The sequence below is a fragment of the Cetorhinus maximus genome, chromosome 28 (assembly GCF_964194155.1).
Source record: "Cetorhinus maximus chromosome 28, sCetMax3.hap1.1, whole genome shotgun sequence".
Classification (NCBI taxonomy): Eukaryota; Metazoa; Chordata; class Chondrichthyes; order Lamniformes; family Cetorhinidae; genus Cetorhinus; species Cetorhinus maximus.
This window is the reverse complement of record NC_135906.1, coordinates 13,267,539-13,339,627: the sequence shown is the minus strand read 5'-3', so window position 1 is coordinate 13,339,627 and position 72,089 is coordinate 13,267,539. Positions and strand designations below refer to the sequence as shown.

At 47.9% G+C, this 72,089-nt stretch overlaps 1 protein-coding gene across 1 annotated transcript; it reads right to left on the bottom strand.

Moving 5' to 3' along the window:
- Positions 1-15,281: 15,281 nt before the first annotated feature.
- LOC144668815 (adhesion G protein-coupled receptor E3-like) lies at positions 15,282-70,902 on the bottom strand. Its single transcript, XM_078531189.1, has 16 exons — positions 70,803-70,902; positions 62,390-62,473; positions 57,757-57,879; positions 56,202-56,260; positions 53,624-53,737; positions 51,495-51,669; positions 50,709-50,813; positions 43,710-43,897; positions 41,639-41,803; positions 36,793-36,984; positions 33,681-33,901; positions 31,465-31,531; positions 28,560-28,651; positions 24,866-25,034; positions 18,700-18,804; positions 15,282-17,632 (listed from the first exon to the last, which is right to left on the bottom strand). Exons 1-16 carry the CDS (start codon positions 70,831-70,833, stop codon positions 17,600-17,602), a joined length of 1,923 nt encoding a protein of 640 aa, XP_078387315.1. The 5' UTR covers positions 70,834-70,902; the 3' UTR covers positions 15,282-17,599.
- Positions 70,903-72,089: the final 1,187 nt, after the last annotated feature.

Here is a 72,089-nt window from a genome sequence, read left to right as displayed (position 1 = left end):
TGTAACATTCTCTGATATACCCCACAACCCTCACTGTAACACTCTCTGATATACCCACACCCCTCACTGTAACACTCTCTGATATACCCTCACCCCACACTGTAACACTCTCTGATATACCCACACCCCTCACTGTAACACCCTCTGTTATACCCCCACATCCCTCAGTGTTACACTCTCTGATATACCCCACACTCCTCACTGTAACACTCTCTGATATACCCCACACCCCTCACTGTAACACCCTCTGTTTTACCCCCACACCCCTCACTGTAACACTCTCTGTTATACCCCCACACCCCTCACTGTAACACTCTCTGTTATACCCCCACACCTCTCACTGTAACACTCTCTGATATACCCCACACCCCTCACTGTAACACTCTCTGATATACCCTACACCCCTCACTGTTACACTCTCTGATATACCCCACACCCCTCACTGTAACACTCTCTGATATACCCCACGCCCCTCACTGTAACACTCTCTGATATACCCCACACCCCTCACTGTAACACTCTCTGATATACCCCACGCCCCTCACTGGAACACTCTCTGATATACCCCACACCCCTCACTGTAACACCCTCTGATATACCCCACACCCCTCACTGTAACACTCTCTGATATACCCCACACCCCTCACTGTAACATTCTCTGATATACCCCACATCCCTCACTGTAACACTCTCTGATATACCCCACACCCCTCACTGTAACACTCTCTGATATACCCACACCCCTCACTGTAACATCCTCTGTTATACCCCCACACTCCTCAGTGTAACACTCTCTGATATACCCCACACTTCTAACTGTAACACTCTCTGATATACCCCACACCCCTCACTTTAACACCCTCTGTTATACCCCCACACCCCTCACTGTAACACTCTCTGTTATACCCCCACACCCCTCACTCTAACACTCTCTGTTATACCCCCACACCCCTCACTGTAACACTCTCTGATATACCCCACACTCCTCACTGTAACACTCTCTGATATACCCCCACACCCCTCATTGTAACACTCTCTGTTGTACCCCCACATCCCTCACTGTAACACCCTCTGTTATATCCCCAAACCCCTCACTGTAACACTCTCTGATATACCCCACACCCCTCACTGTAACACCCTCTGATATATCCCACACCCCTCACTGTAACACTCTCTGTTATACCCCCACATCTTGTATGGGAATCTTTCCCGATAGAGCCTGCATCATTTCACCATCCAGCGCCAAATAGTTTTTAGCTGCACCCCACAGGTAGCGGGACCATGGTTACGATGCAGGGTATAGAGAGGTTTTATAAAGCTGAGCTCAACAAACACTTCAGCAATGGAGATTCCTCATTTTGACAAACAGCAAACAGTTTGTTCAGGTCACGGACAAGTCAATGGGAGAAATAATTAGACACAACAAATATTCTAAATATAGCCTTGTTATTCCAGATAGACTATCTTTTCGTTTCCCGTTGCACCAGCCTCTCCATGGGGGTGGGTGAGCTGCCTTTTGTGTTTAAAGGGGACAAAAGATGAAGGAAGCATGTTTGAGTGATCGGTGGCGGTGGTGGTAGGGAGGAGGGTGCTAAAAATGTTTTGATGTGGCATTTTCTTTCCCTCTGTCTCCCTTATTTCAACTTCTGTAATTGTCCCTGATATACTCTCCCCATTCTGCATGTATGTATGCAGCTTTAACTGAATGTAGTCGTATCGAGATAGTAGAGAAAAGAGGGAGGAGAGAGACATTGGTGTGTGTAGGGATGAGAGGTTTCACATGTCCTGTATCACTGCTATGTGGAATAATGCTTTTGAATTCCTCAGGTATTATTGGATGGAGCGACATGTTGTTGTTGTTGTCTTGCACTCATCGGGACAAATACAAGAATGCCAAATTTCAAATGATCAGAACAATTTTGCTAATATCACCACCGTCAACACCCCTTTGTCCTTTTGTCCATCACATCTTTAGCAATCTCTTCTTTGCCTCCATCTATCACTGGCCCCCTATCCAGCTCTACCTGTCCCACCCCCCCTCCCCTTAAACCAGCTTATATTTCACCTCATTCCTATTTTTCCTTAGTTCTGATGAAGGGTCATACGGACTTGAAATGTTAACTGTGTTCCTCTCCGCAGATGCTGTCAGACCTGGTGAGTTTATCCAGCTATTTTTGTCCTTGTTTCAGATTTCCAACACCCGCAGTATTTTGCTTTCATTTTAGAGAACAATTTTTTGGTTGTTTGAAATTTGGCTTTCTTGCATTTGTCCTTATGAGTTCACAATGACCATAAGACCATAAGACATAGGAGCAGAAATTAGGCCATTCGGCCCATCGAGTCTGCTCCGTCATTCAATCATGGCTGATAAGTTTTTCAACCCCATTCTCCCGCCTTCTCACGTAACATTTGATCCCCTTACCAATCAAGAACCTATCTATCTCAGTCTTAAATACACTCAATGACCTGGCCTCCACAGCCTTCTGTGGCAATGAATTCCATAGATTCACCACTCTCTGGCTAAAGAAGTTTCTCCTCATCTCTGTTCTAAAAGGTCTTCCCTTTACTCTGAGGCTGTGCCCTCGGGTCCTAGTCTCTCCTACTAATGGAAACATCTTCCCCACGTCCACTCTATCCAGGCCTTTCAGTATTCTATAAGTTTCAATCAGATCCCCCCTCATCCTTCTAAACTCCATCGAGTATAGACCCAGAGTCCTCAAATGTTCCCCATATGTTAAGCCTTTCATTCCTGGGATCATTCTCGTGAACCTCCTCTGGACCCTCTCCAGGGCCAGCACATCCTTCCTGAGATACGGGGCCCAAAATTGCTCACAATATTCTAAATGTGGTCTGACCAGAGCCTTATAAAGCCTCAGCAGCACATCCCTGCTTTTATATTCTAGTCTTCTCGAAATAAATGCCAACATTGCATTTGCCTTCCTAACTATCGACTCAACCTGCAAGTTAACCTTAAGAGAATCCTGGACCAGGACTCCCAAGTCCCTTTGCACTCCAGATTTCTGAATTCTCTCCCCATTTAGAAAATAGTCTATGCCTCTATTCTTCCTATCAAAGTGCATGACCCCACACTTCCCCACGTTGTATTCCATCTGCCACTTCTTTGCCCATTCTCCTAACCTGTCCAAATCCTTCTGCAGCCTCCCCGCCTCCTCAATACGACCTGTCCCTCCACCTATCTTTGTATCATCTGCAAACTTAGCCAGGATGCCCTCGGTTCCTTCATCTAGATCATTAATGCATAAAGTGAAAAGTTGTGGTCCCAACACTGGCTTGGTCCCAATGAAAGGCTTTGGCAACATGTGTCTCTTTTCAACAATTCCTTAGGTACGAAAACAATAAAAAAAAACCTAGAAAGATAGGCTTGCATTTATATAGCAACATTACATTCCAGAGTGCTTCACCGCCACAGATATATAGTTGAAAGTATGCTCACTGTTGCCAGGTAGGAAACGCAGCAACCAAATTGCATGCAGAAGGCACAACCAGCCATGTGATACGGCCAGATCATCCCATTTTAGTGACTAGTTGATTGAGGGATGAACTTTGGCCAGGACACCAGGGGAGAGCTCCCCTGCCCTCCTTCGCAGTAGCGCCGTGTGATCTTCCATTACCACCTGCGAGGTCAGGTGGGGGGACCTTGGTTTAGTGTCTCATCTGAAAGATGGAACCCCCCTCAACAGCACTTCAATAGAATGTCGACCTGGATTATGTGCTCAAGGCTCTAGAGTGGGGCTTGGTCGTTTAAAGGTCTGACTCAGAGGGAAGAGTGCTACCCCAATTTGCCACAAGCTGAGAGGAAAGATAAACTTGTCAAAGGACAGAAGCTCTGTGTTTCTCTTCTGTCTTTTTTTTAAACATTCGGAGAAGATCTAATAAACTACGTTTACCACATGTGCCTCTATTGTTGATATTCTTTGCGTTCTTGTGTTTTTTTTTTAAACAAAAACTGAGATAAATAGTCCCTCGCCTTGAATATATTGGTTAGCCTCTGTAGTGATTAATGAGCACGCAGGGCAAGGGAAACACTGCAGTAATATCTACAGAGAAACTCTCAGTGAGCCATGAAACTCCAGCATGGATTGCAAGTTCAGCTGTATATTTACGTAGTTTCCAACCACAACGGTTTACCCAGGACAAATAAACAAGCATACACCAGTAACAGGCAGGAGAAGGCCAGCTGCTCTATCAAGCCTGCTCCAACACTCATGATGTCGGGAAACTCCTGACTGGGCACTCCCTCCCGCACCCCGTGCCCAACAGTCATTGGCGCTCCTGGGAGATGCAAAAACCACATGGTCTGGGCCTGTACTGTGATCAGGAGGTTGGTGCTGCCCATCGGCGCCAGTCATGAGGGGTTCCTGGTGCCTGTTGTCTACCTACCTCAAACCTGGCCTCGCCCATTACCTGTCGTCCAACTGACCTCCTCGTTGTAGGAGTGCTAAGCGAAAGAGGGTGTGCGGTGGGGGTGTGGAATCCCCTTTTTTTCAGGCCGGGTGACTTCAAAAATGACACACCTAGCAATTTGTTTTGCCAACTCAGCTTGGACGTGTTCCTGGAGGTTTTATCCCCTGCCCTCCCGCCTCTATCATCCCCGCCCAGAGTTTCTTCCCATCTCCAATATTGTTAGAACTGAGAAATGAAAGCGTCCAAAGAAAATGAAGGAAAAAAAAGCGATGGATTTATCTTCTGGGTTGCTTTGGGCGGTTTCCTAGACATTCATCTTTAATTCTTGGAGACTTCATGACAACCCTGGAGGGTTGGCAACCTACTAGCGATTGCAAATTGGAAACAAGTCAACATTCCTCTCACAAACCCAATGATCAGAGAAATAAGCTAGGAGGCTCACATTATTACGGCACATTGGTGGTGTTTCGAGCAGGTGGCTGGGATCACTCATGAGGCCTGAAGGAATGGCCCTGTCACTGGAGCTGGGATTTGTCTCACTCAACTCCAAGTAATCCACAGGCCAAAGCTCTAAGAGGAAGAGAGGGTGAGTAGTAGTGGGATATTTGCCAGTGTTCTCTGTCGGCAGACTGTGAGGTTTTAGATGGTAAAACACCAGTGGCCTTGCCTGCTTGGCGGGGAGGGGGGATGGTGTGGGTCTCTGAACCTTGACTCTGCCAAGCTGCACTGCCTGTATTACACAGTTGGTAGCTGTATTACACAGTCGGTAGCTGTATTACATTGTCGGTAGCTGTATTACACAGTCGGTAGCTGTATTACATTGTCGGTAGCTGTATTACACAGTCGGTGGCAGTATTACACTGTCGGTAGCTGTATTACACAGTTAGTAGCTGTATTACACAGTTGGTAGCTGTATTACACAGTTGGTAGCAGTATTACACAGTTGGTAGCTGTATTACACAGTTGGTAGCAGTATTGCACAGTTGGTAGCTGTATTACACAGTTGGTAGCTGTATTACACAGTTGGTAGCTGTATTACACAGTTGGTAGCAGTATTGCACAGTTGGTAGCTGTATTACACAGTCGGTAGCAGTATTACATTGTCGGTAGCTGTATTACACAGTTGGTAGCTGTATTACACTGTCGGTAGCTGTATTACACAGTTGGTAGCTGTATTACACTATCGGTAGCTGTATTACACAGTTGGTAGCAGTATTACACAGTTGGAAGCTGTATTATACTGTCGGCAGCTGTATTACACAGTTGGTGGCAGTATTACACAGTTGGTAGCTGTATTACACTGTTGGTAGCTGTATTACACTGCCAGTAGCTGTATTACACTGTTGGTAGCTGTATTACACAGTTGGTGGCTGTATTACACTGTCGGTAGCTGTATTACACAGTTGGTAGCAGTATTGCACAGTTGGTAGCTGTATTACACTGTCAGTAGCTGTATTACACTGTCGGTAGCTGTATTACACTGTTGGTAGCTGTATTATACAGTTGGTAGCTGTATTACACAGTTGGTAGCTGTATTACACTGTCGGTAGCTGTATTACACAGTTGGTAGCTGTATTATACAGTTGGTAGCTGTATTACACAGTCGGTAGCTGTATTACACTGTCGGTAGCTGTATTACACAGTTGGTAGCTGTATTACACTGTCGGTAGCAGTATTACACAGTTGGTAGCAGTATTACACAGTTGTTAGCAGTATTACACAGTTGGTAGCAGTATTACACAGTTGGTAAGCAGTATTACACCGTCGGTGGCAGTATTACACAGTTGGTAGCAGTATTACACAGTTGGTAGCTGTATTACACTGTCGGTAGCTGTATTACACTGTCGGTAGCTGTATTACACTGTCGGTAGCTGTATTACACAGTTGGTGGCAGTATTACACAGTTGGTAGCTGTATTACACAGTTGGTAGCTGTATTACACAGTTGGTGGCAGTATTACACTGTCGGTAGCTGTATTACACTGTCGGTAGCTGTATTACACAGTTGGTAGCTGTATTACACAGTTGGTAGCTGTATTACACAGTTGGTGGCAGTATTACACTGTCGGTAGCTGTATTACACAGTTGGTAGCTGTATTACACAGTTGGTAGCTGCATTACACAGTTGGTAGCAGTATTACACAGTTGGTAGCTGTATTACACAGTTGGTAGCTGTATTACACTGTCAGTAGCTGTATTACACTGTCAGTAGCTGTATTACACAGTTGGTAGCTGTATTACACAGTTGGTAGCTGTATTACACAGTCGGTAGCTGTATTACACTGTCAGTAGCTGTATTACACTGTCGGTAGCTGTATTACACTGTCGGTAGCTATATTACACAGTTGGTAGCTGTATTACACAGTTGGTACCTGTATAACACAGTTGGTAGCAGTATTACATAGTTGGTAGCAGTATTACACTGTCGGTAGCTGTATTACACTGTTGGTAGCTGTATTACACAGTTGGTACCTGTATAACACAGTTGGTAGCAGTATTACACAGTTGGTAGCTGCATTACACAGTCGGTCGCTGTATTACCCAGTTGGTAGCAGTATTGCACAGTTGGTAGCTGTATTACACTGTCGGTCGCTGTATTACCCAGTTGGTAGCAGTATTACACAGTTGGTAGCTGTATTACACTGTCGGTAGCTGCATTACACTGTCGGTAGCAGTATTACACTGTCGGTAGCAGTATTACACTGTCGGTAGCTGTATTTCACAGTTGGTAGCAGTATTACACAGTTGGTAGCAGTATTACACTGTCGGTAGCTGCATTACACTGTCGGTAGCAGTATTACACTGTCCGTAGCAGTATTACACTGTCGGTAGCAGTATTACACAGTTGGTAGCTATATTACACTGTTGGTAGCTGTATTACACAGTTGGTAGCTGTATTACACAGTTGGTAGCAGTATTACACAGTTGGTAGCAGTATTGCACAGTTGGTAGCAGTATTACACAGTTGGTAGCTGTATTACACAGTTGGTAGCTGTATTACACAGTTGGTAGCTGTATTACACTGTCGGTAGCTGTATTACACAGTTGGTAGCTCTATTACACTGTCGGTAGCTGTATTACACAGTTGGTAGCAGTATTACACTGTCGGTAGCTGTATTACACAGTTGGTAGCTGTATTACACTGTCGGTAGCTGTATTACACAGTTGGTAGCTGTATTACACAGTTGGTAGCTGTATTACACAGTTGGTAGCTGTATTACACAGTTGGTAGCTGTATTACACTGTCGTTAGCTGTATTACACAGTTGGTGGCAGTATTACACAGTTGGTGGCAGTATTACACAGTTGGTGGCTGTATTACACAGTTGGTGGCAGTATTACACTGTCGGTAGCTGTATTACACTGTCGGTAGCAGTATTACACTGTCTTTAGCTGTATTACACAGTTGGTGACTGTATTACATGGTTGTAGAACTTGTACACTTGTCTGAGCTCGTAGTTTCCTCACAACAAACCAAGACTAAGTCTGAATCACATAATACTTTGCATCATTTCTCTCTGGCCATGTATACAGAAAACACAACCAAACCCACTTAAAGATGTCCTACAACAGCGTGCACTCTGCACATCATCAAACATCGGCACTTTGGTTTGGAGTCTCGCACGTACTCTATTTCTGTGGACGCCACACATTTGGGTAAGCGATTTGGAATAACTGCAGTTTCAGATCCTCTGCTTCACTCGCCTGATTGCATCATACCTTGAACCACCACAGCAACAGAGCCAGTTCCTCCCCCAGTCTCTTTCCCACCCTGTCCCATCACCAACTCCAATAGGCAGTTCCGCAAATTTGGTGAAAATCATGGTTCTTTCCAGGATTCAGAACATTTCTTTAACCATTAGCAAAAGCACGTAAAGTTAATGATAATCCTATGAAACTCCTTTTGCAAATGTTTCTTGCTGTTCATTAAGGGGAGTGGGGGGGGTGGGCATGTTAACAATGGGGAGTGGGAGGCTTCTCCTAAGTTCATCATTACATCATTGAATGGTCAGGGCGCAGAATGGAGGCTGTTCGGCCCATCATGGCAGTGTCAGCTCCCAGCAAGAGCTTAGTCCCTCCCCTTTTCCTGTAGCCCTGTGCTATATTTCCCCCCCTCTCTTCAAGTGTGTTTCAATCTTCTAATTTCTTTTTTGAAGCCAGAAATGAATCTGCCCCACGGCCAATAATACAAGAAATAGGAGCAAGGATTAGACCACACGGTCCATTGAGCATGCTCCGCTGTTCAGTGTGACCATGGCTGGTCTTGGGCTTTCAAGTCCGTTTTCCCACCCACTCCCCATATTCCCTGAGAGACCGACGTCTGTCTATCCCAGCCTTAATTGTATTCATGGCACAGCATCCACCACCCTCTGAGGTAGAAAATTCCCAGAGATTCACAACCCTTTGAGTGAAGTAATTTCTCCCCATCTCAGTCCTAAGTGACCGGCCCCTTATCCCGAGACTGTGTCCCCATGTTTTAGATTCGCTGAGCTGTGCAAACAATCTCTGTGCTTGCTTAGCAAGCCCCTCAGAATCATGTATGCTTCAATGAGACCACCTCTCATTCTTCCAAATGCCAGAGGATATAGGCCCAATTTACTCAGCCTCTCATCATAGGAAAACCCCCCTCATGCCAGGGACCAATTTAGTGAACCTTTGCTGTACTGCCTCCAATGCAAGTATATTTCAGACATTGCCAGATCAGCAGTCTACCCCTCAAAACCAATGTAATGCATACCAGCCATTGCCTCACGACAGGCATGTTCTCTAAACATGTCACAAGACTCTGACCAACACACTTCCTTCTTTCTTGTGGGAGAAGGTTGCCCACAACTCCGAGCAGGAGGCTGCCAGTGGCGTAGGCCAAGCCTGGCCATCCTCTCGCCCCCCCCGCCCTCGGATTAAATGTGCTGGCCATAGCAAACCAGCAACGCTAGAGGAGATGTCGCACAGGGTCTTTCGCACTTTCTCCGCCCTTTCTCCTTCTTATTCACATATCACTTGACACACTCTGCATGGCGAACTGAAGGCTCTTTCATCACCCACCTCTGTCTCTCTGCTCTCCCTTTACGATGAAAGCTATGGAGAACCAGCCAGGGCTCAGCTGGCTCTTGCATCTTCGTCACAAAGTTTTTAATTCAAGTCCCCCCTCCCAGGCTCCATCACAAAAGTCAATGCTGACGCCTCAGTGCGGTACTGAGGGAGGTGCTTCCAATTTGGGTGAAATGTTAAGCAGTTCCATGGGTTTATGCCCCAGCATGAGCCGCCATCTTCAGAAGAACGTGAGAAAGATAAAAACAACTCAAAGAAAATAAGAAACACAACCTGTTTCTGGTATTCACAAACTGGGCCACACCTCAACCACAATCGTAAGTCATTCCAAGTTGATCACCACATTAACGAAGCCTTGTTCTTACCCACATAAAAAAAATAGATAACACCCCATTTAACCTCCAAGTTACTGTTTCTGCCCTCATCAACCTCATGCCTCACCTCAGACGCTTATCTTCCCACTCTGGCCTGGCGTCTTGCCTGTCCCTTCCTTCTGGATCCTCACGACTGTTCTTTCTTGGTCTCAAGTTTCCCTTCCGCTTCAGAACATGTCTCCTGGCATCAAATATATCTCGCCCCAACTAACCTTGGTGTTTTGTCAATGTGAGGTCAGTGCATTTGTACTGCATTCAGTCTGTGCATCAGAGCAAAATAAAAACCCTCTTCAAAAGTTACGAGCAACGCCCAAACAGCCTATTTTCACACGACTGTGTAAAGATAATGCTTTGCTGGTGTATGTGGCTATCTATGTACATCCAGTATTGCAAGATCTTGATCCTCAGCGAGTGCTTGCAAACTGTGGGTGGCAGTCTTATCTCTGAATCTGAAGATGTGAGTTGAAGATCCAGTCCAGAGTCTCGAGTGTGCAATCCAGTTTGACACCCCAGAGCTAGCCCCAAGGGAGTGCTTCACTGCCAGAGGTACTGCCTTTCAGATCACGGAATTACAGAGTTTTAACAGCACAGAAGGAGGCCATTCGGCCCATCGTGTCTGCACCAGCTCTCCAAATGAGCATTATGACCTAGTGCCATTGCCCTGCTGTTTCCCCGTACCCCTTGCACATTGTTTCTATTCAAATAATCATCTGATGTCCTCTTGAATGCCTCGATTGAACCTGCCTCCACCACACTTCCAGGTAGTGCATTCCAGACCCGAACCACTCGTTGTGTGAAAAAGTTTTTTTCTCACACCACATTTGCTTCTTTTGCAAATCACTTTAAACCTGTGCCCTCTCGTTCTTGATCCTTTTTACGAGCGGGAACAGCTTCTCCCTATTTACTCTGTCCAACCCCCTCATTATTTTGAACGTCCCAATGTACTGTGCCAGAGAAGAGCAGGGGAGTTCTTCCTTGCGTGCTGACCATTATCTGTCCTTCAACCTTTTGGTCTCGTTATCCAAGGAGGGATATACTTGCCATAGAGGGAATGCAACAGAGGTTCACCAGGTTAATCCCTGGGATGGTGGGATTGTCTTATGAGGATAGATTGAGGAGACTGGGTCTGTATTCCCTAGGGTTTCAAAGAATGAGAGGTGATCCCATTGAGACTTACAAATTTCTTACAGGGTGTTGACAGGGTGGATGTAGATAGGATGTTTCCCCAGGCTGGTGAGTCTAAACCCAAGGGGACATCATCTCAGGATAAGGGACAGGCCATTTAAGATGAGGAGGAATTTCTTCACTCAGAGGGTGGCGAATCTTTGTAATTCTTTACCCCAGAGGGCTGTCGAAGCTCAATCTTTGAGAATGTTCAAGACAGAAGAAGTCGATGGATTTCTGGAGACTAATGACATCAAGGGATATGGAGATAGTGCGGGAAAGTGGCATTGAGGTAGACAATCAGCCATGACCTAATTGAATGCTGGAGCAGGCTTGATGGGCTGAATGGCCTACTCCTTTTCCTATTATTGTTACAACCAACATCACTGAAACACATTATCTGATCATTATCTCATTGCTGTTTATGGGAGCTTGCTGTGCCACCTTTCCAAGGTTACAACAGTGACTTCACTTTGAAAGTGCTTCGTTGGCTGTAAAGCATTTTGAGACATCTTGAGGTTGTATAAACGCAACTCTTTATTTCTTTATGCACTTGCCCAGCGAGCTCAAATCGTGTTTGCAGTTACAACTGGGGAATCACATTTTAAAACTTTTCTTTCTGAAATTTGTAAAATGTAAACTGCACATCAAAAGTTTACAAGTGTTTTTAAAGACTGGTGTGCAAGTAACATAGACAGACAGACAGATAGATGGATAGATAGGTAAATAGATAGATAGATAAATAGATATATATACAGATAGGTAGCTATACAGACAGACAGATAGATAGATTGATTGATAGATAGATTTTTAAAAAATTCATTCACGGGATATGGACTTCGCTGGCTGTGCCAGCATTTATTGCCCATCCCGAGTTGCCCTTGAGAAGGTGGTGGTGAGCTGCCTTCTTGAACCGCTGCAGTCCATGTGGTGTAGGTACACCCACAGTGCTGTTAGGGAGGGAGTTCCAGGATTTTGACCCAGCGACAGTGAAAGAACGGCGATATATTTCCAAGTTAGGATGGTGAGTGACTTGGAGGAGATATATAGATAGATAGACAGGCAGATAGTTAGATAGATAGATAGATATACAGATAGGTAGACTGACAGATAGATAGATAGATAGACTGATAGATAAACACTTAGTAAATGGATAGCTAATAGATAATAGATACATAGATAGATAATAGAGATAGATAAATAGATTGTTAGATAATAGATAGATAGGCAGAGAGACATGGAATGTCTCGCAATAATCCTTTGATTACAGAATGTTCTAGATATTTCCAAACCTTCTCAGTCTAACAGGCTTATTGATCATTCCCAGATCCGGGAGTCAGCCCAAGGAGGGCTTACCACTGATTCTGATGTGCAGCTACATCCCTGGAAAGATGCAACATTTCCTGACTTTAAGTTTTAGGAATCCACACCCTGACGCTGGGGCCCGTGAATCCTTGAAACGACAAGGCACAACGATCAGGAAATGTCTCCCAGTCCCACTCACATCCCTGGGGCTCTGCTCCCAGAACAAGCTTTGCAATTGGTGTGAGTGAAACGCAGCTGACCAATGCAGTTGTGAACGCTCCAGGATGTTACCAGCTGGACAAGATGCTAACTGTGTCAGTCCAGGGGAGTTTGCTTAAAATTGCCCAAACAAAATCAGCAAGCACCCAATGTTACAGACTTCGCCTCAACTGATGTTGATCAACACACACACTACCCATCCCACCCGGACAACAAGGCTACCGACTGTCCCCCTGCTTATGTTGGTAAGGGTCTGGGTGGAGAGATTTCCACCGCGATTGCGAGTTTGGATCAAGCTTCTCTATAACTGGGGGTCGACACATAAAGAGATCAACCCCTGTCATTAGGGCCCCAATGGTTGGAGAAACTCCCCCTCTGCGGGTGGCCTGAAGGGGACAGTCCTTCTGTAGACATTTCCTCTCGCTGGTGAGCAGCTTGGATCTTGGACCAGAGCCCAATGAGCTGGGAGACAGCAGCAGATTTCATAATGTCACCACTTACAGAACCGCAAGATGCAATTTTAACCCAACATCACCACAGACCATCAGCCAAATCAGCAGGTCTGATGACGCTAAGGTGTTTAACAGAACAAGTAACCACCCAGGCCAACATGCACAGGGAAGGAGCCTCCAGCTAATGGATTTGATAAGTATCAGCTTCCTCGGTGAGCTGGGAATACGCAGCCTTCAAAGTAGCAAGAGAAACAAAGGGCCTTTCGCTTGGGTTAGAGTTCAGCCAGCTCTCGCTCCAAACATGGGGTTAAGACAAGGTGAATTTGGGATTAGTGGGCAGGGAATAATTTTGGATCAGGGCGTGCGGGTGATGTTTGTGCCGTGTCCTTCCTCATGTCCAACCGTTGGCAAGGGAGCAGTTAGCTCGGTGGGTTGAGAGGGCGGCCGTAGAATAACGTGAACAACATGGGGGTCAACCCCTGTCCTGGCTGAGGTGGTTCTTGGTCTTTGCCCCATAGCGATATCATGGCCCAAGCCACGATTAGCAACCCTTGGTGGACTGCAGCAAAGGGTGAAGGCGGAGAAACACCTTGTAGTGGCTATTCACCGCAGCTGCTCAGGTGGCTGGGATCTTCCTTGTCTCTGCGATCATGTGAAAGTGGCTGGTGGGGGCACCAGCTTTTACTCTCCCTTCACCATAACCACAAGCCTTCGGTTTGGCTGTTAGTCTGACCTTTAGATCGCTAACAGCTGAAACAAGGAATCTACCATTACAATCATTGGCAACTGCGCCTTCAGTAATTTAAACCCCCCCCTCCCTCCCAATCCAGGAACTTAGGCCTCCCCATCTTTGTTCCAACTCAGCAGTAGATGAACTCACTAGAGTGACGGAGATTGAGGGGCGACTTGATAGAAGTTTACAAAATTATGAGTGGCATGGACGGAGTATATAGTCAGAAGCTTTTTTCCCAGGGTGGAAGAGTCAATTACTCGGGGGCATAGATTTAAGGTGAGAGGAGAAAACTATAGAGGAGATGTGCAGGGCAAGTTTTTTTACCCAGAGGGTAGTGAGTGTCTGGAATTCGCTCCCAGAGGAGGTGGTGGAAGCAGGTACAATAGTGGTGTTTAAGAGGCAGCTTGACAAATACATGAAAAGGATGGGAATAGAGGGATACGGACCCCGGAAGTGCAAAATGTTTTAGTTGACGGGCAATATGATCGGCGCAGGTTTGGAGGGCCAAAGGGCCTGTTCCTGTGCTGTACTTTTCTTTGTTCTTTGAACCTGGGTAGTAATTGCTGGTCTGCTACTTTGGGAGGGGGTGGGGGGGGCACTCTGGTGCTACTACAACATACTATACATCGCCACTGCACATCTGAAGACGATTCAAGTGTTTTGTAGGGTGGAAAGTAGAGAGAAGCTATTTCCTCTAGTGGGGGGAGGGAGAGATCTGAACAAGGAGTCAGGGGCATTACACAATTAGAGCTGGGCTATTCAGGAAGCACTTCTTCACATAAAGCACAGTGGGAATCTGCACATTTTACTTATTTATTGCTTCATGGGGTGTGGGCGTCGGTGAGCAAGGCCAGCACTTGATGCCCGTCACTCATTGCCCTTGAACTGAATGGCTTGTTTGGCCATTTCAGAGGACGTTTTAAGAGTCAACCACATCGCTGTGGGCCTGGAGTCATGTGTAGGCCAGACCGGGTAAGGATGGCAGATTTCCCCCCCTAAAGGGTATTCATGAACCGGGTGGGTTTTTTTTACAACCATCGATGATAGTTTTACGGTCACCCCATTACTGAGACTCCAGGTTTACTCCAGTAGTGAGATTTGAACCCAAGCCCCTCAGAGCATGAGTCGGGGCCTCTAGACCACCAGGCCATGGCAGGACCAATTGAAAATTTCAAAACTGACAGTGATTGATTGATTTTTTTTTATTAGGCAAGGGTGATGAGGGTGACAGAACCAACACGGGAGATGGAGTTCAGGTGTAGCTCCGCAAGATCTAATTGAATGGCAGTACGGGCTCGAAGGGCTGAATGGCCTCCTCTGGACAAGGTCTGAAACCACAGCTCGTTCTTCAATCCCTCCTCTCGTCGAACCACAACTGCTCGTCTGTCTTCTGGCTCCATGTTTCGACCGAACCTTATCTAGATCAAAGCAAGATCATTCGCAAGAGGCGTACACAGCTCATTCTGCACCACATGTATTTTTCCGAGATGCCTACTTCAGATGCAACTCGATAATTCCGCTATTTTTAGCTCGTTTTCCACCCCCCCCCACCCCCCCCGCCGCGGTTTTGAGAAAAAGCAGCAGGAAGCAGAAATTCAAGTAACATAGAGAACTCAGCGCTGCAATAGCGATAGCCGCTCTGCAATAGACTGAGGGAGTGCTGCACTGTCGAAGGTTTTTTAAAAAAAATTCATCCATGGGATGTGGCTGGGCCAGCATTTATTGCCCATCCCTAGTTGCCCTTGAAATGCCACCACCCGCCTTTCAGCTGAGATGTTGTCTACCCTCTCAGGTGGATGTAAGAGAGCCCATCATGTTAGTTGAAGCAGGGCAGTGGAGTTTTTTTTTACTCACTAGCCTCGCCTGTGTTTGCCCCTCAGGCAACATCACTTTAAAATAAAAAAGGGGGAACAGCTTTTCAGGCCATTAACGCATTGCCGTTTCTGGGATCTTGCTGTGCGCAATATGGCTGCCACATCTCATAAAACAGCGGCGACACTCGAAAAGGTACTTCATTGGCTGTGAAGCACTTCGGGACACGCTGTACAAAGGCAGATCTGTTGGGCGTGTGCCTGTTTGCCCCTGGTGTGTTGCCCACATAACAGCAGCACTGCACATTACAACTAGGTCAAAAACAGGCTCCCTTTCCCCTCAAAGAAAGAGAAAGACTTGCACTCCCGTAGTGACCTTCAGAATCTGCCAAAACACTTCACATTGACGGAATTCTGAAGTCACCGTTGGAATGTATGAAACATTTGCGCACAGCAAGCACCCATAAGCAGCAATGTGATCATCAACAAATCATCTGATGTTGGCTGAGGGGTAAATGTTGGCCAGGGCACCAAGGATAACCACCCCCCACTTCCCCCCCCACCTTGCTCTTCATCAAAATAGAGCCATGGAATACTTCATCTCCATCCGGAGAAGACAGACAGGGCCTTGGTTTAATGTCACATCTGAGAGACAGTGCCTCTGGCAGTGCAGCACTCCCACAGCAGTGCACTGGGGATGTCAGCTTGGATTATGTATAGCAGGGAGTTGCATCAGGTGAAAATTATCCTGAACCACATGATCTCTAGTAGGTAAGCAACCGTGCATATGGCAATATGCATGTGCGTGTGCCATGTTCGTGTGTAGTTCTGTGTGTGTGTGTGTGTGTGTCTGTGTATGTGTGTGTGTACGTGTGTTTCTGTGTACATGCGTGCGCTTGTGTGTGTGTGGGTGTGTGCTCCTGTGTGTGTGTGTGCTCCTGTGTGTGTGTGTTTGTGTGTGTGTGTGTGTGCTCCTGTGTGTGTGTGTTTCTGTGTGTGTGCGTGCTCCTGTGTGTGTTTCTGTGTGTGTGTGCTTCTGTGTATATGTGTGTGGGTGTGTGAGTGTTTCTGTATGTTGTTGTGTATGTTTCTGTGTCTGTGCATGTGTGTTTCTGTGTGTGTGTGTCTGTGTGTGTGTGTGTCTGTGTGTGTGTGTCTGTGCATGTGTGTTTCTGTGTGTGTGTGTCTGTGTGTGTGTGTGTCTGTGTGTGTCTGTGTGTGTGTGTCTGTGTGTGTGTTTTTCTGTGTGTGTGTTTCTATGTGTCTGTGTGTGTGTGTCTGTGTGTGCACGCGTATCTATGTGCAGCTGCGTGTGGCATGTTCATGTGCAGTTGCGTGTGTGTGTGCGCATCCATGAGCAGCTGTGTGTGTAAACGTGTACGCTTTTGGGTGAGGGAGTTGCGGGTGCGGGAGTTGCGGGTGCGGGAGTTGCAGGTGCGGGTGTCCATTCATGCAATGCTTCTAGGCCGTCAAGCCTGGCTGAATCGCTCCTGGGCATGTCAATCTAAACAAAAATATCGCTCAAGCTGCAGTCCATTGGAATATCCCCTGCGTCTGAATGCAAAAGGAATGCGCCAAGTGCAAAAGGCAAAGAGCCCCAAATGTCCAGAGAGTAGGGTTGCCAACTCTGATTAAATGTATTCCTGGAGGTTTCATCACATGACTTGCCCCCATGCTCCAGGCCAACACATCCATCCTCGTGATGCACTGCCTCCCCATGCCAATTAGAAAGCAAAAAGACTCATTAACCAATTGGACGATGCTTGACTGTCAGCCAAACAGACCTTTTCCCTCCAGTTTCAATATTTTTATATCTGGTAAAGAGAAATGTTCAAAGAAAATGACAAAAAAAGTAATGTCCCGATGATTTGTCTCCAGGGTTGCAGACAGCTGTGTCCTGGAGATTGATCTTCAATTCCTGGAGACTCCAGGCCAATCCTGGAGGGTTGGCAACCCGAGCAGAGGGACAGATCTTGCCACACTTGGCATTGGTTGGCTGGTTTCTATACATTGTGGCTCCATCTTGTGGCAGTGAGAGAAATTGCAGGCTCATTGATCAGTCACTCTTACAGGTCTGACACTGATTGTTTTGCGTGTGCCTGAAGGGATTAAGCAACAAAAATCAGCAAATTAAAAGGTACAGTGAACCCCAAGTTACAAATGCATTCAAGTTGTCCTGAGCCTTTTACGGGAAATAATGCCCAGGATGCGCTGCAGCGACTCATCAAAGCTCCTTCAACAACATTTTCCAAACCTGTGACCTCGGCCATCTAGAAGGGCAAGGGCAGCAGATAGATGGGAACACCACCACCTGGAAGTTCCCCTCCAAGTCACTCACCATCCTGACTTGGAAATATATCGGCTGTTCCTTCACAGTCGCTGGGTCAAAATCCTGGAACTCCCTCCCTAACTGCACTGTGGGGTGTACCTACACCACATGGACTGCAGCGGCTCAAGAAGGCAGCTCACCACCACCTTCTCAAGGGCAACTAGGGATGGGCAATAAATGCTGGCCCAACCAGCGAAGTCCATATCCCGTGAATTAATTTTAAAAAAATCTATCAATCAATTTCTCTGTCTGTCTCTCTGTATAGCTACCTATCTGTATATCTATCTATTTATCTGTCTGTCTGTCTGTCTGTCTGTCTGCCTGCCTATTTATCTAACTGACTGTCTGTCTATCTGTCTGTCTATTTGTCTGACTGTCTGCTTGCCTGCCTGTCTCTATGTTTGTCCATCTGTCTGTCTGTATATCTATCTGTCTGTCTGTCTATCAATCTATCTATTATCTATGGATCTGTCTGTCTGTCTGTCTGTCTGTCTGTCTGTCTGTCAATCTATCTATCTATCTATCTAACTATCTATCTAACTATCTATCTGTCTGCAGCAGCTCAAGAAGGTAGCTCACCACCACCTTCTCAAGGGCAACTAGGGATGGGCAATAACTTCTAGTCCAGCCAGTGACCCTTATGAATGAATTAATGAAATGAAAAAGGAGCTTATCCCTAACTAATCCTTGATCAAAATAAACTGGCATTATATGTGAGGCAAATCCCCTTCAATAAGTCTGACAGATAGGAAGCCATCGGCTTTGGACACTTCTCCAATCACACATTGACCATTAATTTGCTTTAGTATAATGCACGGTGGCTGGAGAGGACCTTACCTGGGATGAACAGGTGCGCTGTGTGGATACAGCAAAGGTGCTGTATTTTGAGATATTCATTGCAACACTAAATCTTGTGAACCATCTGCGGTATTGATCTCGTATCTGTCACACACAACAGGAAAGAAACAGCGTATATTGTCAGAAGCACTTAAAAACACACACAGACAGTGCTGGGACACTCAGTCCTGGTACACACAGTCAGTGCTGGGACACTCAGTCCTGGTACACACAGTCAGTGCTGGGACACTCAGTCCTGTTAAACACACAGTCAGTGCTGTGACACTCAGTCCTGTTATACACACACAGTAGGTGCTGGGACACTCAGTCCTGTTACACACACACAGTCAGTGCTGGGACACTCAGTCCTGTTATACACACAGTCAGAGCTGGGACACTCAGTCCTGTTATACACACACAGTCAGTGCTGGGACACTCAGTCCTGTTATACACACAGTCAGTGATGGGACACTCAGTCCTGTTACACACACACAGTCAGTGCTGGGACACTCAGTCCTGTTATACACATACTGTCAGTGCTGGGACACTCAGTCCTGTTATACACACACAGTCAGTGCTGGGACACTCAGTCCTGTTACACACACACAGTCAGTGCTGGGACACTCAGTCCTGTTACACACACACACAGTCAGTGTTGGGACACTCAGTCCTGTTATATACACACAGTCAGTGCTGGGACACTCAGTCCTGTTACACACACACAGTCAGTGCTGGGACAATCAGTCCTGTTACACACACACAGTCAGTGCTGGGACACTCAGTCCTGTTATACACACACAGTCAGTGCTGGGACACTCAGTCCTGTTACACACACATTCATTGCTGGGATACTCAGTCCTGTTATACACACACAGTCAGTGCTGGGATACTCAGTCCTGTTACACACACATTCATTGCTGGGATACTCAGTCCTTTTACACACACACAGTCAGTGCTGGGACACTCAGTCCTGTTATACACTCACAGTCAGTGCGGGGACACTCAGTCCTGTTACAAACACACAGTCAGTGCTGGGACACTCAGTCCTGTTATACACACACAGTCAGTGCTGGGACACTCAGTCATGTTATACACACACAGTCAGTGCTGTGACACTCAGTCCTGTTACACACACATTCATTGCTGGGACACTCAGTCCTGTTATACACGCACAGACAGTGCTGGGACACTCAGTCCTGTTACACACACACAGTCAGTGCTGGGACACTCAGTCCTGTTACACACACACAGTCAGTGCGGGGACACTCAGTCCTGTTACAAACACACAGTCAGTGCTGGGACACTCAGTCCTGTTATACACACACAGTCAGTGCTGGGACACTCAGTCATGTTATACACACACAGTCAGTGCTGTGACACTCAGTCCTGTTACACACACATTCATTGCTGGGACACTCAGTCCTGTTATACACGCACAGACAGTGCTGGGACACTCAGTCCTGTTACACACACACAGTCAGTGCTGGGACACTCAGTCCTGTTACACACACACAGTCAGTGCTGGGACACTCAGTCCTGTTATACACACACAGTCAGTGCTGGGACACTCAGTCCTGTTACACACACAGTCAGTGCTGGGACACTCAGTCCTGTTACACACACACAGTCCGTGCTGGGACACTCAGTCCTGTTACACACACACAGTCAGTGCTGGGACACTCAGTCCTGTTATACACACACAGTCAGTGCAGGGACACTCAGTCCTGTTACATACACACAGTCAGTGCTGGGACACTCAGTCCAGTTACACACACAGTCAGTGCTGGGAAACTCAGTCCTGTTACACACACACAGTCAGTGCTGGGACACTCAGTCCTGTTATACACACACAGTCAGTGCTGGGACACTCAATCCTGTTACAAACACACAGTCAGTGCTGGGACACACAGTCCTGTTATACACACACAGTCAGTGCTGGGACACTCAGTACTGTTACACACACACAGTCAGTGCTGGGACACTCAGTCCTGTTATACACGCACAGTCAGTGCTGGGACACTCAGTCCTGTTACACACACACAGTCAGTGCTGGGACACTCAGTCCTGTTACACACACACACAGTCAGTGTTGGGACACTCAGTCCTGTTATATACACACAGTCAGTGCTGGGACACTCAGTCCTGTTACACACACACAGTCAGTGCTGGGACACTCAGTCCTGTTACACACACACAGTCAGTGCTGGGACACTCAGTCCTGTTATACACACACAGTCAGTGCTGGGACACTCAGTCCTGTTACACACACATTCATTGCTGGGATACTCAGTCCTGTTATACACACACAGTCAGTGCCGGGATACTCAGTCCTGTTACACACACATTCATTGCTGGGATACTCAGTCCTTTTACACACACACAGTCAGTGCTGGGACACTCAGTCCTGTTATACACACACACAGTCAGTGCTGTGACACTCAGTCCTGTTATACACACACAGTCAGTGCTGGGACACTCAGTCCTGTTACACACACATTCATTGCTGGGATACTCAGTCCTGTTATACACACACAGTCAGTGCCGGGATACTCAGTCCTGTTACACACACATTCATTGCTGGGATACTCAGTCCTTTTACACACACACAGTCAGTGCTGGGACACTCAGTCCTGTTATACACACACACAGTCAGTGCTGTGACACTCAGTCCTGTTATACACACACAGTCAGTGCTGGGACACTCAGTCCTGTTACACACACATTCATTGCTGGGATACTCAGTCCTGTTACAGACACACAGTCAGTGCTGGCACACTCAGTCCTGTTATACACACACACAGTCAGTGCTGGGACACTCAGTCCTGTTATACACTCACAGTCAGTGCTGGGACACTCAGTCCTGTTACACACACACAGTCAGTGCTGGGACACTCAGTCCTGTTATACACACACAGTCAGTGCTGGGACACTCAGTCCTGTTATACACACACAGTCAGTGCTGTGACACTCAGTCCTGTTACACACACATTCATTGCTGGGACACTCAGTCCTGTTATACACGCACAGACAGTGCTGGGACACTCAGTCCTGTTACACACACACAGTCAGTGCTGGGACACTCAGTCCTGTTACACACACACAGTCCATGCTGGGACACTCAGTCCTGTTATACACACACAGTCAGTGCTGGGACACTCAGTCCTGTTATACACACACAGTCAGTGCAGGGACACTCAGTCCTGTTACACACACACAGTCAGTGCTGGGACACTCAGTCCAGTTACACACACAGTCAGTGCTGGGAAACTCAGTCCTGTTACACACACACAGTCAGTGCTGGGACACTCAGTCCTGTTATACACACACAGTCAGTGCTGGGACACTCAGTCCTGTTACACACACACAGTCAGTGCTGGGACACTCAATCCTGTTACAAACACACAGTCAGTGCTGGGACACTCAGTCCTGTTATACACACACTGTCAGTGCTGGGACACTCAGTCCTGTTACACACACACAGTCAGTGCTGGGACACTCAGTCCTGTTATACACTCACAGTCAGTGCTGGGACACTCAGTCCTGTTACACACACACAGTCAGTGCTGGGACACTCAGTCCTGTTATACACGCAAAGTCAGTGCTGGGACACTCAGTCCTGTTACACACACACAGTCAGTGCTGGGACACTCAGTCCTGTTACACACACACAGTCAGTGCTGGGACACTCAGTCCTGTTATACACGCACAGTCAGTGCTGGGACACTCAGTCCTGTTACACACACACAGTCAGTGCTGGGACACTCAGTCCTGTTACACACACACAGTCAGTGCTGGGACACTCAGTCCTGTTATACACACACAGTCAGTGCTGGGACACTCAGTCCTGTTACACACACATTCATTGCTGGGATACTCAGTCCTGTTATACACACACAGTCAGTGCTGGGATACTCAGTCCTGTTACACACACATTCATTGCTGGGATACTCAGTCCTTTTACACACACACAGTCAGTGCTGGGACACTCAGTCCTGTTATACACACACACAGTCAGTGCTGTGACACTCAGTCCTGTTATACACACACAGTCAGTGCTGGGACACTCAGTCCTGTTACACACACATTCATTGCTGGGATACTCAGTCCTGTTACACACACACAGTCAGTGCTGGGACACTCAGTCCTGTTATACACACACACAGTCAGTGCTGGGACACTCAGTCCTGTTATACACTCACAGTCAGTGCTGGGACACTCAGTCCTGTTACACACACACAGTCAGTGCTGGGACACTCAGTCCTGTTATACACACACAGTCAGTGCTGGGACACTCAGTCCTGTTATACAGACACAGTCAGTGCTGTGACACTCAGTCCTGTTACACATACATTCATTGCTGGGACACTCAGTCCTGTTATACACGCACAGACAGTGCTGGGACACTCAGTCCTGTTACACACACACAGTCAGTGCTGGGACACTCAGTCCTGTTACACACACACAGTCAGTGCTGGGACACTCAGTCCTGTTATACACACACATTCATTGCTGGGACACTCAGTCCTGTTATACACGCACAGACAGTGCTGGGACACTCAGTCCTGTTACACACACACAGTCAGTGCTGGGACACTCAGTCCTGTTATACACACACAGTCAGTGCTGGGACACTCAGTCCTGTTATACACACACAGTCAGTGCTGGGACACTCAGTCCTGTTATACACACACAGTCAGTGCTGGGACACTCAGTCCTGTTATACACACACAGTCAGTGCTGGGACACTCAGTCCTGTTACACACACACAGTCAGTGCTGGGACACTCAGTCCTGTTATACACACACAGTCAGTGCTGGGACACTCAGTCCTGTTATACACACAGTCAGTGCTGTGACACTCAGTCCTGTTACACACACAGTCAGTGCTGGGACACACAGTCCTGTTATACACACACATTCAGTGCTGGGACACTCAGTCCTGTTACACACACATTCAGTGCTGGGACACTCAGTCCTGTTATACACACACAGTCAGTTCCGGGTCACTCAGTCCTGTTATACACACACAGTCAGTGCTGGGACACTCAGTCCTGTTACACACACACAGTCAGTGCTGGGACACTCAGTCCTGTTACACACACACAGTCAGTGCTGGGACACTCAGTCCTGTTACACACACACAGTCAGTGCTGGGACACTCAGTCCTGTTACACACACACAGTCAGTGCTGGGACACTCAGTCCTGTTATACACACACAGTCAGTGCTGGGACACTCAGTCCTGTTACACACACACAGTCAGTGCTGGGACACTCAGTCCTGTTACACACACACAGTCAGTGCTGGGACACTCAGTCCTGTTATACACTCACAGTCAGTTCTGGGACACTCAGTCCTGTTATACACACACAGTCAGTGCTGGGACACTCAGTCCTGTTACACACACAGTCAGTGCTGGGACAGTCAGTCCTGTTATACACACACAGTCAGTGCTGGGACAGTCAGTCCTGTTATACACACACAGTCAGTGCTGGGACACTCAGTCCTGTTATACACACAGTCAGTGCTGGGACACTCAGTCCTGTTACACACACAGTCAGTGCTGGGACACTCAGTCCTGTTACACACACAGTCAGTGCTGGGACACTCAGTCCTGTTACACACACACAGTCAGTGCTGGGACACTCAGTCCTGTTACACACACAGTCAGTGCTGGGACAGTCAGTCCTGTTATACACACACAGTCAGTGCTGGGACACTCAGTCCTGTTATACACACACAGTCAGTGCTGGGACAGTCAGTCCTGTTATACACACACAGTCAGTGCTGGGACAGTCAGTCCTGTTACACACACACAGTCAGTGCTGGGACACTCAGTCCTGTTACACACATACAGTCAGTGCTGGGACACTCAGTCCTGTTATACACACACAGTCAGTGCTGGGACACTCAGTCCTGTTACACACACACAGTCAGTGCTGGGACACTCAGTCCTGTTACACACACAGTCAGTGCTGGGACAGTCAGTCCTGTTATACACACACAGTCAGTGCTGGGACACTCAGTCCTGTTATACACACACAGTCAGTGCTGGGACAGTCAGTCCTGTTATACACACAGTCAGTGCTGGGACAGTCAGTCCTGTTACACACAGAAATATTAGCTTTTGTAATTGTATTATTACACCTCTGGAGCAATGAGCTTTACCTGCTTGTTGTTGACACAGTGAAGGAGGAAAATGAACATTCCCTGGAAGCTGTTAATGATGGTGAAGATATAAGCAAGAGCCACTGTCCGTTGCTGATAATGGAACACCCCCAATATCCATGTACTGCCCAGCAAAACCAACTGAGCAAAGGCAGTAACGATGAACATTCTGGGAATGCAACGAGGAAAGAGAATCAAACACAAAACTGGTGAGTAACAGCTGACAGACAGCAGCATGGAGACACTGGGTGATGATTGTCTTGTGAGAGAATAGCAGAACGGTGGAGAGAGAGTGTAACCGGGAAAGTATGGAGCAATGAAATTTGGATGTGAAACAGCTAGTGTGTGTGTGACGGTGGGGAGTTGGATGGGGTACAGTGTGTGTGTGAGAGGGTGGGGAGTTGGATGGGGTACAGTGTGTTTGAGAGGGTGGGGATTTGGATGGGGTACAGTGTGTGTGAGAGGGTGGGGAGTTGGATGGGGTACAGTGTGTGTGTGAGAGGGTGGGGAGTTGGATGGGGTACAGTGTGTGTGTGAGGGTGGGGAGTTGGATGGGGTACAGTGTGTGAGAGAGAGGGTGGGGAGTTGGATGGGGTACAGTGTGTGTGTGAGAGGGTGGGGAGTTGGATGGGGTACAGTGTGTGTGTGAGAGGGTGGGGAGTTGGATGGTGTACAGTGTGTGTGTGAGAGGGTGGGGAGTTGGATGGTGTACAGTGTGTGTGTGAGAGGGTGGGGAGTTGGATGGGGTACAGTGTGTGTGTGAGAGGGTGGGGAGTTGGATGGGGTACAGTGTGTGTGTGAGAGGGTGGGGAGTTGGATGGGGTACAGTGTGTGTGAGAGGGTGGGGAGTTGGATGGGGTACAGTGTGTGTGTGAGAGGGTGGGGAGTTGAATGGGGTAGAGTGTGTGTGTGAGAGGGTGGGGAGTTGGATGGGGTACGGTGTGTGTGTGAGAGGATGGGGAGTTGGATGGGGTACAGTGTGTGTGTGAGAGGGTGGGGAGTTGGATGGGGTACAGTGTGTGTGTGAGAGGGTGGGGAGTTGGATGGGGTACAGTGTGTGTGAGAGGGTGGGGAGTTGGATGGGGTACAGTGTGTGTGAGAGGGTGGGGAGTTGGATGGGGTACAGTGTGTGTTTGAGAGGGTGGGGAGTTGAATGGGGTACAGTGTGTGTGTGAGAGGGTGGGGAGTTGGATGGGGTACAGTGTGTTTGAGAGGGTGGGGAGTTGGATGGGGTACAGTGTGTGTGAGAGGGTGGGGAGTTGGATGGGGTACAGTGTGTGTGAGAGGGTGGGGAGTTGGATGGGGTACAGTGTGTGTGAGAGGGTGGGGAGTTGGATGGGGTACAGTGTGTGAGAGAGAGGGTGGGGAGTTGGATGGGGTACAGTGTGTGTGTGAGAGGGTGGGGAGTTGGATGGGGTACAGTGTGTGTGTGAGAGGGTGGGGAGTTGGATGGGGTACAGTGTGTGTGTGAGAGGGTGGGGAGTTGGATGGGGTACAGTGTGTTTGAGAGGGTGGGGAGTTGGATGGGGTACAGTGTGTGTGAGAGGGTGGGGAGTTGGATGGGGTACAGTGTGTGTGAGAAGGTGGGGATTTGGATGGGGTACAGTGTGTGTGAGAGGGTGGGGAGTTGGATGGGGTACAGTGTGTGAGAGAGAGGGTGGGGAGTTGGATGGGGTACAGTGTGTGTGTGAGAGTGGGGAGTTGGATGGGGTACAGTGTGTGTGTGAGAGGGTGGGGAGTTGGATGGGGTACAGTGTGTGTGTGAGAGGGTGGGGAGTTGGATGGGGTACAGTGTGTGTGTGAGAGGGTGGGGAGTTGGATGGGGTACAGTGTGTGTGTGAGAGGGTGGGGAGTTGGATGGGGTACAGTGTGTGTTTGAGAGGGTGGGGAGTTGGATGGGGTACAGTGTGTGAGAGAGAGGGTGGGGAGTTGGATGGGGTACAGTGTGTGTGTGAGAGGGTGGGGAGTTGGATGGGGTACAGTGTGTGTGTGAGAGGGTGGGGAGTTGGATGGGGTACAGTGTGTGTGAGAGAGGGTGGGGAGTTGGATGGGGTACAGTGTGTGTGAGGGAGGGTGGGGAGTTGGATGGGGTACAGTGTGTGTGAGAGGGTGGGGAGTTGGATGGGGTACAGTGTGTGTGAGAGAGTGGGGAGTTGGATGGGTTACAGTGTGTGTGAGAGGGTGGGGAGTTGGATGGGGTACAGTGTGTGTTTCAGTGGGTGGGGAGTTGGATGGGGTACAGTGTGTGTGAGGGAGGGTGGGGAGTTGGATGGGGTACAGTGTGTGTGAGAGAGGGTGGGGAAGTGTGTGTGAGAGAGGGTGGGGAGTTGGATGGGGTACAGTGTGTGTTTCAGTGGGTGGGGAGTTGGATGGGGTACAGTGTGTGTGTGCGCGGGTGTGGAGTTGGTTGGGGTACAGTCTGTGTGTGAGAGGGTGGGGAGTTGGATGGGTACAGTGTGTGTGCGAGAGTGTGTGGAGTTGGATGGGGTATAGTGTGTGTGCGAGGGTGTGGATTTGGATGGGGTATAGTGTGTGTGCGAGGTTGAGGAGTTGGATGGGGTACAGTGTGTGTGCGAGAGGGTGGGGAGTTGGATGGGGTACAGTGTGTGTGCGAGAGGGTGTGGAGTTGGATGGGGTATAGTGTGTGTGCGAGGGTGTGGATTTGGATGGGGTATAGTGTGTGTGTGAGGTTGAGGAGTTGGATGGGGTACAGTGTGTGTGAGAGAGTGTGGGGAGTTGGATGGGGTACAGTGTGTGTGTGAGAGGGTGGAGAGTTGGATGGGGTACAGTGTGTGTGCGAGAGGGTGTGGAGTTGGATGGGGTATAGTGTGTGTGCGAGGGTGTGGAGTTGGATGGGGTATAGTGTGTGTGCGAGGGTTTGGATTTGGATGGGGTACAGTGTGTGTGTGAGAGGGTGGGGAGTTGGATGGGGTACAGTGTGTGTGTGAGAGAGGGTGGGGAGTTGGATGGGGTACAGTGTGTGTGCGAGGGTGTGGATTTGGATGGGGTACAGTGGATCGTTACTAAGCGAAATGTTTATCTAATTAATCTGCCAAACATCCAATTGTCATTCATGTCGCGTTTTATTGAGGTTAGGACCAATGAATTCAACTGGAACAACATTGAAAGCTGATATGATGATTCCTCATTGAGATTTTCCCTGTATTATGCAGTGTAGGAGGGCAGACATGATTAAACCTTCGAACACAATTTCTACCCAGTCATTTCTATGCGGTAATTGGCTTTTCTCACAATGGCTGATGAATACATTCGATAAACCCCTGGGTGGCATTATGAGGCCATTACACCCTGGAACCATTGAAGGAACTGCTGAGTGCCACGACCAGCTGGGGTCCTATATGGGCTGAATGGCCTCCCTCCTCTGTAGCGAAATGGGATCCTTTGTAATCAATGTGAGCCCACCAAACGGGGAACCAATCCCTTTATCCACTATCATCAGATCCCTTAATCCAATCAATGGTTTATTGGGATTCCCACAATGGTCTCTCATTCGGTCAGGGACCACTTGAGACAAACCCGGCTGCTGGAGTCCTCTAGTCACAATGGGTCTGAGGCATCTTTGGACTGAATGTGGCGGCAACAAGGTAGCTCTCGAAACCTCGAAAGGTACTGAAGTCTCCATGATGGCTGCTGATTAAATGAACAGTACGGCAATGTTGAATAAACTCAATACCTGACCCTCTGGAGATACGATAAATCCGAATTGATGGTATAAAACTTCTGGACCAGTTTCCATAATGTCAGAATGAGGAAGACAAGGTTTACCTGTAGATTGTGAAGAGGTAATTGTTAGAGCTCCATTATTGTGATCTGTGTGTGTGTGTGCGTGAGTTAGTGTGTGAGCATGTAGACATGATGTTAAATGTGGTACACTCTCACTTCTGAGGCAGCCGATTATGTGTTTAAGGTCTCTCTCCGGAGAATTAATCTGATCTGACATTTTCACAGCGCCTTTCACAACCTCGGGGCATCTTAAAAGACTTCACAGCCAACTCAGTGATTTTTGAGACCTATTCATTGCTATAATGTAGGAAACACAGCAGCCAATTTGCACACAGCAAGCTCCCACAGATAGCATCTTCCCTGTAGTGTTGTTCGAGGGATAAAACATTGGTTCAGGACACTGAGAATTTATTCCAATGGGACCATTTACGTCCACCTGAGGGGGCAGATGGGGTCTCGGTCTAATGTTTCATCCTAAAGTCGATGCTTCTGAAAGTGCAGCACTCCCTCAGTATCGTGCTGGCTGAGTCAGTTGAGAGTGGTTTATAAGTTGCGGACGTCCATTGCTAAGACAGTTTTGACAGAAGACTTTTTTTTCTTTATTGGGATGTGGACGTCACTGGCCAGGCCAGCATTTGTTGCCCATCCCTAATTGCCCTTGAACTGAGTGGCTCACCAGGCCATTTCAGAGGGGCAGTGAAGAGTCTGGAGTCACATGTAGGCCAGGCCAGGCGAGGACAGCAGATTTCCTTCCCTAAAGGGCATTAGTGAACCAGATGGGCCTTTATGACAATTGATGGTCACTTCATGGCCACCATTATCAATCCCAGACTTACTAATTGAATTTAAATCCCACCAGCCACCCTCGTGGGATTTGGAACCCATGTCTCCTGCGCATCAGCCTGGGCCTTTGGATCACTAGTCCAGTGACATCACCACCAGGCCGCCTTCTCCCCATTAACATCACCAGCAAGCGTCACCCTCTGGGATGCTGAGGGACCGGGGCCTACTCTCCTGAGAAAGTGCCTGTTTCTGATCGTTGTATTTTATGGGGGGGGGGGGGCTGCGATGCTGCAATGCCGGCTTCGTGCCACAAGATGCCCCCGTCGAGCAACTGTGCCAGCAAAGTTCCCTGCAAGTGGCGGGAACGGCCAACGTCATTCCCCGAATCGCTCGATCTTCCCTGAGTGAGGAATCTCCATAGAGACTGCACCCTAGCTGCGTGTGCTTGAGCCTGTTTGGAAGAGGGATGGGGTGGCATTCGGGAGAGAAGCTAGGAAAGAATTCTTCATGCAATGGGTGGATCTCTCTCTCTCACACACAAAAAGCAGCTCAGTTAGTCATTTGAAAATCTGAGAATTACAGGGTTTTCAGCTGGACAAGGGAATAGGGAGTCAAGGCAGGTGGATGGAATTAAGGTTCCTGATTGGTCGCGATCTCACAGGGTGATGGAATAGGCTCTGGAGGGGCTGAATGGCCTCCTCCTGTTTCTGCAGTGCCGACACACACAAGGCCTGACTTAACTCTCTTCCCCACGGGGAAAGCGGGTAGACGAGAAGATGTGAGTGCTTCAAGGAGCAAAGAATATCCAAAATCTGGGGCATGGAAGGAATCAGCAGCATTTCCTCACGTGATCCAAGCCAGGGTGTGATGTCTCCTCCAGTCTCTGCTGGGTTACTGGCCAGTAGGCCTCTGTGGTCATCATGGTTTAGAACAGCACAGGCCAAGCCTTCTTAGTTTGTACAGCTTAGCTCTTCACCAAACGAGCTCACTGTGCCACCCTTGGCCTTCCAGCTATCGTCCCAGCTCCGTCCCTGCCTCCAGCTTGTCAGCTGCTGAAGTCCTCATCTATGCCTTTGTTACCGCCAGGCTTAACCATCTCAATGTTCTTCCGTCTGGCCTCTGATATTCTACCCTCTGTAAACTTGAGGTCGTCCCAAAATCTGCCGCCTGTATCCTGACTCACGCCAACTCCCATTCGCCCCACTGCTCCTGCAGTCACTGGATTACCCTGACTGCTCATCCTGCAATGCTTCAGTTTGAAAATTCTCACCCTTGTTTTCAAACCCTTCCACGGTCTTGCGCCCCCTCCCTATCTCTGGAATCTCTTGCAACCCTGCAAACCTCTAGGATCTCTGCACCCCCAATTCTGGCCTTTTTGTGCAGATCCCTGATGTCCTTTGTGGAGGAGGAGGAATAATCATCATCATCATCATCCTCCTCCTCCTCCTCTTCCTCCTTCCTCCTTCCTCTTCCTCTTCCTCTTCCTCCCCTCCTCCCTCCCTCCCCCCCCAACCAGGGTAATGCTCTGGGACCTTGGGTTCCAATCCCACCACAGCAGATGGTCAAATTCAGTAAAAAAAACACTCTGGAATTAAAAGTGTGATGGTGACCATGAAACCATTGCTGATTGTCATAAAAAACCATCTGATTCACTGATGTCCTTTAGGGAAGGAAATGTGACTCCAGACTCACAGCCATGTGGCTGACTCTTAATTGCCCAGAGGGGCATTTAGGGATGGGCAATAAATGCTGGCCTAGCCATGAAGGCTGTGCCTTTAACTGTGCTCTAGAATTCGCCCGGTGCCTCTCTTCATTTGTCTCCTCCTCTGAGTCCTTCCTGAAAACTCACCTCCACGCACGACCAAAATCATTATTATCCCCTCCTTTAGCTCAGCATCAGTGGTCATGATTGCAAAGCACCCTGGAATGTTTCACTGCGTTCAGGAGGCGCTACATCAATGCAATCTGCTGTTAGCTGAAGTTGTCGCGAACCGGCGACCTGACTCTTGGCCTCGCAGAGACAGAGTTGTCACGGTTCGGATGGGTGTAGCTTACTGGCTAACGTCACTTACCAAGCAGATGACACACAGAGGGCCCACAAAACTCCATCGAAAGCCTCTCTCCATGGACAGCCAGCAACTGCGAGGGAAGACAGCCTCCGTCAGAAGACATCGGAATAGACAACACTTCCCCTTAGCCTTGCCTTCTCCCCACCTTTCGACCAGTCCCACAGGCCACAGCATCCCTCATTCTACCCTCCCACGGCTAACACGCCAACCCTCCAATAATTGGCCTGGAGTTTCCAAGAATTAAAGAATGATAAATGTGGTAATGAATAATAATAATGAATTGTATTGAAGAAAATCAGCGAGGAAAATGGTACATCTCTTTCAGTTGGACACATCAGTTTTAAAAACATTGGGGACAGGAGAAAAGCAGCTTGATTTGATAGCTGAACGTCATCCAATCAGGTAACTGAGGCTCGGCTTTCTATCCAATCGGCATGGGGAGGCGGGACAAAGTTAGGATGGACAGACTGAGTGACCAATGGCAGGAGGTCATGTGATAAAACCTCCAGGATTGTGTCTGACTGGAGTTGGCAGCCCTCTCTAGACCACATGTACAATTGGCAGGAGGTGAAGGTGAGGTGACTGGAACTGTCTCCCAGTAAAAAGGCTTTCAACTGTGGCTGTGGACATTCATACTTGTAACTCCAGGACTTAGACAGCAAACATTAATGAGCCATGGGGATAAAGTGTCTGCTCCAGGTCCTCACTGATGCTCTGAGCCTGAAAGATTGTGGGTTTGAATCCCACAGCAGTACCTTGAGCATAAAGTCCAGGCTGACACCACCCTCCCACCTGCCCAGTGCAGTGCTGAGGGAGTGCTGCATTGTCAGAGAGCCCTCTTTCAGGTAAGATTTTAAACCCAGTGTCCATTTGTCCTCTCATGTGGATGTAACCCGTGGCCCTACTTTGAAGATGAACAGGGGAAAATTCCTAGTGTTCAGCCAATATTTACCCCTCATGTCAACAACACCCAGAAGGTAAAACAGTAAGAACTAGGAAATAAGAATTCCGTATTTCCGATCTGGTCTTGTATAGCTTAAAATGGGAACACTTGCAAAACTGGGCAATAAAGGTACTGGTCCAAATTGCTTTTTCCTTCTGGATATGGTCGATGGATGTTTTTGTGAATGGAAAACAGGGCCCTTGCTGTGTGTTGTATATATTAATGATTTAGACTTAAATGTGGGAGGCATGATTGGGAAAATTTGCAGATGACACAAAACTTGGGCATGTATTTGATGGTGAAGAGGATAGCTGTTGGCTCCAGAATGGTATCAGTAGATTGGTTGAATGGGTGGAGAAGTGGCAAATGGAATTCAATCCGGAAAAGTGTGAGGTAATGAATTTGGGGAGGGCAAACAAAGCCAGGGAATACTCAATAAACAGGAAGTTATTGAGAGGGGACAAGGAAGTGAGAGACCATGGAGTGCATGTCCACAGGTCCCTGAGGGTGGTAGGACAGGTGGATAAGGTGGTAAAGAAAGCATATGGAATGCTTTCCTTTATTGGATGAGGTATTGAATATAAAAGCAGGGATGTAATGCTGGAACTGTACAAAATGCTGGTTAGGCCACAGCTGGAACTTTGAGTACTGTTCTGGTCACCACATTACAGGAAGGACATAATAGCTCTGGAGAGAAAGTGCAGAGGAGATTTACAAGAATGTTGCCAAGGCTTGAAGATTGCAGCGATGAGAAGAGATTGGATAGGCTGGGGTTGTTTTCCTTAGAACAGAGGAGGCTGAGGGGTGACCTAACTGAGGGGTACAATATTATGAGGGGCCTAGATAGGGTAGACAGGAAAGACTTGTTCCCCCTAGCTCAGGGGTCAATTACCAGGGGGTATAGATTTAAGGTGATTGGTGGAAGGATTAGAGGGGACATGAGGAAAAACCTTTTCACCCAGAGGGTGGTGGATGACTGGAATTCACGGCCTAAGTTGGTGGTTGAGGCTGAATCGCTCAAACCATTTAAAAGGATCTGCATCTGAAGTGCTGTAACCTGCAAGGCTACGGACCAGGTGCGGGTAAGTTGGTGAGTGGCTAGTTTCTTCTTTTTCCTTTTGGCCGGCGCAGACACGATGGGCTGAATGGCCTCTTCCTGCACTGTAACCTTTCTACGGTTCCGGGGTGCTCAGGAAGCCATGCGCCCATCAGAGTCGGAACCCCCCCTCGAGAAGGACAGAAAGAGGCCACGTAAACTGGTGGCAGGCACACTCACTATTCTCTGGTGCCGTATCCGCTCGGGTTCGAAGCCGCTGAGATGACGACGATTATAGCTGGAATGCCGTAGGCGACGGGGTGGGTGTATTTCCCTTGGAGGCTCTGGGACAGGAAGACCTTGACCACCATCAGGTAAAGCTGGATGCCTTCCAGAAGCATCCACATGAAACACGCCAGGAAGAGGTAATGAAGGATTCCAGCGATGGTCGCGCACACAGCCTAGAGGGGGGAAATTGTCCCAGACGTTGGGCTCCATTTTGAATTGCCTTCCTTTGACATCGGAGGCCTCAAAATGGAGTCACCAGATCTTAAGCGCTGTTACCAAGGGCGACGCATTTTGAGAGCGGCCTGCTGGGTGTCTGAAGCACCTACCCACCCCCTCAGGCTCTCCCTCTTCAGATACCATGCCCTGAAAGGGCATTGGTGTGAGTATGGTTAGTCCATGGCCGTGCTTGGCAAGGTACTGCAGTGGTTTGCCGTTGGCTTCTGCAGATGACCAGGAGTCAGCTCCGCTCACTGGGCGGGATTTTCTGCACCCACGCGCTGCCGCGATTCTCCCGGTCCCGTCACCAGTCCGGCCGGGTCTGGAAAATCCCAGCCACCGTCTGCCATGGACTCGTGTTGGAAGGATTTACAAGCGGATGCAGAACCTGTTTGGCCACGTTAAGAACGCGCCTTCCTTGGCCATCAAGTCCTGGGGTGGGTTAGAAACAGACAATGCTGGGAAACCTCAGCACCTGTGGAGATGGAAACAGAGTTAAGGTTTCGAGTCCATGTGACTCATCTTCGGAGCTCTGAGGAAGAGTCATAAAGACTCAAAACATTCTCTGTTCTCAGCATTTTCTGTTTTTTATTCCAGATCTCCAGCATTTATGGTTTTAAGTGCAGAAGTGGGATCTCGAACACAGTCGTTCTGGCTCCGAGGTTGGGGCACTACCCTCTGTGTCACAAGGCCTAAGTATTTCGTTGTTCAGGCTTGAACGTAAACGCTGCAAGGTGCCCATGTACCCATCAGAGCCGGAACCACTCACTCCTCCACCCCGCCCAGACAGGCCCCTTTTTAATAGGGACATTGGAGTCACTTTGGACAGAAGCTCCTCAGAGCCTACCCCAGTTCCACCCACCCCAGAGGCCGAGTGGACGTTAAGTGTTGAAGTACTTCTGTGGGCCTTAAGGACCAGGCCCAGGATGCCCACCCTCTGCATTTGAGACCTCACCCCCCACCTCTCCCACACCCACGACACACTCCCCTGGCAGCAGCTCCAGTCTGCTTCCTTGGCCCAACCTGGTAGCCTGCCTTGGGAGGCCGGTTTGCCACCTGCTGAGTTTAAATGAAACCAGGGCCTCAAGATGCCGGGATGCCCTTAGGGGCCCCCGTTTGGGAGAATCAGCAACATTGTCTGTGTCCCGGTCCCAAAAAAAAAAACGGCCAAATCTCCCAACCCCGGAACCCCCTCCCCACCCTCAACTCCAAACCACGGAACCCCCTCCCCACCCTCAACTCCAAACCCCGGAACCCACTCCCCACCCTCAACTCCAAACCTCGGAACCCCCTCCCTGTCCTCAGCTCCAAACCCCGGAACTCCCTCCCCGCCCTCAACTCCAAATCCCGGAACCCCCTCCCCGCCCTCAACTCCAAACCCCGGAACCCCCTCCCCGCCCTCAACTCCAAACACCGGAACCCCTACCCCGCCCTCAACTCCAAACCCCACAGCATTTCTCAATGTTGTGGGTTCTACCGTCGCAATTTGCCAGAAAAGTACACGGGTTGCTCCCCCCCTGTGCCAGCTGGTGAGCCACAGGGGGCTGGAAGGGTCAAGGTTGGGTTCTAAGTTTGCGTCAACTTCTCTCCAATTGGGCGGAGGGGGGGGAGGGGTGGGGGGGTGTAATAGCATCTCCTAAAGATCCAGTTCCCACTGAGGTGGCTTTGACTGCAACGAGCATGTGGTATCGAGTAGAGGACGAACTGGGCTATGCTGCGATGGTTCACATGGCCGATCAAGCTCGCCGGCCCATGAGTTTCCCTCTCGGAGGGGGTGTAACCAGCTGGTGGGCACAGAAAGCGGGAGAGCGGGCCTGGAGAGCGCGGCCAGTGGCCGCTTGGTGGCAGCCCTGGGTTTGCTGTCAGCCACCTCGCCGCATGCTGTGTCTCAGCTCCTGCGCTGATTCACCAGGCGCTATAGGGAGGCAGTGTTCTCCGCAGAGGAGCCAGAAGGGACATCGACAGGTAAAGCGGCGGGCGGGCAAAATGAAGTTCGGTGTGAGGCCTTTGAACCCCTGCAAGATACATTGGAGTATTTTCTAAAGGGTGAGAAACTAGGGACTGGACAGCAGCCATGCGATTGTTGAGGTCCATGTACACAAATGACCCAAAGCTTGTGAACACTTCCAAAAGACAATGGAAAATGTAAATGCAACGTTGCCTTCAGCTCAATCAGGGCTGTATTAACAGTGAATGGCAGAGCAGGCTCGATGGGCTGAATGGCCTCCTCCTATGTTTCATTACACTTCTTCATTAATACTTCGTTTGTGAGGGGTTGGTGGTCTAGTGGTAATTTCACTGAGCTAGTAATCCAGAGACCTAATCCTCAGGGGGCAGGGGTTCAAACCCCACTGTGGTAGCTGAGGTTTTAAATACAATAATTAATAAATCTGGAATGGAAGGTGAGCCTCATCGATTGTTGTTTAAAAAATCCATCTGCTTCACTAATCCCCTTTAGGGAGGGAAATCTGCCTTCCTTACCCGGTCTGGCCTACATGTGACCCTAGCTTCACAGCAATGTGGTTGACTCTTAACTGCCCTCTGAAATGGCCACTCAGGGGTAATTAGGGATGGGCAATAAATGCTGGCCTTTGAAGAAGAGTCATAAGGACTCAAAACGTTAACTCTTTATTTTTCTCTCTCTCCGCAGATGCTGTTAGACCTGCTGAGATTTTTTCCGGCATTTTCTGTTTTTTTTGTCCCTGGATTGCTAGTCCAGCGGCAATACCACGACACCATTGCCTCCTGCTCCTACATCGCTCGACTCTTTCTCGCTCGCTTTGGAGATGAGAGTAACCCCGCGAGGTCCCCGACGCTCAACCCCGACGTGCGCTCCTTCCGACCTTACCTTGTTTCCAGTGGCCGATAGCCCAATGAGGAAAAGGAGCTCCGCCACAAACAGACACATGCACAGCTCGGTGTGGAGGGCAGTCCGCGTGCTGTGAATGGCTCGGCACATGATGAACGTGACGATCGCAATGAAGAGACTCACCAGAGAGGTGATAATCCCGATGTAAGTGATGGCCGTTAGCCCCGGGCCCTGCAGAGTTGAAGAATGGTCAAAGCTTAGCCGGAAAGGTGCTGAGATTTCGCTTCTGTAACCAATGAGGTGCTGGGACTACAGTGGTAATATACCAGACCAAGTAATCCAAAGGCCTGGCCTAATGCTCAGGAGACACATGAGATCGAATCCCTCAATTCAATTTAAGATCATAAGAGAAATTTAAACTCAATTAATTAACAAATGTGAATTAAAATGCTCGTCTCATTAATAATGATCATAAAACTACTAGATTGTTCAAATAAAAAGAACCCTCTGGTTCACTTATGTCCTTCTGGGGGATAAAATTTGCCACCCTTACCCAATATATACATGTGACTCCAGACCCCACTACCCCTAGCAATATAGTTGCCTCTTGGCTGCCCTCTGAAATGGCCTGCAAGCTAGAAAAGGACGCTCTGTGGGTGTACCTACACTGCACAGACTGCAGCGGCTCAAGAAGGCGACTCACTACCGCCTCCACGAGGGCAAACTATAGATGGCTGGCCTCGCCAACAAATGGTCACGTCCCACTAGCCAGGGCGACGGTGGGAGCTAACAGGACGCGCGGGAAAGAGTCGGGTGCCACAGGGGGGAGTTTGGCGCGACTGGTCCAGCAGGGAGCAGCACCCAATTGATTCACAAGGGCGAGATTTACCAAGAAGCGAGCCCCAACCATCGCTGCATATCACTGCAATTCAAGGAAACGCGCCCTTGCTTTTGTTGTAGCCGGTAGCCTGGGGTTCCTGGGCTCTGTGTTGGAAAGGCATGTGACTCAAGAGGACAGATAGCAAGCAGAGTGGAAAACCGCCGCAACAACTTGCATTTATATAGCACCTTTAACGTAGCAAAGCAAAAAGCCGCAGATTGAGGTATTGTTCGGGAGGGTTGCGTTCGTAGAAAACTGTGACAGTAGGTTCTACTTTTCATAGCTTTCCAACATCTGGAAATTGGGGACAGATGCCTCAAGGCAGCAAAGGAACAACATTTCAACCTGGGCGTCAGATCACGCACGTAACGCGAGTGAACTCCAGGCTGCACCGCAGAAACCCACCGAGACGACATTAACAGCTTCTCCCTCCCCCTGTGACCCCTGCCCTCAAAAGGAACAAGAGCGGTAAGTCAGGGGCTTCTCCATGTGCCTGGACGAGTGCAGCTCCAATAACGTTCAAAACGCTTGACACCATCCAGCCTGCTTAATTGGCGCCCCTTCGACATTCACTCCCTCCGCCACCAACGCACAGTGGCAGCAGTGGGTACCTGACACCAGGCTGTGCCCCTTTACTTTTGAAAATGTGATTTTTCAACTTTTGACTGACAGGAAATTTTGCAGTTTGAACGGCTTAAAAAAATGCAAGGCCACATTCCAAGGTGAAACCAACAAATCACCCTCAGGGGAATGTGAAGAGAGAGACATGTCCTATAATTCAGACACCCACCAAAAACTCGTCTAAAGAGAGATTAAAAGTGAAAAGTACCGGATGTTGAAACGCTGGCTGCCACAGACAGACACGCTCAAAACCTCTTGGAAATACACAATGGGTGAAGTATTTCAAGGCGAGGCTGCCCGGCCGCTAGAGAGAGATTGCAAGTGACCACAGGCGGTGTCAATGTAGTCTTCAGCAGAGGGAGCAGATTTAAGGCTTCTCTCTCCCTCTCCCTTAAAATAAGAGCATTACCCAGTTCGACACACAACCCTACCAGCCAGTCAAGATCTCATAATAATTGCAATATCTTGTATATCTGACTGCACCCCCAAGAAACCAGCCAAATTGACTGAGTTTTTAAAATCTATACCTCAAGGGCAATCAAAGGACACTTAACCGTACATTCTATTACTATTTTCTTAATTGGATTTTAACTCCCTTTATTTCTGATACTGTGTGCGTAAGTGTGTGTGTGTAAGTGTATAAGTGTAAGTGTGTGTGTAGGTGTAAGTGTGTGTGTGAGTGTAAGTGTGTGTGAGTGTAAGTGTGTGTGTAAGTGTAAGTAAGTGTAAGTGTGTGTGTAAGTGTAAGTGTGTGTAAGTGTAAGTGTGTGAGTGTAAGTGTGTGTAAGTGTAAGTGTGTGTGTAAGTGTAAGTAAGTGTAAGTGTGTGTGTAAGTGTAAGTGTGTGTAAGTGTAAGTGTGTGTGTGTAAGTGTGTGTAAGTGTTTTTGTGTGTGTAAGTGTGTGTGTGTAAGTGTGTGTGTAAGTGTTTTTGTGTGTGTAAGTGTGTGTGTAAGTGTGTGTGTAAGTAAGTGTGTGTGTGCGTAAGTGTAAGTGTGTGTGTGAGTGTGTGTGTAAGTGTGTGTGTGTAAGTGTGTGTGTGTGTAAGTGTGTGTGTAAGTGTAAGTGTGTGTGTGTAAGTGTGTGTAAGTGTGTGTGTGTGTAAGTGTAAGTGTGTGTGTGTAAGTGTGAGTGTGTGTGTAAGTGTAAGTGTGTGTGTGAGTGTAAGTGTGTGTAAGTGTAAGTGTGTGTGTAAGTGTGTGTAAGTGTTTTTGTGCGTGTAAGTGTGTGTGTGTGTGTAAGTGTGTGTGTGCGTAAGTGTAAGTGTGTGTGTAAGTGTGTGTGTGTGTGTAAGTGTGTGTGTGTGTAAGTGTGTGTGTGTGTGTAAGTGTGTGTGTGTAAGTGTGTGTGTGTAAGTGTGTGTGTGTGTAAGTGTAAGTGTGTGTGTGTGTAAGTGTGTGTGTGTGTAAGTGTAAGTGTGTGTGTGTGTGTCTAAGTGTTTTTGTGTGTGTAAGTGTAAGTGTGTGTGTAAGTGTAAGTGTGTGTGTAAGTGTTTTTGTGTGTGTAAGTGTAAGTGTGTGTGTAAGTGTTTTTGTGTGGGGGCTGGAATGACTGCACGAGGGCCGAACGCTCCATGTTGCATTTTTATTATTTTTCTCGGGTTTAATAAATTAGCTTTTTCTTTGACTCAAGAAAACCTTGTTTGATTGGCCCTTTATTGCTTACAGCTTAAATAGTTAAATACATTCTGATTCAGAAAAGGCACATCCTTGTAGTAAAGAAACTTAAGTCTTTGTTGTGACCAACTGAGGAGGTTGAATAGAGGGGATCCAGTTCACCCCCTTCTCACCTGGTCATAGCAAAACTATTTACAAGATGCACTGCAGCAACTCACCAAGGCTCCTTCAACAGCGCCTTCTAAACTCACGACCACTACCATCTAGATGGACAAGGGCAGCAGATGCATGGGAACACCACCACCTGGAAGTTCCCCTCCAAGCCACACACCATCCTCACTTGGAAATATATCGCCGTTCCTTCACTGTCGCTGGATCAAAATCCTGGAAATCCCTCCCTAACAGCACTGTGGGTGTACCTACACCACATGGACTGCAGCGGTTCAAGAAGGCAGCTCACCCACCACCTTCTCAAGGGCAACTAGGGATGGGCAATAAATGCTGGCCCAGCCAGTGACACAGACATCCCGTGAAAAAAGAAATGATTTGGGATCACCATCACCCCTGAGCACAAATTCCAAGTCACAAACCACTCTGACTTGGATATATATCAACAGTTCCCTCACTGCCATGGGTCAAAATGCTGGAATTCCCTAAGGAGCACCATTCTGGGCACACCATCACTCAGAGGATGGTGCAGAACAAGTTACTCAACAAGCGCCTTATCAGGGCATCTAAAGGCAGGCAGTAAAAGCAGCTTTGCTAGTGATGTTCACATTGCTTTCTATTTACATTGATATTGCTGCCGTTCGGTATATATAGCCATCATCCCCTGACATTCAATAGCATTATCATCACTGAATCCCCCACTGTCAACATCCTGGGGGTTACCATTGACCAGAAGCTGAACTGGACTAGCCATATAAATACTGTGGCTACAGGAGCAGGTCAGAGACTAGGATTCCAAGTAACTCACCTCCTGTCTCCCCAAAGCCTGTCCATCATCTACAAGGCACAAAGTCAGGAGTGTGATGGAATACTCCCCGCTTGCCTGGATGAGTGCAGCTCCCACAACACTCAAGAAGCTTGACACCATCCAGGACAAAGCAGCCCCTCTTGATTGGCACCACATCCACAAACATTCACTCCCTCAACCGCCGACGCACAGTGGCAGCAGCGTGCACCATCTACAAGATGCACTACAGAAACTCAACAAGGCTCCTTCGACAGTACCTTCCAAACCCACGACCACTATCATCTAGAAGGACAGGGGCAGCAGATAGATGGGAACACCAGCACTTGGAAATCCCCCGCCAAGTCATTCACCATCCTGAGTTGGAAATATATCGCCGTTCCTTCACTGTCACTGGGTCAAAATCCTGGAACTCCCTCCCTAACAGCACTGTGGGTGTACCTACACCACATGGACTGCAGCGGCTCAAGAAGGCAGCTCACCACCACCTTCTCAAGGGTAACTTAGGGATGGGCAATAAATGCGTGCCTGCAGTGATGCCCACATCCCGTGAATGAATAAAACAAAATAAAAGCATTGAAATATGAAATATGAAAGCTCTGAAGAGTCACATGGATTCTAAACGTTAACTTGGTTTTTCTCTCCACAAATTCTGCCAGACGTGCTGAGTTTTTCCAGCATTTTCTGTTTTCATATTATCACACCACTGAGCCAAGTCCGGCTAAGTGAGATGCGATCACCAAACAATGGCCCAATCCTGCTGGGTAAAGGCCTTCCCGTTAAACACAAGCTCTTACCTCCACCGTGTACAGTGCTACCAGCACGGCAAAGCTACTGAGGTGCTTGGAGTTACAGACAGTGTGAGTGCGATTGGATGACACTTTAGTACAACCACTGGTAGACCACATGTTATTTTTCTCATCCAAATACACACAAATTGTGTAATCTTCAACATCATCAACCTGTAAAACAGAAGGAAATAGAAAAAAATTAATGTGTAATAGCACCCTCTGATATACCCCACACCCCTCACTGTAACACTCTCTGATATACCCCACACCCCTCACTGTAACACTCTCTGATATACCCCACACCCCTCACTGTAACACACTCTGATATACCCCACACCCCTCACTGTAACACTCTCTGATATACCCCGCACCCCTCACTGTAACACTCTCTGATATACCCCTCACCCCTCACTGTAACACTCTCTGATATACCCGACACCCCTCACTGTAACACTCTCTGATATACCCCACACCCCTCACTGTAACACTCTCTGATATACCTCGCACCCCTCACTGTAACACTTTCTGATGTAACTCACACCCCTCACTGTAACACTCTCTGATATACCCCACATCCCTCACTGTAACACTCTCTGATATACCCCACAACCCTCACTGTAACACTCTCTGATATACCCCACATCCCTCACTGTAACACTCTCTGATATACCCCACACCCCTCACTGTAACACTCTCTGATATACTCCACATCCCTCACTGTAACACTCTGATATACCCCACACCCCTCACTATAACACTCTCTGATATACCCCACATCCCTCACTGTAACACTCTCTGATATACCCTGCACCCCTCACTGTAACACTCTCTGATATACCCTACACCCCTCACTGTAACACTCTCTGATATACCCCGCACCCCGCACTGTAACACTGTCTGATATACCCTACACCCCTCACTGTAACACTCTCTGATATACCCTACACCCCTCACTGTAACACTCTCTGATATACCCTACACCCCTCACTGTAACATTCTCTGATATACCCCACACCCCTCACTGTAACACTCTCTGATATACCCCACACCCCTCACTGTAACACTCTCTGATATACCCCTCACCCTTCACTGTAACACTCTCTGGTATACCCCACACCCCTCACTGTAACACTCTCTGATATACCCTGCACCCCTCACTGTAACATTCTCTGATATACCCCACACCCCTCACTGTAACACTCTCTGATATACCCCACACCTCTCACTGTAACACTCTCCGATATAACCCACACCCCTCACTGTCACTGTCTCTGATATTTGCCATGCACCTCACTGTAACACTCTCTGATATACCCCACACCCCTCACTGTAACACTCTCTGATATACCCCACACCCCTCACTGTAACGCTCTCTGATATAACCCACACCCCTCACATTAACACTCTCTGATATACCCCACATCCCTCACTGTAACACTCTCTGATATACCCCAAACCCCTCACTGTAACACTCTCTGATATACCCCACACCCCTCACTGTAACACTCTCTGATATCCCCCACACCCCTCACTGTAACACTCTGATATACCCCACACCCCTCACTGTAACACTCTCTGATATACCCCACACCCCTCACTGTAACACTCTCTGATATACCCCACACCCCTCACTGTAACACTCTCTGATATACCCCACACCCTTCACTGTAACGCTCTCTGATATACCCCACACCCCTCACTTTAACACTCTCTGATATACCACACACCCCTCTCTGTAACACTCTCTGATATACCCCACACCCTTCACTGTAACGCTCTCTGATATACCCTACACCCCTCACTGTAACACTCTCTGATATACCCCACACCCTTCACTGTAACGCTCTCTGATATACCCTACACCCCTCACTGTAACACTCTCTGATATAACCCACACCCCTCACTGTAACGCTCTCTGATATAACCCACACCCCTCACTGTCACTGTCTCTGATATTTGCCATGCACCTCACTTAGGGAATATTATAGCTGACATCCCTTTAATGAGGATGTTACTGAGTGAGCTCTTTAACTAAGAGGCCTATAACAGAGGTGACAAATTCCCTAATTTTACAAACCTGATTGTTCTTGATGGTAAAAGTTGTGTTTTGTTGAGTCTTGTTGCTGCTGGTAACCATGGCTGTTAGCACATCGGAGTTCAGCTGCAAATACTCTTTTCCATACTTCTTATTCTCCATTTCCAAATCTGTGCCATCCATCAATGAATCCATCTGGCTGTAGGCGATTAAGGAAACAGCTGCGAAATCTGTCAGGAGGTAAAGCCTATGATGTTACTTCCAGCCCATAACTTGTTGCATTTGGGGAGAAGAGAAATTGCTGCCACAGATCTGCTAATCTTTGAAGTATTTCTTTAAGGGATCAAGGTCCTGGCTCAGTTGGTAGCACACTCTTCTCTCTGATTCAGAAGGTTGTGGGGTCAAGTCCCACTCCACTAAATTCATTGGGGTATGCTGGTGGTGTATTGGTTATGTCACTGAACTAGTAAGCCTGAAGCTAGCACTCTGAGGATATGGGTTCAAATCCCACCACAGTAACTGGTGGAAACTCGAGTTATCAACGGTCACAGATTGCAACTCTTTCGAGTACAATCACAGTTCTTGGTTTCCGGGAGTGGGACATGAACCCACAACCCTCTGATTCAAAGGTGAGGGTGCTATGAACTGAGCCACAGCTGATACCTCTTCCAGTAACTGGTGGAATTTGAATTCAACTAATAAACCTGGAATTGAAAGTAGTTGTGGTGACCATGGGAACCATTATCACTTGCCCCCTTTAGGGAAGGAAATCTGTTTTCCTTACCTGGTCTGGCCTACATGTGACTCCAGACCCACAGCAATGTGGTTAACTGGCCTGTAGGGCAATTAGGGATGGGCAACAAATGCTGGCCATGCCAGTGATGCCCACGTCCCATGAAAGATCTAAAAAAAAACAACACAAGCCCAGGCTGATGCTAACTGAGGGGATGCATTTCACCAAGTCAAAGTTCACTCCACTTAAGTTGTCTCTTGTGTCATTGCAATTTGGATCTTGGTGCGTGATATAACATTTAATTTTCCAAAGAGCAATGCAGAGTTGATACTAGTTTCTGAGCGTTCATGGAATTTGATATAATGCTTTAATTGCCTTCCAGCTCAGCTTCTGTGGTGTCTGTTTACTTATCTCTGAGTCAGTGCCCAGGCTTAACCAATCAAGCACAGTGAACATAGATCAGTTACCAGGCTCAAATAATTAAACACAGAGCAATTGAACCATTGAGCACAACACGGTAATCAGTTCGCCAACAGGGCAGTCGTCCGACCCAACTGTCTGCCCCCCTTCCATGGCTACATTCATGGTCGGGTGTCCCTGGAAAGGGAGTATGCGGTGTCCATCAGCACCATCAAGGCCTTCTGTGCTCGGTGGCCACCGCAGGGACTGGTTGCTTTATTGACCCTCGTGGTCACATTTTTGTTTAATGTTTATAAATTTCCTTTAAAATGTGTCTTTTTGTTTTTGCAGTTTCCCTTTAAGGGGCTGCCTTTTACTTTGTCCCTGATTTTCTTAATTTTAGTTTATTTATTTGTGACCCAGAAGAGTTACAGGGCAGAAAGTGGACTTTTGAGGTGCTTCATTGACTGTATCACTTTGTGAAAGCTCCATAAGGTGCTACGTAAATGCAAGATCATTAACCACATCCCAGAGAGGATGAGCACCAGATTCCCTCTATCCTGTCAGCACAGACCGAAGTGGCGGGGGGGTTGGGCGTGAGGAAAGGAGGGGAGAGCAAAACTCAGGCAACAAGCACCAGCAATGTGCTCCATTTGAATCAAGATTGTAGGATCTCAACATCTGAAGTATAATCGAAATGAGTAAGGTATTCAGCAGGTACACATGCCAAGGTGGGTAATCGAGCATTAGCCACTTTGCAGGTCTTAAAAGTAGTGCTAATATCAAAGAGGAGCCTCAGGTCAACTCCAGTACCTCCTGCTCCAAAACACCTGTACAAGTAATGGTTTTAGATTTCTGAGAGATTTTTTCTTCAACCTTAATCATTGTCCATCAAGGATATTGAAGACATTTTGGGCAAAAATCAAAGTAAGAAGCAATGAAGCAATGGTTTTCCCATTATTATGAGGACCTGAATATTTTGGAACAAGAAGAAAGATAATGATGCAAAGAGGGATGCAAAGAGTCAGGAAGATGGTTTGAACAAGAAGCAATGATTGTGCAGAAGATCCAAAGAAGATGCTTGACATGGCTTGGGGCATGGCTCATGAATGAGGAAAACATTTCCTGGCTCTACACGAAGAGGAAGACAGAACAAGAAGATCAAAAAGACTATGGAAGTACTAGACAGACAATGTCAAGAGTAGAGTTGTCAAATGTGATTAAGTGTATTCCTGGAGATTTCATCACATGACTTGCTCCCACCCTCCAGCCATTAGCCACCAACACATTCATCCTTGTGATGCACTGTCTCCCTTCACTAACTGGAAAGCAAAAAGACGCATTTACCAATTGGATGATGCTTGACTGTCAGCCAAACAGCCTTCACCCCAACATTCTCAATATTTTTAGATCTGGTAAAGAGAAATGTTCAATGAAAATGACAAAAAAAAATTCAATTTTTTAATGCCCTGATGATTTGTCTCCAGGGTTGCACACGGCAGTGTCCTGGAGATTGACCTTCAATTCCTGGAGACTCCAGGGCCAATCCTGGAGGGTTAGCAACCCTAGTCCAGTGGAATGATTTCACAGAAAGAGATACACTTGGAAGAAGCACTGAAGGTATCAAAGGCACTGGATGCACTCTGGGTTGGGGGTCTTCAATGTCCATCACCAAGAGTTGCTCATTAGTACCACCACGACTGAGGGGGCTGAATCCTAAAGGACATATCAGCCAGATTGGGCCTGTGGCAGGTGGTGAGGGGACCAACAAGAAGGAAAAACCTCAATGTCACCAATTTACCTGTCGCAGATGCATATACCAATGACACTATTGGTAGGAATAATCACCTCACAATCTTTGTAGGGAGGAAGTCTGTCAACAACCTACTTCATGCTTTGTGGCACTACCATTGTGTTACATGGGATCAGAAAAGATTTAAAACTGGGCTTCCATGAGGTGCTCTGGGCCATCAGCAGCTGCAGAATTGTATTCAGCCACAGTTTGTAACCTAATGGCCCCACATCTCTCACTCTACCATTACCTTTAAATTAGGCAAACAAACCTGGTTCATTGAGGTGGGCAGCTCAAGCCAGGAGCAGCACCAAGCATACCCAAAACTGAGGTGCCAACCTGGTGAAGCTCCAAGACAGCACTACAAGGAAGCCAAGCATTGAAAGCAACATGTTATAGACAGGACTAAATGATCTCAAAATCAATGGATCAGATCTAAGCTCTGCAGTCCTGCCACATCCAGTCATGAATGGTGGTGGACATTTAGACAACTCGCCAGAGGAGGACGTTCCACAAATATCCCCATCCTCACTGATGGGGGAGATCAGCACATCAGTGCAAAAGACACGGCTGAAACATTTGTAAGCATCGGCAGCCAGAAGAGCCAAGCGGATGGTCCATCTCAGGCTTCTTCTGAGGTGCCAGCCTTCAGCCAATTTGATTCACTCCACTTGCTATGAAGTAACAGCAAAGACTATGGGCCCTGAGAACATCCAGGCTGTAATACCGAATATTGTGCTCCAGAATTAGCCACACCCCTAGCCAAGCTGCTCCAGAACAGCCCCAAACTGGCATCTACCCGGCAGAGTGGAAAATTGCCCAGGTTATGTCCTGTCCACAAAAAGCAGGACAAATCCATCCCAGGCAGTTACTGGCCCATTAGTCTACTCTCGATCATCAGCATAGTGATGGAAGCTGTCGTCAACCGTGCGATCAAGCGGCACTTGATCACCAACAAACCATTCACCTTAGTCGAAACATGGACAAACGAGTTAAATTCCAGAGGTGAGGTGGGCACTAATCCCAAATAGCAGTTGAGGCACAGAGGAAAAGGGAAGTCTTTACTTTTGTTTTATTCATTCATGTGATGTGGACTGGCCAGGCCAGCATTTATTGCCCATCCCTAACTGCCCTTGAGAAGCTGGTGGTGAGCTGCCTTCCTGAACCAGTGGTGTAGGTACATCCACGGTGCGGTTAGGGAGGGAGTTCCAGGATTTTGACCCAGCGACAGGGAAGGAAGGGTCCTTTTTTGTTTCCAATGCCGAGGTTGATGCCATCCAGTATTATTCTGATTCAACTTTTCTGTCATGGTTTGATACAACTAAGGGGCTTCCTAAACCATTTCAGAACACAGTTAAACGTAAACTACATTGATGTGGGAGCCAGACATCAATGACCTTCCTTCCATCATAAGGTCAGAAGTGGGGATGTTCGCTGATGATTGCACAATGTTCAGCACCATTCGTGACTCCTCAGATAATGAAGCAGTCCATGTCCAAATGCAGCAAGACTTTGACAATATCCAGGCTTGGGCTGACAAGGGGCAAGTAACATTCACGCCACACAAGTGCCAGGCAATGACCATCTCCAACAAGAGAGAATCTAACCATCGTCCCTTGATGATCAATGACATTACCATCACTGAATCCCCCACTATCAACATCCTGGGGGTTGTCATTGACCATAAATTGAACTGGACTAGCCAAACAAATACTATGGCTACAAGAGCAGGTCAGAGGCTAGGAATCCTGCAGCGAGTAACTCACCTCCTGACTCCCCAAAGCCTGTCCACCATCTACAAGACACAAGTCAGGAGTGTGATGGAATAATCTGCACTTGCCTGGATGAGTGTAGCTCCCACAACACTCAAAAAGCTTGACTTCATCCAGGACAAAGCAGCCCACTTGATTGGCACCACATCCACAAACATTCACTCCCTCTACCACCGACGCACAGTAGCAGCAGTGTGTACCATCTACCAGATGCACTGCGGGGATTCACCAAGGCTCCAAAGACAGCATCTTCCAAACCCATGACCACTAACATATAGAAGGACAATGGCAGCAGATAGATGGGAACACCACCACCTGGAAATTTCCCTCCAAGTCACTCACCATTCTGACTTGGAAATATATCGGCCGTTCCTTCACTGTCACTGGGTCAAAATCCTGGAACTCCCTCCCTAACAGCGCTGTGGGTGTACCTACACCACATGGACTGCAGCGGCTCAAGAAGACAGCTCACCACTACCTTCTCAAGGGCAATTAGGGATGGGCAATAAATGCTGGCCTAGCCAGCGAATCCCACACCCCATGGATGAATAAAAAAAAACATGACATTGCTGAAGATTCCCATCAGCTCAACCACTTATAAAAATAACTTATGGGGACATTTTCTTTTCTTTCATGGGATGTGGGCTTCGCTGGCTGGGCCAGCGTTTATTGCCCATTGCTACTTGCCCTTGAGAAGGTGGTGGTGAGCTGCCTTCTTGAACCGCTGCAGTCCATGTGGTGTAGGCACACCCACTGTGCTGTTAGGATTTTGACCCAGCGACAGTAAAGGGATGGCGATATATTAGTCAGGATGGCGAATGACTTGGAGGGGAACTTCCAGGTGGTGGTGTTCCCATGTAACTGCTGCCCTTGTCCTTCTCGATGGTAGTGGTCGTGGGTTTGGAAGTTAATGTAACAAAATGTCCCAAGCTGCTTCAGAGGAGTGTTACAGAGTTGATTTTTCAGGCAAATTATCTTGGTGGAAACATTGAACTTTATTTACAAGATAGCAGCAGCAGCTACATGTGTGCATCAAGCTCTATAACTAAAGAAGAACTCCCTCTAAGAGGTACCCTATGCTGCTAACCCATTGGTTTACACAGGTCATGTGATCTTACAACACAGGACTATTCTTAAAGCTACAGTCCTACATGTGTCAGAACTATATTTGCTACAAGGAGCGTTATGATTGGAGCAAGATTAGACACTGAGCCACATAAGGCAACATTGGTGCACATCACCAAAAGCTTGGGCAAAGACATGGGCCTGAATTTCACGCTGGGCACGCGCGCCAAGTCGGCGGGCCCGGAAGCGGACGCGAAATTAACAGCCAGCAAGTGTGAAACGCGCGCGAGAAAGCCTCAGTGCTGAAAGGTGTGTGGTGGGGCGGGGGGGGGCGGGGGAGTGGGTGGCGCTGACTGAAATGAGGGTGGGCGTTTCTAGCGAGCTCCCCGAAGGCAGGCAGCTGCTGCGGAGCTGGACAGATTAAATCGCAAGAAAGAAATGCACCAAACTGCGTCTATGCAACACATTCAAGCACCTGACGGCAGAACTCAAAAAAAACATCACCACCCCCGCCCCCCCCACCCCCAAGGATATTATTTTTTTTCTCATAGTTCACCCCAGACATTTCATCCCCGCCCTTGGATGAGGTTCTGTTAATAATGGGCTCGTTTTGCCCGTGCGACAAACGCGAAAATCGCACGGGCAACGTATAATCGTGGGCAACAGGGTTTTTAATGACCTTAACTGGCCCGTTAATTGTTGGCGGGCTTGGCTCTGACTCCTGTGCCTTCCCCGCCCACCTCAGTATTGCTCGTGTGCGCGATGACGCCGGGGGTGCGCGCCCAACATCGTTTTGCGCAATTTCACGTGCGTTGGGGTCGGGCGCCTGCCCGCCCAATTAACGTAACTTTCTGGCCGTAGGGTGTGAGGGGTGTGAAAGAGAAAGGGAGGGCAGAGAGGCAGGGATGTTTAAGGAGGCGATCCCAGAACCTGGAACCCAGGCAGCGGCAGAGCGATTAAAATCAGGGATGTTCACGAGGGCAAAATGGGAGGAGGTTTGTGAAGCTGGGGAGTTTACAGAGGAAGGGCGGGACCAGGCCAGGGAGGGATTTGAAAACACGGAAGAGAATTTTGGACTCAAGGTTGACCGAGATATAATGTAGGTCAAAGTTGATAGGTGAACAGGACTTGGTGCAAGTAAGGACACGGGCAGCAGAGCTCTAGATGACCTCGAGTTATAAATGTAGGAGACCAGCCAGGATTTCTGTGGGATCTCCTGGAGTTTGTACGCGTTACAATTTCAGAATTCATTGTTCAAAGAGAGAGAGAGCAAACATTACCCGACGGTTCTGAGTTGTTTGTTTCCCAGTGGAATTCCATTTCATTATCTTTAGCTAATAAGACCACAGTTCCTTCCTTTTCTTGAAGAACTTGAATTTGGACATCTGAAATTGAATACGAAATGATCGTTGTTTCTTTCTTTTAACTGCGTAGACTGAGCCTGAATCATAGCGCATTCAGGATAAGTTGATGAACATATATTTTAAAATAAAACTTATTTTAGACATGACTGGCATAATCTACAAAAAGGCAAAGGAATCGAAAGAGGCGATCTAGCCTCTTGAGCCTGTTCCCCTATATCTATATAGCTGACCTATATCTTAACCCCAGCTCTCCGTCAATTTTGAAGAACTGCGGGGTAGTCCTCCTCGGTGCCCTGGCTCCTATTCATCCTTTAACCGACATCAACTAAAGCCGGTTATCTAGCCATTATCGCTTTGATGCTGCTGGGATCTTGCTGTGCACAAACGGGCTGCTGAAGTTTCCGCTGTGACGCCGACGACCACTGACCAAAGCACTCGATCGGTTGGTAAAGCGTTCGGGCTGCCTTGAGGTTGTGAAAGGCGCGTTATGAAAGCAAGCCTCTCGTTAACACGACACGGTAATCGGGGCGAATAACCCCTCTCCTAGCCCAGAGGGGTGGAAGCCAATTGCTTGATTCCCTCCTTCTGCTACCGGAGAATAGAGGAGTCCAGCCCCGGACCTTCTCGTCTACACATCTCCCATTACGAACTGCACTTACCACGATTGGATGATGGATTACGGGCCCTTAAGTGGAATCTTACCTACGTGAGGTGTTGTCATGTTGTACTTTGGAGTGCCCAAGGAAGCTGCAGTCATCATAATGACGGTCTCCATACAGTTCAGTAGTAACGTGACACCTTCATGCCTATTATTCTTCTGCATTTTGTTCCATGCGGACGTGTTATGGATCATGCCGTTGACAGTAGTTGTGACGGCCTGAGGAGTAAAAAGAACCTACACTCTAATCTCCTCATAAGGTTAGCTGCCAGTTCAGGTTGGGGGGGGGGATACTGGATGATATCCTTAGCAAGTGTGCACAAGCCATTGCTGTGAGCTGGGGCAGACCAGTGCTGGCTATAAGGGATAGGATAAGGTAGCTGGGTCCTTTGAGGCCTCTGGGGTTGGTCAACCCTACCCTTTTGCAAACCCCACCTCCCCATGCCCAGGTAAGGATCCCATGCTCAGGGTTATGAACCACGGCCAGTGAATTTTCAGTGGTGATAGCGGAAGAGCTGGAACCTGGAGAAATGGCGGCTGCTCACAGGCAGAGGATCCCTCGAGAAGAGGACTTGTGTTTCCTTTAAGCGCACGTGAGGAAGACAACAGGAAACCACCTCACGTATTCATTTTCCCCAGTCCTATTGCTCACTGAGGTTGAAAATGGGAGGCTCTTACAAGCTACTGAAAAGAAAAGCGCAGGAGTGTAAGGGGTGGAGAAACGAGCATGGGGTCTGCCCTTAGGCAGACCACTACTACAATAAGGGACAGTCTGCATCCTGCTCCCAAAATTACCCACAGTCAGGACAGTCCATGAACATAGGCGATAGTTTCAGGCTAGTCCCAACATTTGTCTTGGATTGGGGATCACCTGTTGGACTGCTTTCTTGTTCTAATCTATTTCTTGACTTTAAACAACACAGTGACTGGACCAGTATCTCCCCAAGCCATCAAAGCATGCACGAACAACACATTCACACATTCCTTCATCTCCTCATTCCCCAGCCCGCTTCACAAAGCATCACTGTTCAACAGAAAGCTGCTTTAACTCAATGTGGTGCTGACCCCACAAACCATGAGGTACACGAACACTGTGAGTCCATATTCCCACATCAGCCATACAATGACAGCTACTTTAGCTCAGGCCCCAAGCCCACAAGCCCAGCTCAGTGCACATCTGATGGGTCAGGCTAGTCTGAGGTGGGGGACAATCAACTCAGTATGGACAGGTACGATATTGGGGCAGGTTGACTTAAATCGTGGAAAATGCTCAGGATCTGGGAAGGCATTGTCCAAGGGTGCACAGCTCAAGGTGTATATGTAGGGTCTGGACCAGGCACTGGATGGTCTCTGAGGTGGTTGTGTTACTCTCGGCTTTGACAGGTGTGTGAAACACCTCACAATATCCCCAGCATTCAGCTGGGGAGAGCAGGCTTTCTTCACAATCCCTCCAGACTGTGAAGCACACAGTGGCCCTTTGATCTCTGACTACAACGCTGTGGTTAGACCTCACCTGCAGTACAGTGAGCACCACACCTTAGGAAGAATATATTAACCTTTGTGGGAATCTAGACTAGATTTACCATACTATTATCACGGACTCTAAGGGTTAAATTACAAGGAGCGATTACACAAATCACAGTTGTTTTCTCTGAAATCTAGAAGGTTAAAAGGGCGGTTTGGTCGAAATTTTCAAGGTATAAGTGATAGGATGATTAGAGAGAGGCTTTTTCTGTTGGTGGTGGAGCCAAGGACTTGTCGACTTAGCCTAAATATTTGGGTCAGGCCTCTCAGGCCAAGTAAAATGTGAAAGACGTTTGGAACTTTCTTCAGCAAATGGCAATTGATGCTAGGTCAGTTGTTAATTTTAAATCTGAGGTTGATAGATTTTTGTTCTGCAAAATGTGTTAAGGGATATGGGGGTGAAGGCAGGTACATGGTGCTAAGTCACAGAGCAGCCATGATCTTACTGAATGGTAGAACGGGCTTGGGGAGCTGAACGATCTACTCCTAGTTCCTCTGCTCCTAAGATGTGCTTGTCTCTCTCACCCTGTGGCACCCTCGGTAAAGAGTCGAAGTGGACCTGTGAGCATGGCACCGATTACCCAGGCGGCAATAAGACAGAGCACCCTGAGGATAGACCCCCTTTAAAGGAGAGATTGAGAAGACTCACCATCAGTGAAGGTTCACTGTTGTTGCTGTTATTGCTTTTATAGCTGTGACACTGATCGTTGATGCCAGAGGCCCATTTAAAGAATGAAGAATAGAAGTCTTCTTCTTCAAATTTCTAAATATAGAGGAGAAACAAATTAAGCATACGTTTAAGAAGCCTGAGCTAATGTTCCAGGTCAAGAGAAACTTTCCCCCTAAAGCCCGTAAGTGTGGACCAGGCACCCAGTAACAGCAGTTGGCACCTGTTTGATTAAGTCGTTCATTCATTTTAGGGGAAGCTAGATAACACTAACAATAGGACTAGATGAAGAAGGGTTTGAATGGGGAATAAACACTGGCTTGGACCAATTGGGCTGAATGGTCTTTTTTCTAAGCTGTACATTCTATGTAAACAGCAACTGAATAATTATCTGGTTAGAAATGTGATTGGAGATTGGATGACGAGATAGACATCAAGATGGTTAAACATTCATAGGAGGTACATTTGGCTAAACTACATGAGTCTTCTCCCACCTTATGTCATCTCATCCAATCCTTCTATTCCTTTCTCCCTCGTGTATGAATCTAGCTTCCTTTAAATGCATCTATACTATTCTTCTCAATCACTCCCTGAGTTCCACATTCTCACTGCCCTCCTGAGCACATCTTCTGCTTCATTGAAGTTATTACTGACATATTTATAATGCTCAGTTCTGGACTCCTTCAGAGGTGGAGAGATCTTCTGGACATCTATCCTATCGAACACCCTCCAGCTTATAATTTTTAGAACCGTTATTAGATCACCTCACGGGTTTTCCTGTCCAGAGAAAGGAGCCCCAGCCTGTTCAATCTTTCCTGATCGTTGAATCCTCTCAGTTCTGGCATCATCCTTGTAAAAATGTTTTGCATGTTTCTCAGCACTATTATATCCCTTTCGCAAATGGGAGAATGGTACAAAGCAGTGGGCTCCATGTTTTATTTGAAGGGAGCAGATCATGATTATATTGTGACGATATGGAATCAAATAATCAGAGAATGGTACACCTCAGCAAGAACTATTTGACCCATTGTGCCTGTGCAAGCTCTTTGAAAGAGTTATTCAATTAATTATGCTGAGTTGTGGAGGGGATAGCGAAGGGTAGCTAATCTGGTCCCTGTAAAGATGGCTTCTGAGCTATGAGGAGGGGCAATGGTCGTCTAGGTTTAGGAGAGCCACAGGATGAGGGGTTGGCCACTTCCACACTGAGATGAGGAGAAATTTCTTCACTCAAAGGGTCATGACTCTACTCCGTGGGACTGCCGTTAAGTATATTTAAGGCTGAGATTGATTGAGGGTTGGTCTCTAAGAGAGTGAAGGGTTAGGGAGATCAAGTGAGAAAGGGGGGAATGAAGTAGAAGATCAGCCATCATCTTATTGAATGGAGGAGCATACTCGAGGGGCCGAATGGTCTACTCTTGCTTCTATTGCTTATGTTCTTAAATGCACATTGTTGACACAGAAGAAAAGGGAACGCAGGGCAAATTTTATTGAAGACTAAAAGACTTCAACAGACTTCAGTCCTCAGCATAGGATTGGGATAGTCACAACCTCAAGGAGGGGAGCTACGGACATAAACTAGGAAGGCGGTTGAGAGAAGTGAATGCGGGAAGTAGATTGATCAGGGAAGTGCAATGGAAGAGGAAGTTAGATGAGTATTGGGAACGATGGAATGGTGTCTGTTGTCTTCCTGGAATCTGGAGCCAGATCAACGGTCCATGAAGGTAGTTTGTGGCATCCCTGCAGGGCCCAATATTGAACTCAAGAGTTCACACAAGAGGGGTCACTAGATCAGGACCTGGAACATTAGCCAGTTGGCACATCTCAAGCTCAAAGGCACACAGGTCAATGGCCCTACCAGCATCACATGTCCTATACTAGCATGGACCATTGATTAAACCCAGAACCATCTAAGACTCCAATACACATTCCTTTACCAGTTCAGAGATCGCAGTGGCTCTAAAGAGATGTTGACTGCAAAACAAACGTTCTGCAATGTTTGGTTTGTATGTTTATTTGCATTGAAACTGAAACAGAGTGTGAAAAAAAATGTTTCAAAATATTTCTGACGGGTCTAGTGTTTTATTTCCTCTTTACGTGGGTTCCCTGTGTATCTGTCCTCCACCCTGCCCTGCCTTAACTGCAGTTGCCATCTCAACTTGGCTTCCGTTCTTAAATTCTGATTAAACTGGGGTTCCTTTTTTTTGCAATTTCCTCCAAATTTGCTGTGTCGTATTTGTTATCTGGTTTGTGGGCCATTCCTACTGATACCTGGGGCTCAGGTGGTAGAAGCGCTTGCCTTTGAGTCAGAAGGGTTCAAGTCCCACCCCAGAGACTTGACAGCATAATGCAGACTGACACTCCCAGCGCAGAGCTGAGGGAGCACTGCACTGCTGGGGGTGTTGTCAAATAGCCAGAACCTGATACAGACATGGGGAACAAACAGTTAGTCGAGTGTTGGCCATGATGCTCTATCAGGGATGAATCAGCACCTTCAGTAGGGGACAGGATAAAACTGGAATAAATAGACACAGAATCGACCATAAATGCATCAGTGGCATACCGCATCTGACTTTTGGTCTCCAATGCTTAAATCTTTCTCTTCTGAAGGGCAGTCTATCTCTGAAAAGAAAACAGAATCCAACAATCAATCAGCCTGGCTTTATCCCATAGACTTTCCCAAGCAATGAGCAAAGTTGAGATAATCAATTCACAAAGCAAATCCATCTCACGCAAGATGTGTATTCACATTTCTAAACGCAAATCTGTCCCTTCATCCCCAGAAGTCGCTGTTTCTTTGGAAGGGTTGGTGACCAGAGGACATATTGGCAGAACCGGGGAGAGATGAGGTTGAGTTTCCTTTGTTATGCAGTCAATTGGGATGACAGGAGTTGATCAAATTTTTTTTTACATTTTTCGTTTGCGGGATGTGGGCGTCACTGGCTAGGCCAGCATTTATTGCCCATCACTAATTGCCCTTGTTCAGAGGGCATTTTTAAGAGTCAGCCACATTGCTGTGGGTCTGGAGTCACATGTAGGCCCAGACCAGGTGAGGACAGCAGATTTCCTTCCCTAAAGGACATTAGTGAACCAGATGGGCTTTTACAACAATTGGCCATGGTTTAGTTGTCAATATTAGACTTTTAATTCCAGGTATTTATTGAATTTAAATTCCACCATCTGCCTTGGTGGGATTCCAATCCAGGTACCCAGAGCATTACCCTGGGTCTCTATATTACCAGCCCAGTGACAATACCACTACGCCATCACCTCCCCCTTAAATAGCACCTTTCAAAAGAGAATTGGATACATACCTGATGGAAGATGGAAACTGTAGGGCTGTGGTGAAAGGGCAATGGAATGGGACTAATTGGATAGCTCCTTCAAAGAGCCAGTACAAGCACGATGGGCCAAATGGCTTCTTTCTACCTATATAATTGAATAATATGATAGTAGCCACAGGTACAAGTTGACACCAATCATCTCATCCAAGTGACCATCCCCCATGCCTGCACCTTGACAGCGAGTGTCAGCTGAGTCAAAAGTAGAAAGTATCACAGTTGATTCTAGAAGAGTCAAATTGGACTCGAAACGCTAATCCTGTTTCTCTCTTCACCCATGCTCCCAGACCTGCTGAGCCTGGTGGATACCAGGTGAGTTGGCAAGGTAGATGTAAGGGCAAAGGGTGGTGGGTAGGTGGCATTGGTTGGCACTAAGTTGGCACAGGGGCTACAAAGGGCCATGGGGGTGGGTGCAGGGGGCATAGGTTGGCATGGAGGTTATGGGAGGCCATAGGGGTGGGCACAGGGAACAAGGTGGCATGGGTTGGCATGGGAAGCACGTGGCGGAGTGAGGGGGCTCCTGTTCCAGCCTACGCCCCCATGACCGAAAATCCAACCTGCGGGAAGCCATTTTTAAAGGTCGGGTTCGTGGAGCTGGGGAATTCTCCCATCTCTGTGCACCTGACCTAGGAGCAAAAGGTCACGGTGTTTTAGTTTAAAAAAAAAACCGGGCTTGCCATTTTTCTCCCCCTAAATATTAATACTTCTCTCCTTCTGGCCTGAAAAGAAAATCCATTTAATTAAACGTAGATAAATCTGAACAAAATAATCTATTACCTATGCAGGGTTTTGGCTTGTTACTCTGCGTTATCCCTTCAATGCAGATGCATCTGAAAGCTCTTTCAAGTGTTGGGTAACATTTACCATTGTCACCACATAGATTTTCCAAGTCACACAGGTCTGCAATTGTACAAAAGAGAGAATGTAAATCATTTCTAATTTCAAACTTAATGCGTATGGCAAATGTAGCTTGACTTGGCAGAAACTAGTGACTTTGGACCTATGGTTCCCTAACTTCTCCATCACAGAGAGGGATAGAATTTCCTCACCTCATTTCTGGGTCTGTTCTAGACCAATTGATAGAGATTGATTATGCATCAACTCCATGGTTATTTTAATATGTGACTATCAGGCTGGTGGAGGGGGCGGGGGGGACCAGATCAACCTTGGTTTGTTGTGGTCCGGCAATTTCAATCCCCGCGCTGTGGTGCAAAAATGGTCATTGTCAAATAGCTTCTGAGCGCAATCAATTGCTTTCAACTGATTCTGGGGTGATGCAACTTGGCGCCTATGCCTGCTGCTGCGATCGAGTGAATTTACACACTGCTCAAAGTGAGCTGGAGGGAGGGAGGTGTTGTTGCACATACCCAGTGAGGTGTTGCGTGGTATTGCTCAGGGAAAAACATCCTGTTTCACAATGACTGGAAGGGCATGTCGTTATTGTATAACACAAGGGCTGGAGGCCTTTACCAAGGCTGAAATTAAAAGGCTTTGCATGTAATAAGGAGAACTGAGAGCTCAGGCAGTTAAGCAATGTGTTTGCACAACACACAGGAAGAAGTTGAGAAACGCAAGCTAGAGAGCCACACGCAACCTTAACGTACTGAATTTGGTTGAAATTACTAGATCAGCTTTCCCATTCATTGCCATGGCAACACTGACTCCGTCCAACATAGAACTGCCTGATGTTCATCTTGTTGAAACCTGGGGTTAATTTTTCTTTTATTTGTTCATGGGATGGGGGGTGTCACTGGCTAGGCCAGAATTTATTGTCCATCCCCAATTTACCTTGTTTAGAAGGGTATTGCTGTGGGTCTGCAGCCAGACCAGATAAGGACAGCAGACTTCCTTCCCTAAAGCGCATTAGTGAATCAGATGGGTTTTTACAACAATCAACAGTGGTTTCATGGTGATCATTGGGCTTTTAATTCCAGTTTTCACCATCTGTTGTGGTGGGATTTGAACCCAGGTCCCCAAAGAATTATCCTGTGTCTCTGGAATACTAGCCCAGTGATAATACATTACACCACTGCTCAAGTCTCTGGAGTGGGTTTTAGAACCCCCAACCTTCTGATTCAGAGGTGAGAGTGCTACCAACGGAACAATTGCAGACACTTTAAACAAAGCCATTTGTCATAACTCATTGTTTCTGGGGTTTTGGCTACTCTTCAACCAAGGTTACAATGGAATGTACAAGAATCCCTCAGGATAATCATCCCCCTGGAATCTTCATTATCCAATTGAACAGGGAGAGGGGGACACGTCAGGATAACGATGGAACGTTTTGACAATGCAACAATCTCTCAATGACTGGCATAAAACAGAAAAGGCTGGTGATTGCAATGTCACCGGTAACAGCTTGTCCTGGAGTGACACTGGCCCCATTTGCATCTGACTTCAGAACCCCTCCTCCTTTCTCCTTCCAGAGGATAACCTAAAGGGAAGATTTGGGTCTTCCAAATGATGAGACGTTTCGATGGAGCAGATGAGGATAAACTCTTTCAGCAACAGGAAGGACAAGAACAAGCGGACACAGATTTAAGATAACTGGCAAAAGAAAGAGGGGAAGAGGAGAAGAAGTGTTTTTACGCAGTGAGATGTTACAATCCAGGATGCACTACCTGAAATGGAGGTGGAAACAGATTCAATAGTAACTTTCGAAAAGGAATTGGACATGTACTTGAAAAGGAATCATTTGCGTGGCTAAGGGGAGGACGAGGCAACCATGGCTGACAAGGGAAGTCAGGGACAGCATAAAAGCTAAAGAGAAAGTATACAATGCGGTGAAGAGCAGTGGGAAACCAGGGGATTGGGAAACCTACAAAGACCAACAGAGGACAACTAAAAAAGAAATAAGGAGGGAGAAGATTAAATATGAGGGTAAACTAGCCAGTAATATAAAAGAAGATTGCAAGAATTTTTTTTTGGATATATAAAGGGTAAGAGAGAGGCAAAAGTGGACATCGGGCCGCTGGAAAATGACGCTGGAGAAGTAGTAGTGGGGAACAAAGAAATGGCGGAGGAACTGAATAGGTACTTTGCGTCAGTCTTCACGGTGGAAGACATAAGTAACATCCCCAAAATTCAAGAGAGTCGGGGGGCAGAGGTGAGTATGGTGGGCATTATCAAGGAGAAGGTGCTAGGAAAACTGAAAGGTCTGAAGGTGGATAAATCACCTGGACCAGATGGATTACACCCCAGAGTTCTGAAGGAGATAGCTGAAGAGATAGTGGAGGCATTAGTGGTGATCTTTCAGGAATCACTGGAGTCAGGGAGGGTCCCAGAGGACTGGAAAATCACTAATGTAACCCCCCTGTTTAAGAAGGGACTGAGGCAAAAGACGGGAAATTACAGGCCGATTGGCCTGACCTCGGTCGTTGGTAAGATTTTAGAGTCCATTATTAAGGATGAGATTTCAGAATACTTGGAAGTGCATGGTAAAATAGGGAAAAGTCAGCATGGTTTCATCAAGGGGAGGTCATGCCTGACAAATCTGTTAGAATTCTTTGAGGAGGTAACGAGTAGGTTAGACAAAGAAGAGCCAATGGATGTTATCTACTTAGACTTCCAGAAGGCCTTTGACAAGGTGCCGCACAGGAGGCTGCTCAGTAAGATAAGAGCCCATGGTGTTAGAGGCAAGGTACTAGCATGGATAGAAGATTGGCTGTCTGGCAGGAGGCAGAGAGTGGGGATAAGGGGGTCCTTCTCAGGATGGCGGCCGGTGACTAGTGGAGTTCCGCAAGGGTCAGTGTTGGGACCACAACTTTTCACTTTATACATTAATGATTTATGTGAAGGAACTGAGGGCATCCTGGCTAAGTTTGCAGATGATACAAAGATAGGTAGAGGGACAGGTAGTATTGAGGAGGTGGGGAGGCTGAAGAAGGATTTGGACAGGTTGGGAGAATGGGCAAAGAAGTGGCAGATGGAATACAACGTGGGGAAGTGTGAGGTCATGCACTTTGGTCGGAAGAATAGAGGCATAGACTATTTTCTAAATGGGGAGAGAATTCAGAAATCTGGAGTGCAAAGGGACTTGGGAGTCCTAGTCCAGGATTCTCTTAAGGTTAACTTGCAGGTTGAGTCGTTAGTTAGGAAGGCAAATGCAATGTTGGCATTTATTTCGAGAGGACTAGAATATAAAAGCAGGGATGTGCTGCTGAGGCTTTATAAGGCTCTGGTCAGACCACATTTAGAATATTGTGAGCAATTTTGGGCCCGTATCTCAGGAAAGATGTGCTGGCCCTGGAGAGGGTCCAGAGGAGGTTCACGAGAATGATCCCAGGAATGAAAGGCTTAACACATGAGGAACATCTGGGTCTATACTCGATGGAGTTTAGAAGGATGAGGGGGGTTCTGATTGAAACTTACAGAATACTGAAAGGCCTGGATAGAGTGGACGTGGGGAAGATGTTTCCATTAGTAGGAGAGACTAGGACCCGAGGACACAGCCTCAGAGTAAAGGGAAGATCTTTTAGAACAGAGATGAGGAGAAACTTCTACAGCCAGAGAGTGGTGAATCTATGGAATTCATTGCCACAGAAGGCTGTGGAGGCCAGGTCATTGAGTGTATTTAAGACCGAGATAGATAGGTTCTTGATTGGTAAGGGGATCAAAGGTTACGGGGAGAAGGCGGGAGAATGGGGTTGAGAAACCTATCAGCCATGATTGAATGGCAGAGCAGACGTGATGGGCCGAATGGCCTAATTTCTGCTCCTATGTCTTATGTTCTTATGGGGAGAGCAAATGGGGGGAACTGGATCATTCTGTCAAATGAGCTAGCACAAACACCGGGGGCCAAATGGTCTCATTTTATGAAGACTCTACGAACCTATAACAATAAGTAAGGTTCTGTGGACAGGATTCATGCACAGTTGTAATGTTTTTAACATATTATCGGCCTTAAAACCGGAGCTGGTTGGTTCAGTTGGCTAGTCCGTGCTTCAGAATAACACCTCAGTAGCTCAGACTCGATTCCTGCTCTGGCTGGGGTGGACGTTGGACCTGCCTCCTCACCCAGCGCTGAGAGCGGAGGGCAGTAGCAAACCACCACTGCCAAAAACTGCCAAGAAAACAGCTGAAGGTGAAGCGTCAGACACTGAGCCAAGAACTATTTGAGCAGAGAACACATGAATGGATAAGTGGAGGTACATGTTTAAACAGAAGCCGCTATGTATCTTATAATGCTGAGGCGTTGGTTAAGGATTTAAGATCATAGTCACTAACGCAAACATATATCCCCTTTGACCCTTTACGTTTATGGGCTTTAACAAGTTGGTAATTATAGGCCTGCAAGTAGGCCTCAAAAACAACTATTCAAAATTAAAACTTTCTATATCTTATATGGGAACATTATATTATAACAATAGCACCGCATTTTTTAATCAATAGTTTATTGTTAGTCACTTACTAATTGAGCTGCCATTTTGATGCCGACCTTGCTGTCCAGAGGAATGGAGCTCATGTCGGGTCCACGCTAGATCAATGCTGAAGACTGGCAGTGGATGACGGGGGGGTGCGGTGGAGAGAGAGAATTTAACATCAGGCATCTTCAGTTTAATCATTAATTTATACATTTTAAAAAAAAAGGAACTGCTCTCACCTTCCCAGGATTCAATGCGAAAACGACCTGATGACAGGGATTGAGTAATAAGGCTGATGAACTCCGATGATGTCATAGAAATGATCTTATTCAACTGCAAGTAGATTAAATTACTTCTTTCCTTTTTTCTCTTGCTGTCCCGTGAAAGCAGGGCACCGAACTGAACCATCGCTGTTGGAGACCGATTCTAGCCTCACCCGACCTTCGCCACCACCCACCCTTGTTTGATCATTGTTTGGGGGATGGGGGGGGCGATGGGGGTTGGGTGTGGCGGGTGACGGTGCGGTGAGGCAGTCATTGGAGCGGGAGCAGAAGCAGGAAACCCGGGCAACCTTCCACTTGCGGATCCAAGGGGACACCAGCCGTGATCAACCCACTCAGCGTGGACTGAGAATCAAGCTTGTTCTTGGCCTCCACCAATCACTGGCCCCCTATCGAGCTCTACCTGTCCCACCCATCCACCCCGCCCCCCCACCAGCTTATATTTCATCTCATTTCTCTATGTCTTAGTTCTGATGAAGGGTCATACGGACTCGAAACGTCAAACTGTATCCCTCTCCGCAGATGCAGCCAGACCTGTTGAGTTTTTCCAGGTATTTTTGTTTTGTTTCTTCTCTGGTCTGCCCGGCTTTAGGTTGCTAGGTGATAACCGTGGCCTGTTAGACCATAAAGAGGACCAGCCTGGTATCAAATGGCAATTCATGACAGCATAAATGAAAGCGTGTGTTGGAGGATTCGTTCTGAGAAATGAGTGGGCCTCTTTGCCAACTTGAGATAAGTCTCCAACTTCACCGTCGGATTTCTGCTCACATAATCCGCTTTGTGTCTGGTTGGCTCCATTCCAATTCCCCCAATTCCGTTCTAAATTTATTTGAGTTGAAGTTGTTTTTTTGCACAGAGTCTAAAGCCAACAAGTTTCGCCCGACATTCGGGAGCGAACCTGATCATCCTTCATCAGGTGGAGATTTCCTAACAGTGCCCTTTGGTCTCCTGCCTGCCATGGAACTAATTCTCTACCACACCGGGTTTGACAGTCGGAGACTCCATTTTGGAAACTGGGTTTAGAACACATTCTAAAGACGCTGGTCGGAATTCCCCACCCTCCCGTTGGCGGCAGGCGTAAGCGGACAATATGGCGAGAAAGCCAAAAGTGGGCTTTACGCCTTCGCGAAACCGGTTTGCGATTGTCCGCTCCGCCCGTCAATGACGGGCTACCTTTCCCACCATCCAACGTTGGGAACTTAATTTCAACGCATTTACCCCCCCCCCCCCCCCCCACCCCCACATGCAGGGGGGTGGGGGTGGAAACTTCAGAACGGCACGATTTCCGACTGCCTTTAAAAGGCGTGCGCCTGGCGAGCTGAACTTTGAGGAGAGCTCGGAGGCGAGGGCACACAACCTGGCGAGGATCGCCCCCGTAGGACGTCAGGGAGGAGGCGCCGCCCATTCGGCGGGGTTGGGGAGGGGGTTTGGGGGATGGTGGCAAGCCGGTCTTTCCAGCTGGCTTTCAGCGCAGTGCCGGGGCGAGGGCTCCAGTGTGGGTGGGGCAAAGCGGCACAAGGCCGATGGAAGCGTATGCGCACATGCTGGGTTAGGGGGGTAGGGCGCGGGGGTGAGCGGAGGACGAGGGGAGCAGCCGCGCACTTGGAAAAGCCCGTCAGGAGCGAACATTGTTCTGCAGTGGAGGCCGTTCAGCAGCAGCTCCATTGACAGGCTCGGAGTCGGAGCCTCTGAAGCTTTTCTGCCCCACTCAAGAGCATGAAAGGGCCACCAAATGCTCCAGAACTTCTCAACACTCAGACACAGCCTGCAAATGAATGTGTGTTATAGGGGGAAGCAGAATAATTGGACGATTGGACACGTTGTACAATCTCCTCGCTAAACTGGCCATGGAGCAGTCACTGGTGGAGGTGCTCACAGCCCCTGGCAATGTCACCATCCCGGTTTGGACCAGTCTCCCCCATGGTTCAAGCTAACAGTGCAGCCTTGCAGTGCGGGTTAGGAGAATGCCTGTGCCTGAGCTGAGAGCACAGCATGCAGTTCAATGGGCAAAGCTGCTGCCAATCGGTCAGGTTGAGTGGGGCGGAGGTGGGTGGGGTTTCGGACAGCCATGCAGCGCAGTACACACTGGCCATCCAAGTGGTATCCAGCACTCCCTAGCATGTCTGAAGAGGCCTTGAGATGCAGACGGAGCCTGAGACTTAACAAAGAAAGGTCCTTAGGAGACATATGCTAACCCACGTGTCTCTCTCTCTTTGATCCTGCAGGAGGAGAACATCAGGATCATGGGCCCCGCTAATCGAGCGGTATGTCTCATGGTTCACAGGGAGTAGAGAAGAAGGAGAAGTGTGCAGCAGAGGTGTCTGGCTCAGCAAAGGTAAGATAGACAGGGCCTGCTGCGCATGCAGCTGGAGATCCACAGCGAGCTGTCACCCATAGGTGCTTCGCTAGACCCAGAGTCTACAGACAGCGCTGTTTGTCCCTGCAGATGCCTGAGAACCAGTGTGGCCAAAGACTGTGCATGGTCTAGGGAACTAGTCTGTCACGTTTTGCCACCTGCTGCAGGATTTGGTGCCACAGGGACTTGCAGGGCACCCACTGCCAGTGGCGGTGAAAGTGACAGCGGCGCTCAATTTTTACCCCAGAGGCTCCGTCCGGGCCTCCACAGGTGACCTGTGTGGGATCTCGCGAGCTTCCCTGAACAAGTGCATTCATGAGGCCATCTTCGCGAAGGCACAGAACTTTGTGCATTTCGCCCAGGATCAGGAAGGCCAGGAAGCAAGAGCGCTGGGATTGGCCCAGATCTCGGGTTTCCCACAGGCGCAGGGTGCGATCGACTGCACTCACGTGGCGCTCAGATCTCTGTGGCAGCAAGCAGTTCCGGTAAGTGAACCGCAAAGGCTTCCACTCGCTGAATGTTCTGCAACCACCACAAAACACATCCTGCAGGTCTGCACATGATTCCCAGGAAGCATCCCCATGACTCCTACATCCTCAGCAGCTCTCAGATCCCTGAAACCTTCCAGGGTCCACAGAAGCTGCAGGGTTGGCTCCTCGGGGTTAAGGGTTACCCGCAGAGGACGTGGCTGATGATGCCCGTGCGGCGGCCTCAGACCGCAGCAGAGCGACGGTATAACCAGACTCGGGCCGCAGCCTGGATTTTGGTGGAGCAAACAATAGGCCTACTGAAAATGAGGTTCCGGTGCCTCGACAGGTCCGGTGGAGCCACTGCAAAACGGTCCCCTGAGGGTGTCGCGCATCATCGTAGCCAGCTGTGTGCTACACAACCTGGCGCTGCAATGGGGGCAGGACTTGGCTGTGGAGGAGACGGAACTTCTGCATGTCCCCTCCAATGAGGAGGACGTCAAAGGGGATGAGGGTGATGAGGTCCTCGAAGGCGAGGATGCTGGTGATGAGGCCATTGCACTGGCCAGACAAGGCAGGCTCGCTCTTGAGGCCCTCATATCCGTAAGAATTTGTGGAGGATGATGACGAGATGCAGTGAGGACACTCCATAAATATCCACATTGCCCTTGTGAGCGTCTGACTCCTGTCTGGCCGAGGGCAGCTCACTTGCGCTCTGTGATCAGGGTCATATCATAGAGACGCAGCCATGAAACTTTAAATGCACCTGATCCTTTGTCCGCCTTCAGCACCTGTCCCCTTCAGGACCACAGCATCATCAGACACAGATGCTGATGAGATGGGGGCCAGCCCCACCTTAAAGGTGCTGAGAGCCCACAGAGAGAATGATGGAACTCTGTGACACCTGCCCACTACATTCTGGCAGCAATGACCAGCACCATCGAGGTGCTCAGGCCCTGGGCTGAGACACCTGCCTTTATCTTATGCCAGAACCAAGGTTTCACATCTGAGTGACACAAGCACTGCTCACCATAACAAGGAGCCATAGGCAAGGAGACATTCTTGAGAGTTTATTGACAATGAATCACAAAAGGTTAGTGTGCAGGTACAGCAAGTCATTAGGAAAGCTAATAGAATGTTATCATTTATTGTGAGGGGAATTGAATATAAAAGTAGGGAGGTTATGCTTCAGTTGTACAGGGCATTGGTGAGACCACATCTGGAACACTGTGTACAGTACTGGTCACCTTATTTAAGAAAGGGTGTAAATGCATTGGAAGCAGTTCAGAGAAGGTTTACCAGACTAATACCAGGATTGGGTGGGTTGTCTTATGAGGAAAGGTTGGACAGGTTAGACTTGTATCCGCTGGAGTTTAGAAGAGTAAGAGGTGGCTTGATTGAAACATATAAGATCCTGAGGGGTCTTGACAGGATGGATATGGAGAGGATGTTTCCTCTTGTGGGAGAATGTAGAACTAGGGGTCACTGTTTAAAAATAAGGGGTTGTTCATTTAAAACAGAGATGAGGTGAAATATTTTCACTCAGAGGGTCATGAGTTTTTGGAACTCTCTTCCTGAAAAGGCAGTGGAAGCAGAGTCTTTGAATATTTTTAAGCAGAGGTGGATAGATTCTTGGTAAGCAAGGGGGTGGGTGGGATGCAGATTTCAGGTTACTATCCAATCAGCCATGATCTTATTAAGCAGCGGAGCAGGCTCGAGGGGCTGAATGGCCTACTCCTGCTCCTTGTTTGTATATTCGTAATAGTGAACATTATGTACAAGTGATTAACACCCATGCCTAGGCTGTGCAAATACATGTTTTTAACATTCCTAATCCTGCCACTACATCTTGGTGCTTCCCCAATATCCACAGCGGAGGTGGAGGCAGCCTGTTGACAGCTATGCCTTGTCTGTGATGACCTTGGCTAGCGTCCTTAGGAGGGCCGAGACCTGGAGGGCCCAGGCTTGCTTTGCGGAGGGTGGGGGGTGGGGGTGAGCTGCTGTGGGCCAGGTGCACCCTCCTCAGCCTGTGGAGCTGGAGATGATGGGGTCACAGGAAAATGGGGTTTGGATCGGTCGGACATTCCCGAGGTCACCAGGGTGGATAGTTTTGGGGTGTGGAACCTCTCCCGTTGATTGTGCGCGATCTTGTCCTGTATAAAGACAGATGGAGAGAATGTGAGCAAGGCGCGTGCCAGGCCAAATAAGAAGGATGCCAGGCATGTGTGTGTGTGTGTGTGTGTGTGTGTGTGCTGAGTGAAACCGTGAGGATGGGATGAGGAGGCAGTCTCCAGAGGAGATGAGGCCAGATGGAGATGTGAGAGTGTGTGACAGACAGTGAGTGGTGATGTCCCTTGAGCTGGCAGTGAGTGAGAGGTGATGGCCTGGTGAGTGGGTGACTTTAGAGTGATGAGATGATTGACTTACCCTGACAGCACAGATAAGATCATTCATCTCTCCCTGCACTGGATGGCCGACCTCTTATACGCATTGACCAACACTGCCAGCACCTCCTAAGCCGGAGTGGCTGATGGCTTCCAGTGGCCAGAGTGGGGGTAGAAAACCCACCATTGAGGCTGGCAGGTAAAATGTCCTTTTTCACGTCCATTGCCGCATTTAGTGCAATTTTGGGACAATTCCGCCCACTCTCCTTACTGCCCCTGTCACCTTCCATCATATCCTTGAAACCGTTTTCTCTACAGAAGTGCATTTAGTGTCCGTTGAACCCATTCATACTATCCGTTCGATGACTTAACTTTAAGCTTATTTCACATATTGTGAAAAGATTCCCCTGAATTTTATCCTCATTTCTAACTTGCTCATTTACAAATGGTATTTGAACCCACCACCAGAGTCGGCAATTTGCCTGCACAGGTTTGTTGAAATCTCTCCAGAATCTTAACAAATTCAAGCAGTAAATGCTAAAGTCAACTTTTCCCAAGCAAAAGCCCAAATTTATTAAACCTCAATTCCTCATAGCATCACTGTTGCTCACCTTCCTACCTTCCTAAAGCCACCAGTACAACCGCTGGAGCGGACTGCAAATATCAATTTGTTCCTCGTGAGGCAGGCTCATTGGATGTTTCAATGTAACATGAGACCAAGACCAGATGGTGTTGTCTCTGAGTGATACACCGGGTGGTGTGAGCATATTAGTGTTTTTGCCGGGAGACTCCTAGCTCATTTAGTCTGGTCTTCCAAATCTCCCAACAGCTTCCTTACTCTGTTGCTGGAGCTGATGCTCATGCATCCTACTTAATAACAGGAAGTCAACCATTCTGTTGTTAAAACCCAATATTCCTTCACCCGCTATGGTGATCTGTTGTTCAATGCGATCCCTAAGCTTCGGATCGTGTGGCCAAGAGAAGAGCATTCTCAGTTCCAAATTCTTTTCTTTGGAAACATTAGCCACCAATAATCCCTCATCCTTCTTCTTACCAGAGTAAAGACCCAGAGTAGTCAATACACATCGCTCCAAGTTTAACAGGCTGCCTTGTTACCCAGCTCCTAAACCCAATAATTAAATATCTACTCTGCAATATGGAGACTAAAACTGAACACTAGCTCAGATGTGGTCTTATCTCCAATCCTCCCTTTCCTCTCCATATTTCTCTTGAATATGTTGCCACCTAGTAGGTCCACGTTCAATCGATCCACAACTCTATTGGAGGGATTTGGCTTTTGGCTGCTCTCCGAATTTTCTTGCCCCGCCCGTGACGATGTCTCCCGCTGTTGGGACCGGAAAATCCCGGCCTACGTTCGAACTTCTCCAATCAGGTTTTCCCCCACCACAGCACTGACCACAGGCCATAGCCAAAGTCGCAAATTACATCCTATGTGCCTGGAGCCTTGTTAATCTATCCCTCCTCATCCTTCCTGGCCTGTCTACAGCCTTTGACATGGTAACTCACACCATCCTGCCCCAATCCCTCTCCTCTGTACTCCAGCTGGGTGGAACTGCCCTCACTTGGCTCCACTCTTCCCTATCCAGTTATAGTCAGAGAATCTCCTGCGATGGCTTCCATTCGCAAACCTGCACAGTTACCTCTGGTGTCCCGAAGGATCTATCTTGAACTGCCTCCTTTGTCTTGCCTGTATGTTGTCCCTGGCTGACCTCACAGGCAAACACAACATCAGGTTCTACATGTCCACTGGAGGCACTGGACTCTACCTCACCACCACCTCTCTTGACCCCGTCACAGCTGCTGTGCTTTCAAACTGCGTGTCCGACATCCGGTCCTGGATAAGCCATAATTCCTTCCAATTAAATATTAGGAAGACTGAAGTCATTGCCTTTGGTCCTTGCACAAACTCCGTAACCCACTGATTCTGCTTGTGCCACTGACTTAGTTGGTGTTCAAGGCTGAACAAGACTATTCACAACCTTGACATCCTGTCTGACCCTGAGTTGAACTTCCATCTCCATATTCACTCTATCTCACGGACATCTACCTCCACTGTATCGTCATCCGTCTTCACCTTTGCCTCGGTCCACCTACTGCTGAAACCCTCGTCCCTACTCTTCACACCTTCAGACTTTTCCAATCCAACTCTTTCCCGGCCATTTTCCCACCCTCCATAAACTGCGACTTATCCACAACTCAGCTGCGCATATCCTAAGTCATGCTGAATCCCATCTGTCCATCCTCTCTGTGTTGTTTGTCATGCATTGACTCCTGCCCTGCAACATCCCGATTTTAAAATTCTAGCCCACATGTGAACTACATCCATGGCTTCGCTGCTTCTTACCTCTGCCAACTCCTCCAGCTCCCCCAGCCTTCGAGAGCTCCAATCCTGGCCCCTTGGGTGTCCTCAATTTTTTTACCCCAGCAACAGGGACTGTGCCTCCAGCGAACTAGATCACAATCGCTGAAGTTCCCTCTCTAAACGCCTCCACCTCTCCACAGCTCTCTCTCTCTTAAGATGCTGCTTAAAATCTACCTCTTTGACAAAGTTCTTGGTCGCATTTAGATTTCCTTTGTCTGATTATGCTCCTTTGAGGCACCTTGAGTTGTTTTGCTAACTTAAATGCTTTCTCCGTCGTTTGTCCCTCTAATTCCTATGACCCTTTGTTATGATCTCCCATAGCCTCCCAGCTTTTGGTTTAATGACTAATTTAACACATCCCTTCTGCTAATCACCCCTACTGCTAACTTATTCCTCTTTCCTTTCAACCCAAAGAGACTCTGTATCAACTGCAGTCCCTTCCTTCCAGCAGCCTACAAACTTGTGCATAAAAGCACGCTGAGCAATTCATCATTCCGTCGGACCCATCTGCTCCTTCCCTGAGTACAGCTGGCAGCTGATAAGCAATTTCAATTCGCTTCGAACACTTTTGACAAATAATGGGACTTACTCAGCAAGAGTGGCAGTGCAGCTGTTTTCATGTTGCTGGTCTCAATGTCCGTCAGAAATCAATAATGTCTACACACCGACCTCGACTCAGCAGCACTTACAAATCTTGTCTCCTCAAGCTGTATTGGTAAACGCGGCGCAGGAAGGAACTGCAGCTGAATGAGTCACCAGTCCCCCTTCACCACAGCATCTCCTTTACCGTCTATCCCAACTCAGAACTGGAGAATATTGGCACCCACTCCCCTTTGAATAAAATATTCCGCTCTCCATAAAATTGTACGGACAACAGGGATCCGCAATGGGATATTTTCAGATTGTTTCTTTACCTTTTTGACTGAAGAAAAGGGACAAAAATATCGACCAGTAACACTGCTGCTACATGGGTTTACATCGGATAATACAGTACAGGAAAAAGGCCATTCCGCCCACCAAGCTCATTCTAGCACTTATGCTCCACTTGAGTCTCCTCCCACCTTACCTCATCTAAATCTATCACCTTAACCCTCTAGTCCCTTCTCCCTCATATATTTGTTGTGCTTCCCCTTAAATATGTCTATGCTATTCGCTTCAACTACTCCCTGTGGTGGCGAGTTCCACGTCCTCACCACTTTGGGTAAAGAGGTTTCTCCTGAATTTCCTACTGGATTTCTTGGTGACTATCCCATATTGTTGACCTTCAGTGATGCTCTTCCCCATTAGAGGAAGTATGCTCTCGGTATCCGTTCTAGCAAGATGTGTTTCTTAATTTCAATGCTCTCTATTAGGCCACCCCTGAGCCTAATTCTTTTTTTAAAGGAAAACAAAAAGAGACTCCAACTGTCAATCGTTTCCTGCTCCTGTTAGGATCTGTAGGCCCGCCCGCCAACCCACATTCTCTACAAAACCCACCCTCCCAGCTTCTCATTGTATCCCCCAATGTTCTTTGCTCCAGAATTGCCTCCTAAACCTGGTGTACGCATTAGGAGACTTCTGTAGTAACTGAAGGTATAGCCCCCTCCTGCTGTCTATCAGGGGGGTCACGTGATGTTCTGGGAGGCTCTGGTCAATGAGCCTTAAGTGCGGGCAATCCTGGGGTGGGGTGGGGCTTCCTGACGAGAGTCCTGATAGAGCGTGTAGCACCTGAAAAGCTCTCCGTAGTAAGGTTTACCTGTATCTTGTTGAAACCTGTCCACTCCATCAAGTCGTTACATTTGGCGGCGACAGTAAAATAGCTCCCATGCTGCAATTCACCTTGTTACCGTGAGTACATCGAATCTTAAGAAATGGAAAAGACTGCTCACCAGTCATG

Excerpts from the sequence above, each read along its gene's own strand:
- LOC144668815 (XM_078531189.1), bottom strand. The coding sequence starts at position 70,833 with ATGAAAACAGCTGCACTGCCACTCTTGCTGA. Across the intron at positions 53,738-56,201 it reads GAGACCAAAAGTCAGATGCG|AAATTTGAAGAAGAAGACTT; the intron begins GTATGCCACTGA and ends CTCTATATTTAG. Across the intron at positions 51,670-53,623 it reads ACAGTGAACCTTCACTGATG|GCCGTCACAACTACTGTCAA; the intron begins GTGAGTCTTCTC and ends TTTACTCCTCAG.